This window comes from Globicephala melas, chromosome 1, assembly GCF_963455315.2.
Source record: "Globicephala melas chromosome 1, mGloMel1.2, whole genome shotgun sequence".
Lineage (NCBI taxonomy): Eukaryota > Metazoa > Chordata > Mammalia > Artiodactyla > Delphinidae > Globicephala > Globicephala melas.
In genome coordinates, this window is record NC_083314.1 from 99,378,673 (window position 1) to 99,450,761 (window position 72,089).

The 72,089-nt window shown below is 37.3% G+C and overlaps 1 protein-coding gene across 1 annotated transcript; it reads right to left on the reverse strand.

The window, feature by feature from the left end:
* Positions 1 to 17,089: 17,089 nt before the first annotated feature.
* VCAM1 (vascular cell adhesion molecule 1) lies at positions 17,090 to 34,418 on the reverse strand. The gene is made up of 9 exons (XM_030868814.2): positions 34,199 to 34,418; positions 33,381 to 33,656; positions 30,800 to 31,120; positions 29,272 to 29,538; positions 27,017 to 27,292; positions 24,497 to 24,817; positions 23,352 to 23,618; positions 21,347 to 21,613; positions 17,090 to 17,996 (listed from the first exon to the last, which is right to left on the reverse strand). Exons 1-9 carry the CDS (start codon positions 34,260 to 34,262, stop codon positions 17,836 to 17,838), a joined length of 2,220 nt encoding a protein of 739 aa, XP_030724674.1. The 5' UTR covers positions 34,263 to 34,418; the 3' UTR covers positions 17,090 to 17,835.
* Positions 34,419 to 72,089: the final 37,671 nt, after the last annotated feature.

Here is a 72,089-nt window from a genome sequence, read left to right on the forward strand (position 1 = left end):
GAAAAATCATCAGGGATGAAGTTATTTGATGATAAAATGTTCAATTCATCAAAAAGATCTAATGATACTAAATGCTTATGTTCCTAATAACAGTCTCAAAATACATGAAGCAAAAATTGACAGAACTAAATGGAGAAATAGATAAATAGATTTGTTTCTACATGTTGCTAGATTTGATTTGCTAAACATTTTTCTGTCTATGGATACATGAATTGGAAGACTCAATATTGTTAAGATGTTAGTCTTCCCCAAGTTGATATATAGATCCAAGGCAATCCCGTTTAAATTCTAAGCAGTTTTTTTTGGTTTTTGTAAAGACATATGCTAAATCTAAAATTTATGTGAGAATTTAGAGGACCTAGAATATAATCTTTAAAAAGATAAATAAAATTGCAGCTGTTACACAAACTGACTCCAAAACTTATCAACCTATTAAAAAGCTACAATAATCAAAGTAGTAAGGTATTGACAGAAGTAGAGAGAAATAGACCAATAGAACTGTATAAAGAGACTAAACATAAACATTTTTTAAAGTTAAATGATTTTTTACAAAGCATCAAGATAATTCAATGGAAAAAGGAAAGTCTTTCAACAAATGTGCTGTAACATAGAATATTTGTGTAGAAAAAAAAATGAATCTCAACTGCTACATCATGTGATACATAAATATTAATTTGAAGTGGAGGATGAGACTAAACTAAAAAACTAAAACTATAAAGCTTCTAGGAAAAAAATTAGGAAAACATCATGATTTTCTGGTACCTAGAGATTTCCTAGAACTCCAAAAGCACTAACCATAATGTAAAATGTATATAGTGTAGTTTGTCAATATTAAGAACTTCTGTTTTCAATGAAACACTGATAATAAAACAAAAATGTAAGCCAGACTAGGAGAAAATATTTGCAATATGTATATCTGACAAAGGACTTGTATCTAGGTCATATAAAGAACTTCCATACTACATCATCATCACCATCACCACCATCATCATCACCAAACAACCTGGGTTTTAAAATGGACAGAAGATTTGAAAAAAAAAAAAAAAACAGTTCATAAAAGAGATTATATATGAACATGGTCACGAGACCATATAAAAGCCTCTTTTGACACCACTAGTCTTCAAGGAACTACAAATAAACACCACCATGATATGCCACTCCCTATCTACCAGAATGGTTAAAATTTAAAAGACCAACAATACTAAGTGTTGTCAAGGATGTGGAGCAAGAGGAGCTCTCCTACTTTGGTGGTGACTGTATGAAATGGTATGACCACTTTAAAAAGTTTGACAGTTTCTTATAAAGTTAAATGTACACCAATCCTATGACCCAGCAATTTCACTCTTAGTTTTTTAACCCAAGAGAAATGAAAACACACTTGGTGGTGTTGGTTCTGAGCTCTTTTTTTTTTTTTTTTTTTTTTGTGGTACACGGGCCTCTCACTGTTGTGACCTCTCCCATCGCGGAGCACAGGCTCCGGACGTGCAGGCTCCGGACATGCAGGCTCCAGATGTGCAGGCTCAGTGGCCATGGCTCATGGGCCTAGCCGCTCTGCGGCATGTGGGATCTTCCCAGACCGGGGCACGAACGCACATCCGCTGCATCGGCAGGCGGACTCTCAACCACTGTGCCACCAGGGAAGCCCTGGTTCTGAGCTCTTTAAAAGACATTTTCATAAACAAGCTTTCTAAAACATCTCCACTTCCTTACATCTCACTTACTCCTCCAATCACTGTTATCAAGCATCATTCTCTGGACTCCCCTGAAATCACTGAAATCAAGCATCTCAAGTGCTTGAAAGTTCATAGTAATTAAAGAGGTTTCCTTGGTTTGAGATCAGCTGGAGTGAATAGTGTTTCATGGGTTTGATTATTCTCAACCTGCTCTGTCATATCCTGGATTAGGGTAGCTACATTATGGTATATTTTGTTGATCATGTTGACTCTATACACAGCCAGCTCTGTAATTTAATTAGGCAATGGGACCTTAGATGCCTCCTCTAGGCTGTCTTATATCCCCCACTCCCGACCCACCACCCCCTAGTTCAGGCCATCATTACTTCCTTTATATTTTTGCAAGAATTCTTACCTAATGGCTCTCCCTCCTCTCTCATAATACGCGTCTACTCTTCACAGGGCTGAGTGAGTAAGGTTCCTAAAGCACATCTCTGTTCAAATAACTTTGTGTTTCCTTTTGCCAGCAGGATAACATCCATACACTTAGGGTTGATGTTCAAGGCCCACCACAATCTGGTCCTGATTTAGCATGTCCTGGTCAATTTAAATACTTGATTCCAATTCAGCTGATCAGGGCAAAATTGCAAATAAAAATACCTCATATTTACTGAGTGTTTACTCTGTGCCATTCACAGATTATCCTTAGCATGGTTGTCACAAGATTTGACCTAAAGTGATCTTTGTCCTAACCTGACTCTTGCTTTGTCATTCTGTCATCTCACATTAAACACCAGCTCTGTTACTTCACCTTCTTCATCCATTTCAGTCCCTCTGATTATGGCATCCTGAGTTTTTGGCTTCTCTAGTTGCCTCTGCCATCATTTCCTTTGAGTTCTGTATTCTTATCACCATGACATTTGTCCAACTTTCCTGTTTGTTAACTAACCCTTTTTCTTGTCCTCTAGATGCCCTTCTTAGAATTACCACCACAGGAAGACTTGTTGGCACTGACCCCAGCAACTTGGGCTCTATTCTATTCTTTGGCTTTGATATCACAGGGGTGGATCCTGGACATTCTGAACCTAGCCTTCCTGGTTTATTATAAAATCATGCTGTAGATTTCCTAGAATGTCAGGTTTAAAAGGAATCCTAAAGTCTATAACAGTACAACCACTAACTGAGTTAAAAACCCTATGTTCTTTCTCTTATTTTGCTCATTCCTTTGAATAGTGCTTCAAATATTTGATGGCAGAATTCATATCCCTAAGTCTCCTGTTTCTAATCTAAATATCCCATTTTCTTTAGTCATTGTCTCCAGCTTGACTGATTTCCTCAAAATTAGCTTTATTTTTATTACTGCCCCTTTTACAATAAATGGTGGAAAGAATTTTTTTTTTAATGTCCCAATTATGTTCTGACCAGTTTGGGCTAGAATAGGGCTTTATGTTATTTACTATTAACTTTTACGTAACTTTCCCCATGATGATGATTGGGATCTTTTTAAATCCTTGTTCTGGAATCAGTGTATTAGTTACTTCCTGCTTCAGCTTCAGTCTCATCTCAGATCCGAATCACGGTGCTGGGGTCAGAGTGCCATGCTTCTTCCCACAAAGGGCAGCAGCTTTTACTAACTTCTCTGCAGCAATGTACAGATATACAACATATTGCCGTGGGTATGTCCAGATATGTCATGAGTGTTGGAGAGTTCTGCACAATTCTCTTCTGCTAATTGTAACTCCCACTCATCTCGCATTCACTGAAACCATCTGAATGCCAGTGAGGGACATATTATCAGATAGAAAACGTTGAATCCATGTTGATTTACTTCTTAGCGTTAGTAACAAATTCCTCTTCACACACAACTGATTGAAACACATCCATGTGCTTATAACAGATGAGATTCCTCCACATACGAGACTTCCTCTAGGTACTGATCAATAGTACACCTAGTACGCATTGGGTAGTCATTTAACCAGTTATTCTAACTGTTCCACATCCTCTCCAAACATTTAAAAAAACTTTATCAAACCCTTGCCAAAACTTTGATTTCATCACGTCTATTGCATTCCTTTTATTTAGAGGCTTCATGAAAAATAAAAACTAGTTTGTCTTAACTTTCTTTCCCCTTTCAAGTTCTGATTATTACTGCTCCATTTTTATTTTTAAAAGCTTTAGAATCTTAACAGGGTCCATGTCAAGCTCCCCTTTCTATGCTGTTTCTATGCAATCTACCTCCATTCATCAGGATTAGTCAAGAATTAGCGGATTCCTTTTTCTTTGTAATTGGGATGTGATTCTCCTCTCTAATGGACTCATTCGCCATCCCCAGAACACACCCTCCCTTTTCTCTCCTCCACCCGCGCCACCCCCCCTCCCCACGAACCCCTACCCCGCTGGCTCTCCTAGCCTTTGCTTAGGGTCTGAAATATCCTGTTCTATTATGTAACTGTGTCTGTATGTCTTGGCTCCTTGGCTACAACCATAGTTTTCTGGAGGTGGGAGCCCTTTATTATACTTCATAGCGTCTAGTGAAGAGCAAAGCACCTAACAGTCCAGTAAAGACATACTTTCTGAATGGATGAATGAGGACACATTAATTTTTCTTAGCTTTTCTTCATGTGAATACTCCTGCAAAAAATATTCCAGCATATATGCCTTCTTGTGAACGGATGCTTTTATATCTAGAGAGTCCCAAGAGCTAAGTTATTTGTATTAAAAAAATAGATGTTGCTAGATTCCTTTTCCCAAAGACTTTATCTGCATTTCTCCCAGCCATGTATAGGAGCATTGCTTTTCTCACAGCTCTTTTAGCAATAAGTATTTTGTGTTGGATTTTAATCTTTGATGAGTTCATTATTAAACATTTGCAATATCTTTACTATTAAGTTTGCACATATTTTCATATGTTTTTTGATCTTTTTGATTTTCACTTCTGTGAATTTGTTCTTATTGTGAATATTCAGACTCTTTGCCCATTTTCCTGTTTGGTTGCTTGTCTCTTTTTATCAGTTTAAAAAATTTTTGTGTATTATTGTTATTTATTCTCTGCTCAAACTTAACATTGCAAAAACTCTTTCCAGATAAATTGTTTGTCAGGCAGTGTTGGTGGTACAGTGGTGAGCATAGCTACTTCTAAATAAATTGTCTTTGAGCTTGTTGTATACTTTTCAATACTTTATGTCTTTCAATAAGATTTTATAGTTTTCTTTATAAACTATATTGACAAATTTATCCCTAATTATTTTGTAGTGTTTGTCAATATTGAGAAAATTTTTTCTCATTTCTATTTCTAGGCCCTTATTATTAAAATTAAGTTTTTGACATTTGAATATTCATCTAGTATCCACCTATTTTTACCATTACTGCTTGTTATTGTTGTGGTTGTTACTCAGATTTATTGGGTGTTCATACCATCAGCAAAAGCAGATAAGTTGATCTCATCGTTTTGAGACTAGTTATTTTATGTTCTCGTTGTTTTGCATTATCTAGAACTTCTAAGACAATGTTTACTAATAATGGTGGCATGAACAAAAATTTGGAATTTCTTGGAAATTAAGACTGACTCTTCTAGATAATTTTTGGATCAAACAGAAATCAAAAGTGAAAAGATAACTAACTTATCTAGAGAGGAGTAAAAAAGAGACATTCTACCAAAACCTATAGAACCTAGAAAACACTGTAGTCAGAGGAAAACATATATATATTCTTAAATGACTTCATTATTAATGAAAAGAAATATTAAAAAATCAAAGGGGAGAGAAGAATTTAATATCCATTTTAAGAATTTAGGAAAGAAACTAAAATGGAATTAATTTAAAAATTTTAAAATGATCCTGTCCCTTCTGTCTCCCTCTTATAAGGACCTTTCTGATTACATTGGACTCACTTCAGAAATCCAGGGTAATCTCCTCACCTCAAGATCTTAATCCTATCTGCAAAATGCCTTTTTACCATATAAAGTACCATATTCATAGGTTCCAAGGATTAGGGCATGAACACTTTTTTGGGGGGTGGGGGGGTCATTATTGGGCCTATCACACAAAAATTTGGGCTAAACTTCTCTTTTCCAAAATGATCAGTTTCAGCTAAACACACATTAATTAGATTTTCTTTACTCTCTGTATCTTACAGTTTTAATTCTTTCTTACACGCACTAGTACAGAACACTATAAAGCACTCATTCTGCCTTTTAAAATTATTCCTTTTTTCCCCCATTTTCCTTCTTGCTGACTTTTAACCTCTTTCTTTCAAGGTTTCCAAATTCAAAAAGTATAAATACACATAATGATCAAACATGTGTTATACCTTAAGTCCAAAGCAATTTCCTCAAGAGTTTGCTCATGATGGCAGATGGCCGCTTAAACATAGTAACCTATATGTTTATTTTAAATTCAACAGAAAGGAGATTAGTGTCCAGTGAACAATGTTGGATATTTAACATAAGGAATCTGGGGTTCTTATGCTCTTCAGAAAACATACCACAAAAACTTATCTGAACAATATTATCAGCCCTTCTTCCTTCCCATAACAAACTGAAGACCTAAGATAGATTTCTTTTTTAAGATTACTTGCCATCTGTTCTTCAAAGATGACTAAGCCTGTAGAAGTCTATTTCATGTGTATGAACTAAAAGTAACAGTATAGAGAATAACAGTGCCAATTCTGGAATCAGACAAACCGTGGTCAACAATAGCTCCATCAATTATTGAACTTAGGAAAATTACTTAATTATTCTAGTTTAATTTTTCTATTGGTCAGATAACAGTACGTAGCTGGATTAATGTAAGTATTAAATAATTCATGCAAAGCACTTAATCCAGGATAGGCATGCAGTAAATTCTTGATAAAATTACTTATCAGTTCTTTTTACAACATCTCATTAAAAATGTGCCAGACACATCACACAAGGATTTGTTCCCCAGTTTTGATCAGCCTGAAAAACAGAGGCACTCTAACCCTGGAATCAATGGGACCACTGCTGAAAGAAAACTTTCAAGGTCCTTATTCCCCTATGCATGTCATTAATGTTGACCTCATTTGTTGATGAAAAAGAAACAAGTTGGTTTATGCTATCATTAGCCTAAGATCCTGAGTATATACTTCTTCAAAAGGAAATAGGAAAAAGAAAGATCTAGTTCCCTAGAATTTCTCTGTTACTATTAGTCACGTTTCTCTTTTCTCTTCCTGATAAAGCTATAAAAACTCTATTTAAAAGACTCCTAAAGTTTCTTTACTTTGTTCAGACAGTTTGAAAAATTAAGACTAGTGCTACTCAGATAAATCCTAGAGGAGCCCATGTCCCCTTTGCGTGGCAGAAAGAAGGGCCAAAAAGCAGACTTTTCTTAGCAAGGGTGAAACTGGAAGAGGTGTAAAGTAGTATACTCTTTTATTATATCAAAGATGTAAACAAAATTGCAGAGCTACCTGGTTGAAAATTTCTGAAGAAATAAAATGAATTAGTAAATTCAGTTGCTCAAACACAGTAATTTAAAATAATAATGTGGCAGTTTTACTCTTTTCCCAGGATTTCCTCATGTCTTTCTTTATCTGCTTAAGTATTATCAGATTCCCACAGTAGTAAATTATGCAAGACTGGAAAAGAGTGAACAAATGATTCTTGAGGCATAAAGTAACAAAATTTGTATAAGGAACCTGAGGTCGGCTGGATAGCTGGTGAAATATTGAGGTTTAAACCTCAATATTTCACTTCAGTGTCTCCAATTAATTCTGGCTGCGTCATTCCCCAAGTCCTGTGAGAGTGTGGAGTGATGGTGTGCAGGCTCTTTATGTCACCTTCCCTCCCTCCAAGCCCTTATTTAGAAATTCCAGAGGTGGTTTAGTGGTGAAAGGTTGTTCAAGTACCTTCCTCTCCTTTTTATTCTCTTCAGAGCAAACACTCAAATACTCAGAGAGCCAAAGCAGCTGTCTCACTCTATGTCTGGATCACAGAGCCCTAAATATTTATAGGTCTTTGAGAATTCCAAGTCTCAAGTTCAGGTAGGATGCTATTTTTACTTGGTTGCCATTTGAAGACTTACTTGCAGTGGTTAACACACTAGAAGATAACTTTTTTTGACTATAACTCTAATACTTTCTAATTTGGAAAACTAATTAGAATTAGTCATTCTAATTTAGTCATTAGAATGACTAAAAAAATTTAGTCATTCTAATTTGGAAAAATATTCATACCAAATATTTTATTTGGTATAAATAAAATAAAAATACCCATAATACCACTGTCAATGTAACACTGTGATCTCCTTTCCTCTCTCTATGTGCATATGCATATAGACACAGAGTATTCAGATTTTTATGATGTTTTCACATTTTACATACAATTCTTATTCTGTTTTTATTAATCTATTATTTTGTTATTTCTTTACTGGAACATAGGCATTTCCCCATGCCAATAAATATTTTTTGAAAATGTTATTTTAGTAGCTAAATAATATTCTGTTTTATCCACATATAATGTAAGAAAAATGGTTCTCCCATATCTCACTACTGTGGCAGCCCTGGAACTAAATAATGGAAAGGAAGTTATCACTAAATGCAGAAAGCTGGGAGGGGAGTCTCTGGGAATAGTCAGGGGACAAAGGTATAGATAGAAAATATCAGATGAACATGAGGTGTCAACCTCCTAGAGCATTGCCCTGCTCCTGTTGGTTCCTTTCAATGGCTCTTACTCCTGAACAAAGCCCAAACTTCCAAGTCAGCATTCAAGGCCTCCCACAATTTGCTACAACTCACTTTTCCAACTTCAGTTCTTACTGTACTTGTTTACACTTTCCCATGTTTCTGCCAAATGGGCTGGTTGCCTCTTCTTTACATAGAAGTCAAAGGTCTTTGCTCCCTCTATACCCATGCTCACTCTTTCCACTTCACATTGAATGTCTCTGCCCTTCCTTATAGTGACTTGTCTACATCTTATCCCTTGTTTCAAGATGCAGCTTGAATAGCACCTCCTTCATGGAGCTGTGCCTGAGTCCTTCTATCTCTCCTGGCCAGAGTCAGTGTTTTTCTCCTCTCAGTTTTATCTTTACCTATGCATCAATTTTTACTTGAATTATGGCTATTTGGGCACACATCTTATTACTCCTTTTAGATTACGCATCAAAATTTTTGAATATTTTCATGTCACAGTATTGTCTTCAACATTGTAATTTTTATTGGCACATACTAAGGAACTAATAGCATCCACTGTTATACTGCTCACTTATCACTTTGTGCCCTTATTTGAGTAAAACTCACCTGAATGGTCTTTCTTACATTCATCAGAGAAATGTTTTTTGATGGTAACTGATCTCCAGAGATGGTCCCCAATATTTCCTCTTCACTCTGTAAATTCCCAAACACATCAAGATGTGGAGCTACCTCCTACCCGCAACCCTTAGAATCTGGGCTGGACTTGTGAATTGGCTTTGAGAATGCAGTAGAAATAATAGTCTGAGACGTCCAAACCCAAGACATGTGAGGAACCCATACTACAAAGAAAAGAGCCAAGGTTGTCCTTGACAGCCACAGGTGAGCTACCAGCTGACAGCCAGCAGTAATTATCGGCCATGTGGGTGAATCACATTGAATATTCCAGCCTACTCAAGCCCCTAGACAACTGACCCAAACCCATGAAGAAGAAGAGCACAAACCCATGCAGCCGACCCTAGTCAGCCCAAGAATCATTAAACATAATAAAATGGTTGTCATTCTCTACTACCTAAAGCAATCTACAGATTCAATGCAATCCCTATCAAACTACCACTGGCATTTTTCACAGAACTAGAACAACAAATTTCACAATTTGTATGGAAACACAAAGGACCCCAAATAGTCAAAGCAATCTTGAGAACGAAAAACAGAGCTGGAGGAATCCTGATTCCTGATTCCCTGACTTCAGGCTATACTACAAAGCTACAGTAATCAAGACAGTATGGTACTGACACAAAAACAGAAAGATAGATCAATGGAACAGGATAGAAAGCCCATAGATAAACCTATACACATATGGCCACCTTACCTTTTTTTTTTTTTTTTAAACATCTTTATTGGAGCATAGTTGCTTTACAATGGTATGTTAGTTTCAGCTTCACAACAAAATGAATCAGTTATATATATACATATGTTCCCATATCTCTTCCTGCTTGCGTCACCCTCCCTCCCACCCTCCCTATCCCACCCCTCCAGGCAGTCACACAGCACCGAGCTGATCTCCCTGTGCTATGCGGCTGCTTCCCACTAGCTATCTACCTTACGTTTGGTAGTGTATACATGTCCATGCCTCTTTATTGCTTTGTCACCATTTACCCTTCCCCCTCCCCATAGCCTCAAGTCCATTCTCTAGTAAGTCTGTGTCTTTATTCCTGTTTCACCCCTAGGTTTTTCATGACATTATTTTTTTCTTAAATTCCATATATATGTGTTAACATACGGTATTTGTCTCTCTCTTTCTGACTTACTTCACTCTGTATGACAGACTCTAGGTCTATCCACCTCATTACAAATAGCTCAATTTCGTCTCTTTTTATGGCTGAGTAATACTCCATTGTATATATGTGCCACATCTTCTTTATCCATTCATCCGATGATGGACACTTAGGTTGTTTCCATCGCCGGGCTATTGTAAATAGAGCTGCAATGAACATTTTGGTACATGACTCTTTTTGAATTATGGTTTTCTCAGGGTATATGCCCAGTAGTGGGATTGCTGGGATAAAGGAGGCAAGAATATACAACGGAGAAAAGACAGCCTCTTCAATAAGTGGTGCTGGGAAAACTGGACAGCTACATGTAAAAGTATGAGATTAGATCACTCCCTAACACCATACACAAAAATAGCCTCAAAATGGATTAAAGACCTAAATGTAAGGCCAGAAACTATCAAACTCTTAGAGGACAACATAGGCAGAACACTCTATGACATAAATCACAGCAAGATCCTTTTTGACCCACCTCCTAGAGAAATGGAAATAAAAATAAACAAATGGGACCTAATGAAACTTCAAAGCTTTTGCACAGCAAAAGAAACCATAAATAAGACCAAAAGACAACCCTCAGAATGGGAGAAAATATTTGCAAATGAAGCAACTGACAAAGGATTAATCTCCAAAATTTATAAGCAGCTCATGCAGCTCAATAACAAAAAAACAAACAACCCAATCCAAAAATAGGCAGAAGACCTAAATAGACATTTCTCCAAAGAAGATATACAGACTGCCAAAAAACACATGAAAGAATGCTCAACATCATTAATCATTAGAGAAATACAAATCAAAACTACAATGAGATATCATCTCACACCAGTCAGAATGGCCATCATCAAAAAATCTAGAAACAATAAATGCTGGAGAGGGTGTGGAGAAAAGGGAACTCCCTTGCACTGCTGGTGGGAATGTGAATTGGTTCAGCCACTATGGAGAACAGTATGGAGGTTCCTTAAAAAACTAAAAATAGAACTACCATATGACCCAGCAATCCCACTACTGGGCATATACCCTGGGAAAACCATAATTCAAAAAGAGTCATGTACCAAAATGTTCATTGCAGCTCTATTTACAATAGCCAGGACATGGAAGCAACCTAAGTGTCCATCATTGGGTGAATGGATAAAGAAGATGTGACACATATATACAATGGAATATTACTCAGCCATAAAAAGAAACGAAATTGAGCTATTTGGAGTGAGGTGGATAGACCTAGAGTCTGTCATACAGAGTGAAGTAAGTCAGAAAGAGAAAGGGAAATACCATATGCTAACACATATATATGGAATTTAAGAAGAAAAAAAATGTCATGAAGAACCTAGGGGTAAGACAGGAATAAAGATACAGACCTATTGGAGAATGGACTTGAGGATATGGGGAGGGGGAATGGTAAGCTGTGACAAAGTGAGAGAGAAGCATGGACATATATACACTACCAAATGTAAAATAGATAGCTAGTGGGAAGCAGCTGCATAGCACAGGGAGATCAGCTCGGTGCTTTGTGACCACCTAGAGGGGTGGGATAGGGAGGGTGGGAGGGAGGGAGATGCAAGAGGGAAGAGATATGGGAACATATGTATATGTATAACTGATTCACTTTGTTATAAAGCAGAAACTAATACACCATTGTAAAGCAATTAAACTCCAATAAAGATGTAAAAAATAATAAAAATAAAATAAAATAAAATGGTTGTCATTTTAAGCCACAGAATTTTGGGGTGGTGTGTTACACAACATATAAACCTAACACTGATACACAAGTTAAACCATGTGAATTTCTGATATTGGACAGGTTTTGACTGACAACCTCATATATTTCAACCTAATACGAATAATGCCTTGATATTGTTCTATTGCTCTTAGCTCTTATTCTAAGCAAGTTATAACGCTCTTCTCTCAGAACCCACTCAGCATAGAGAGGTTGAAAGTTATCACCATAACAGTAAATAATAATAACAGTAAATAAAAGAATATTATGTATTGACCAAAAATTAAACAATCCAACAGAGAAGTGTGTTGTATATACTAGTGGTCCATACACAACACTAAAGAGAAAACCCCCCGAGTTCAGCTTTTCCAAACTTCAGTTCTTTGCATACCACCTTCATGATTTAGGTCACGTCTTCATACTCACTATAAGATTATCTACATTATCTTTACTCAGAAAAATCATTTTAGTGAAACATTATATCCCTCCCATCAACGGACCTATTTAAAGAGACTCAAAGTGATAGAATGTTACTGGCTCTCTTTGAAGCTTATATGTTAAGATAGACACATTTACATACCCACAGGCTCTGATTAGATCATCAGACACACAAGTAGCACAACATGTGTCTTAAAACACAAAAGATCAGAGTTCTTTCTTAGCAACATTGTGAAAAACCCAAGGCTTTCCTTCATCTTCTATTTCTCTTTTTCAGTATACTTATCACTCTCCAAACCACAACCTGAGACATCCATTTCTTCCTAGTACCCCAAATATAGCTGGTCTACACAGTGACATTTGATCTAGAACCCTCCTCAGTGGACAGCACTTAAGCTCCAAAGATTTCTTGTCTTCTTTTCCAACCACATTTATCCTGTTCACCAACTCCATGGGTTTTGTTCTCCAATAGAGAGAGTGAATATAAAGAATTCATCTAGACTACTTTGTTCATGCTTATGCTTTCAAGGTACCACGTATACACAAACTATTTTAATTTTTGGTTTACTTCTTTGTATTCTGGCCTTTCCATTAAATATGAGGTAACTTACAGAAAGTGTTTAATAAAATATAAATGTAGGGAAAAGGCACAAGAGGCAGAAGAAAATGCAAACTGGTACAGATGTAACCAAGGGGAAAATAGCACTCAAACAAACAAAATAGTCCATAAAATACCACACATATGCTATAGTTAATATGTAAATTTGACTAAGAATCTCCTGGTTGATCAAAGAATAAAGAAGACAGGTCTTTTATATTAATCTCCTTAATCATGATTTAGAAGAAAACTAATTTCTTCAGGTAAATGTTGTTTCCTGCATTGTATTCTAAAATTAATCTCTTATATGGATCCTTATAATGTGGAGCAGAGAAGTGTAAAATATAAAATAAACATTCCTACAACAAATAGAGAAAAAATTTCTAGAGAGTGTTTCTAGCAGTAGTCTTTGATTAAAAGTGAGTTCAGACTTCTATTTCTAGTCAAGGTAAGGGGTTGGATTTACCATTACAATTGAAATAATGACAAAGCCAGAGAATATATATGAAACAATGTTTTTCAGTCATTGGATAGGAGGTTGCAAAGGACAGTGATATTGGTGAGAGTGGAAACAAATGAGGTAAGTCTTCTGATTGCCCAGATTTACTGCCTGGAGAGAGTTTCCAGGCTATAACTTGAAGAGAGAGGGAACTCAGGCAGAGCCTTGGGACTTCCTGAAACTGAGAATTGTTTAGAAGTTGAGAGAGGCTAGGGTTGGTAAAGTGTGCAGGACAGAGTTCCAGAGAGGAGAGAGCTACACAGAGAGAGCTCTGGAAATCTTCAGAAAGTCTCCAAGTCTTCCTCAAGCTGGGCTATGACAGTTTCCTTTGTAAGAAAACTACCCACATATGGGGAAAGAACCACCCAATAAGAGCAAGGGGAACAATTCTTGGGTTTCCACAGGACAAAGCATAGTTTGTGCTCCCTTCAACAAGAGTGGGAAAAACTCATAAATCATGGGATATCAGATAGAATACTCAAAAGAGTATTGATTCAGTAATAAAAGAAAATTAGCTCTGGATTAAAGGTGGCTCCAGTCTCACAAAACAATACTTAAAAAATAAAAAACGGGCTTCCCTGGTGGCGCAGTGGTTGAGAGTCCGCCTGCCGATGCAGGGGATAAGGGTTTGCGCCCTGGTCTGGGAGGATCCCACATACCATGGAGCGGCTGGGCCCGTGAGCCATGGCCGCTGGGCCTGCGCGTCCGGAGCCTGTGCTCCGCAATGGAAGAGGCCACAACAGTGAGAGGCCCGCATACCACAAAAATAATAAATAAATAAAAAATAAAAATAAAGAAAATAGAAACCTCAAAAGGGTCAACATTTCTCCAAGTAACTTAGCTATGACCTGGAAGAAAAGCTCAGGAATATTTATAAGAATATGAATATATCCAGCACCAAGCAAGGTAAAATTCACAATGTCTTGCATCTAATAAAAAATTAAAGGTCACAAAAAAAGCAGGAATGTATGACTCATATTAAAGAGATGGGCCAATGAATAGAAACAGACCCAGAAATGACACATATGATAGAATTAGCAACAAGAACATTAGAAGTTATTATAATGATATCCAACACATTCAAGAAGGTGAAGGAAACTTGAGCATGGTAAGTAAAGGCCCAAGTAGAACCACTAGCCATGAAAACTACTACTGGGATTATTTTAAAAAACACACATTGAGTAATAGCAGATTAAACAATGTAGAAGAAAAGATTAGTAAACTTGAAAACATAGCAATTGAAACTATTCAAAATGAAACACAAATAGAAAAAAGACTAGAACAAAGAAGCAGAGCATCAGTGAGCTATGGGACAATGCCAAGCACCCTTTTGTATCTGTATTGGAGTTTACAAAAGGGAAGAGGTGGGTGGTACGGAAAAAAATTTTTTGAAGAAATAATGGCTGAAATTTTTCCAAACTTAATGAAAACTATAAAGTCACAGATGTAAGAATCTTAACAAACCAAAACACACACACACACACACACACACACACACAAACACACAAATCATAAAGAAAACTATATGAAGGCACATCATAATCAAATTTCTTAAAGCCAGTGTTAAAAATATCCTAAAAACAACAAGAGATAAAAAAGATGTTACATTTAAAGAACAAAGATAAGCAGATTTAGAAGAAGGTGAAACATTTCTAAAGAACAAAAGCAAAAACAAAAACATAACCTTGTCAACCTAGAATTCTATACCAATAAAGTTCTCTGACCATTTATCTGATTAACTTCCACATTGGAGGAAACTACTGACCTGAAAACTTATGTGAGGCAACAGGATGATACCTGTCTCTGTAAATTACATTGTAATTTAATGGAACATAATTATTGTATGTTTATAAAATAGCATAACCATTTGAATGTATAAATTTGTTAATTAAATTATATATTCATTTTATTAAAACTATCTTTCAAAATGAAAACTCAAAAAAAAAAAAAACCCAGAGACGTTCTCAGAAAAGAATTCATTACCAGCAAACATGTATGTACTATGAGAAATGTTAAAGGAAGTTTCTAAACAGAAGGAAAATGATGGCAGAGGAAAATCTGAATCTACAGAAAAGAATGATGAGTACTAGAAACAGTAAATATGCAGTTAAACATAAAAATTTTCTTAATTTTCAAATATCTTTAAAAGATAATTGACTTTTTAAAGTAAGAAACAACAGCAATGTATTGTGGGGTTTATTACACCTGTAAAATAAAAATATCTTAGCACGAAAGCTGGAAGGGGGAGATAAGAAAATATACATTATAAAGTTCTCATATGTGAAGTGGTGTAATATTTAAAGATGTACTATAAATCCTAAAGCAACTACTAAAAACAAAAACAGAGAGTAATAACTAATAAGCCAATAAAAAGGGTAAAGTGTAATTACTAAAAATATAACAATCAATCCAAAAGAAGGCAGAAAAGAAAAGGAAATATGCAGTAAAGAACAGATGGGATTATCTTACACCATACACAAAAATCAACTCAAAGTAGATTAAGACTTAACATAAGACCTAAAACTATAAAATTCCCAGAAGAATATGCAGGGGAAACCAACAAAGGACAGGTATCCAGAATATTTATGTATCTCCAGCTCAAATGATCCTAAACACAAAGAGTTGTTAAATGTATGAAAAGATGTTCAACCTCACTAATAATCAGGAAAATGCAAATTTAAACCATTATGGGAAATCATTTTATACCCATAAGAAAGGCAAATTTTTAAGTCAGACAATGCCAAATTTTGGTAAGCCATTTAGTAATGTGAACTTATTCACTGCTGGTGGGAGTATAAATTATTTCAATCACTTCAGAAAATAGTTTGGCTTTCCTTATAAACCTGAAAGTGTACATTTCCTACACCCCAGCAATTTCATTAGAATGTATACACTTTATAGGAATTATTGCACCCTAAGTTAACTCTTACACATGTTAGTCAGGAACATGTAAAACAGTGTTTATAGACGCTTTGATCAGTATTGTAAAAATGGAAACAGCCCAAATATCCATCAACACTAGAATGTATAAATAAGCTGTAGCAAAATCTTATAATGAATATACAAAGCTAAATACAATATGGATGAATTATTCAAAAACATAATTTTGTGTGAATAAAGTCATAGACAAATATATTGTTTGATTATTTTTATGTAAAATTCAAAAGCTGGCAAACAAAATAATGTTCTACTTAGGGTTTCCTATATAGGTATAAAATCTCCAAAGAAAGGGAATGGTTAATGTATAATTCACGATATCGCTTATGCCTCAGTAAGAGAGCTGCAATCAGTGAGTAGCATCTAAGAGGCTCTGAAGAATAGTAATGCTCTATCTCTTGGCCTTAGTGGTACATACAGGTGTTCACTTGCTGCCCTTTAATATGTGTATGTTCATCTGCATTCACTCTTTCTGTGTATACTATATTTAAAAAATTTTTTAATTGCAGATTCCAAGGTCACAAAACCAGATATTTCAGTTCAATAGGTTAGGATGGCCCCAAGAAACGTGAATGTTTGTCAAGTTCCCATGATGATTCTGATGAAAGTAATCTGAGGACCATACTTCAAGTATCTGCTTATTAGTTCTATGGGTTTGAACTCTTTGGTCTTTGAACTTGACATTTCACAAAGAGCTGCAACATGATTAAAGGAGGCAATTAATAATAAATAAACACACAAGTCTTTCAATTCCAGAAATTATCACTTTACTATACAAAAAAACCTAAACATTTACAAAAGAAAATCAAAAGAAGTTGCATTTTTAGACCACATTGGGAAAGTTACACAAGAGTCTGATGAACAAACAACATCATAACACGACTCTGTACCATATTAGTACCATCCAGAGAAATCCAATCAACCATTATACCATAGGTTGAAGTGTTTAGTACCTGAAAGTCAACCCAGTGCCCTCTTGGTTTATCATTTGCCTATAACAATATAAAATCCTAACATCTTTACAAAACATGGAATTTTTGTCTATGAGCTTTATAGGAATAAAATTTTGTTAAAGGAAATAAAATATTAAAAAGATGACATAGTTCAGCTGCCAATCAATATTAAGATGCTTTAAGTTATAACAGTCAATCCAAGCAACATTTTAATAATTATAGAAATGTGACTATAGTGTGCTGATATTCCAAGCAATCTTGCTATGGCATAGTTTTATTTTACATATATACAAATCATGTTATTGCATATACACATCAAGAAACTACTCCAGTCGTCACATTTCAAAGGTAGTGCCTATTTTTTAGGCAGAAATTTTCCTTTGGCTTCTTGCTCACAACAAGGGGCATAGGCAGCCATTTCTTTCCAAGAGTTCACTACATTCAAGGAAGTCTGTACTCCTAGCTTGATGTTTTCCTCGTGGAATGATGAGCAGTACTGAGGATTTGAACTGATAAATAGTGTCTCTGATTGAACATTTCAAACATTAGCTACACTTTTGATTTCTGTGCTTCTACAAGACTGTATGACCCTTTCATGTTGGCTTTTCTAGCAAAGTAAATAATCATTCCAATGGCAGGTATTATTAAGGAGGATGCACAATAGAGCACGAGAAGTTCAGGAGAAAAATAATGCTTGTTACTTTCTCTTCCTGGAAAATAACAAAATGGATGCAATTAATGTCTAGTATAAAAAGAAATTGTTTAAGAATAATAGTTACATGTTTTATTTTAACAGTACAACTCGTCCTCTAAAGAGAAGTGAATCAAAGTAGTGATAAGAACCAACAGGACCCAAAATATATATTTCTTTGAATTATTTAAATAATCAGTTAGCAGTTGCTATGGTCATGATGAGTCTAAAGATGACAGTTGTTGATTTCCACAAACTTGGATTCAAATAGATTCAGGTTCAATAGCAGAATGGAAGGAAGGGAGCAACTTTTTAGGACTCATTTAGAAGAGCAAGAATTGGAGAAGAGGGTTTGCTTTGGGAAATAGAAACATATACTAAAGAACTAGGACTCTGATCATTATGAATTAGAATAACTAAACAGTTCTCCAAGAAAAGTCCTGTAACACCTAGAGTGTAACCATTATAGTCAAACACCACATATAAGATAGTAAGGGAAAGAATTCTTGTCGATGGCTTTTTAGAGATATATAGAAAACTTTATATTTTGTATCTCTGAAGTAGGGCATCTTAATACACATTATTCCTCTTCAGCATTTATATCACTTCTCGATAATATGAAGTTTTTTGGATAGCATTATGTTTTAGCTTAAATGTGACTTACTCAGAGAGACATTCTCTGACCTGCATCTCCTCCAGCCTAAACAAGAAACCCTAATATACTTTTTTCCTAATATAGTTATATAACCCACTACATTTTCCCTCCATAGCTCTAATCACAGCTTATAGTTAAACATTTGTTTGCTTATCTATTAATTTTGTCTTCCTCCTTCAGACTGTGAATTACATAAGCACATGTATCTAGTTTCTTTTTGATCCACCACTGAATAGCCAGTACCTGGCTCCCTGCTTGGAGTAGCTTGCACCCAATAAATATCTTTTGAATAGTAATATATTTTTTTCTTTCTACATCCTGTCATTTTGACATTTTGTTGTAAATTGGGTATATAAGGTAATAGTATACAAAAACTTTAAAATTAGTACTCTTTCTACTTACAAAAATCATCTGACCCCTACAATACTATTTAATATCTTAACCTTATAAGAACATCTGTAGAAGATAGCATGGTATTTACTGAAGTTTCATCTCTATTTATATTTACGTTTGCACAGCATTGTATGACCTCACAAATATCATTTCTTCAAGTGAAGTATATATTGTCTCAGTCCTGGAAGAAGTGAGTGATTTGACCTTGATAATCATTGCTTTACTTCTAGGAGTTTCTAATCACTGGAGATCAACCAAGAAGAAAAGAATCACCGGAGTCAGATGACGGGGAGTCCATTTTTTTGAATTATTGAGGTCAAAAACACTTCACCATAAACATAATGATAATTGCCTATTTTTCTACTTTCCCTTGCTAGAGTAGAACTAGTCAGAGTACAAGGGTAATATTTCAATAGAATTTCCATTATCATAATTATGGTTAAGCATCAATATTGATAACCTGCTGAGCAATGGTATCTCTGCTCCTATTGTTTTCTTTTCAATTTAATACATATTATCTTTTGCCTTTTGTTTTCCCCTCAGATATCTGCAGTAAAATACAAATTCGCTGTTGAGTTGGTTACCAGGGCAACCTTCAAATACAATTTTCTATTAGCTGTATCAACACTGAATATCCTAAAGACTCCCAACCGTTTCTATCACTGGAATACATTCAAGCAAATATATTTGTAAAAAAAAAAAAATTAATTTTAAAACTCAGCTAATTACAAAAGATGACTAGTTGAAAATTCCCAGGAAAAATGTCAAATTTTTGTTTCCATTCATTTGTAGTTATTTTAAACCATATTTAGTTTGGGGGTTCTAGCTGAGTGCCTAATGTGCTTCAATTTGTTCATTTAAATAATGAGTGAAAAATGGCAAATATGTAAGTTACTAACTTAATAAAGCAATTATAAAAGACAGCAATGTATGAGAGATAAAAAGTGGAGAAGAAGCTTTGGTGTGTCTTTAAAAGAGAATCGTTAACTACAAAAAGAAATATAAAAATGTTGGGAGTCCAAATTCCTGGGACTAGGCTTAATTAAAGGTGTTCTGGAGGCATTGAGGATTAAATAGGAATAAATGAATTTCAACCTACTCATAACCAAGATCTCAATCCGTCCAGAAACATCCCCAACCTCATTGGAAGCACTGATTACATACATCCCTGTGTCACTTTGAGTAACATGATACTAGGTAAATGTTCCATTCTTTGAACACATAGTAACTTCATTGGCCAGATCAACTCTTTTCAGGATAATCACTGCAGGTGGATGACTAAAAGTTTTACATGTAATCGTGATATTTCCCCTTCTTTAACATTTCTAGGTGTATGTATTGATATTGTTGTGTTCTGAGGAGGTACCATGAAGACAAGAAAACATATGGTAAGGTCTTGTAATCTTGAGAGATTTGGCCAGATGAGTAAAATTTTTATCCATTTTCTGACCCACGTTTAAATTTTCTTTACACTGATGAGTAGTTGCTAACTCTGAGAGCCCAGTGCCAGAGGCTCTTAAGAATTGGCATTTGTTTGCAAGAATGTTCACTTCAATTTTGGCTTCCAACACACAATGGGAGCTCATTAGCACTCAAGGAGTGGGAGACAGAGTAGTAAAGGCTGACTTGTTCTACTTCCACTGATAAGATCAACAGATCCTACTGTGTGTTCACACGAGGGGTTAGGAGATTAAGAGGCTTCTGAAGTTTCTCTGCTGGGGCCACTGCCCCCTCCCTCCCTCTCTCCATCAGAATAGGGTAAAATGGACAAGGAGCTTGGATTTTCTAAGGAGACAGTTCTGTAGTCTAGAGTTTCCTTTAAGTTGTTCAGCATTAAGATCACCATACTCAGTTATTTTCCTGAAGAGAGTCAATCCAGAAAATATGTAGTTACTCTGTGTTCAGAGAGTGACACTCTCTTCTGGTAGGAAGGAAAATGGTCTGGATAGAACCTTTCTTTTTCCATGTGCCAATTCTACTTCTCTAGTTTCCTTATAACCCCCAGGGAAAGGTTTTGAAAATACATTTAAACACTTTGGAAATGCAGGACCTCAGAGACCAATGATGAATTGTCAACGTTTAAAAAAGCAAACGGGAATTCTACACTGACCAATGATTGATTAATGTCAACTTCCTGGCTGACTCTATAGGATAGAGCAGCTGTGCGTGATTATTTTAGGAAAGACTAAGAAATAACCATAATCATCATGGAATTCAGTTCCATTTTGCTCACTCATTCACCTAATCCTTGAAATTCGTTACAATTCACCAAGCCTCTGACCGATTATAAAAAATAATAAAAAACAAAAACAAAAACAAACCTTTAACATCAAGTGTTATGCTTCTTAATTGCAAGCCAACTTCATTTTTAGATTCACATTCGTATACTCCTGCATCCTCCAACTGGGCCCTGTGGATGGTATATGCACCATCTGTAGACTTCAGCACTATGTAGCCTGACCCTGCTTTTTTCTTCAGGATTATCAAAGTTTGGGGGACATTTCCACATGTACAGGAGATAATGACAGTGTCTCCTTCCTTGACACTCTCAGAAGGAAAAGCTGTAAGTCGTATATCTTTTGGAGCAACTGTGGAAAGAATTTAAAGATACCTCTGACTGAATGAAATATAAACCAATCCCATATTAATTTAATGACAGTAACAATAGCTGTCAAGATGGTATTTGTGCTTACTGTTTGCGTTAAATATTTAGAGGGGTAATTAAAGAAGTCAAGCATTTACTGGATTGTTGTAAATGATCACATTTTTAATAAAAGAAGACAACTCTTATGCTTCTTTCATGTCCCTTAATATAATTCTTTACCCAGCCTAGCCAACGAATAAGTGTTTTAAAAACAGCTGTAGGTTTCAAATGTGAAAAAGAACTTTTTTTTTTTTTTGGTCACACTGCTGTGCAAATATTTCTTTAAGTATAAAGGCCTTTACAGGCTTCTGAGTTCTGAGCTGGACAATCCCAGATCAAGAAATTAAGCTCTGGGGCTTCCCTGGTGGTGCAGTGGTTGAGAATCTGCCTGCTAATGCAGGGTTCGAGCCCTGGTCTGGGAGGATCCCACATGCCGTGGAGCAACTAGGCCCGTGAGCCACAACTACTGAGCCTGCGCATCTGGAGCCTGTGCTCCACAACAAGAGAGGCCGCAACAGTGAGAGGCCTGCGCACCGCGATGAAGAGTGCCCCCGCTCGCCACAACTGGAGAAAGCCCTCGCACAGAAACGAAGACCCAACACAGCCAAATATAAATTAATTAATTAATAAACTCCTACCCCCAACATCTTCCTTAAAAAAAAAAAAAAAAGAAATTAAGCTGTGCTTACAATCCTTAACAACACCAATTATCCTGGGCTAAGTACTTGACATACAACATCTCTGTTAATACGCAACCCGTGGAGGGAGGTACCACATCACCATTTTATAAGTGAGATTCCCATTAAGTTCATCTGTTTTGTGACTTGATTTGATACTCTTTCCCCAACCAGAGCTACATCCTAAGGGCTTTCTTTAAGGTAGTGCATTGCCCTGCCAAGGTTCTTCCTTTAAAATACAAATTATTATTGTAATGATGTAACAAGAAAGTCACTAATATCTTAGTGGAAACAATACCAAGGGGTAAGAGCGGAACTGACTGCTCTAGTGAAGAAGAGAACCTTGAACCCCAAAAGGGAAGGTATGAGGGAAATCCAAGTCACTTCATGATTTTGCCCAAAACTGCCTACAGCTTCATCCTGTCAACTAGGAATTGTTTTGTTCTCAGTCTTGCCTCTCCATCCTGGCAAGAATGGGTCTGGATCTGCTAACTTCATCCACCCTAGTGATTCTATGCCATTAAACTGATAAACCAGAGGGCATGGTCACTGCTACTCAATCTCAGAATTTATAAAATGTTTAAGTGCCTTCTTAGGCTCCTAAGCACACACTAGCAGGCATCTTGTGAGATTGCCACTCAGAGTTTAATCCAGCTAGATAAGGTAGCTTTAGTCCTAAGTAATTTCAAAATACATATATACAGCTTCCTATCCTTATTTCAATGCCATAATCAATGCCTTGTAAGTGTAACTGGAACTCTTGGCACAGTTCCTGGATTCCACCTGCAGTTGAAAGAATTTTGGGATAAGTGACTTGGAATGGTTCATGGGGAAGTACTATTCCAGGAGCCTTCCGTGCAGAGGAAGCATCATGAGCTCTTCAAAATGCTCAATGCATTCTGTTTTAGTAAAAATTTTGTTTGTTTCAAAACGGACTTTGTTCAAAACCAGTAACACAACCAAAATAAGACTAGCAATCATAACTCATTTAATCACTTAGCTCACCTTGGATAATTAATTCGACTTCTTTTCTGCTTATTCCAACCTGGTTAATGCCTTCACAGACATAAATACCAGAATCTTCCATTTTTGTAGACGTTAAGGTAAGAGTGGTATTCTCGGAAAGAGGCTGTAGATCCCCATTACTTAGCAGTCTGCTCCACAGGATTTTCGGAGCTGGAAGGCCATCGCTAGAACATGTCATATTCACAGATCTACCTTCCTCCAGGACGGAGGAGGGGCTGATCAAGATGGTTGTATCCCCGGGAGCAACTGAAAAGGTGGGGACACTTGTTAGCTTGAGTCTTTATACACCGAGTTCCAAAGAATTTTGATAATGTTGCAAAACTGGGCTATGGATTCACGGATTAGAACAGTTTATAAATCTTGATAACTTTCCAAAAGAGGTTTCTGTCCGCGTTTACTTTAGCAGGTACAGAAGGATAGAGAGTAGAATATGGACACATCCTGGATATTTTCCAATGGAAATAAATTCTGTAGAAACTCTCTTACTATCAAAGAATGGATGATCAATGATAGTACATATTGACATTTATGGTACATTAAACATGACCATGAACTATGTGAATCACCTATGAAAAGGTGGACTCTATTTTTCTACCTCTTGAATCTAGGCTGTCCTTGTGACTAACTTTGACCAATATATCCTGGAAGAAGTAACACGGTAGGACTTCCAAGCCCAGGCCCCAAGAGGCCCCTTTCATGATCACCCTCTTGAAATACTGCACTCTGGTGACTATACCTAGGCTACCTTCCTTGAGAGACACCACATGGAGAAAGAAAGGCCAAGAAACACCAGAGAAGGCCCAGACATGTGAGTGAGGCCACCTGGGACCATCCCCCACTGACCTGCCAACTGACTGACAATGCATGAATGAGCTCATCTAATACCACATTGAACAAACTGCCCATCTGACCTCTTCCCAAATTTCCAGCTTAGAATCATAAGCCAATAAACAGTTGTTTTAAGCACTGGGGGTGGTTTGTTATAATAATCATTATTTTGTTGTTCCTTTTCAATTATTTTTTTCACAACAGTTTTAGCTATCAACCTCATGTTAACTCTTTCCTGGTAACCATGATTAAAAAAAATTCATATTAAATTGTGGATACATCATGCATGTACTTACCACTAACATATAGTATCTGTGTACTCTGCCTTTGTTTGGGTTCAAATTCCATTTCATCAATAGGTAACTTAGCCAGACAAACAAGAACTTTTCCCGTGTCTTCAGTGGTGGGGATGAAGGTCATTTCCAAACTCTTGGTCTCTAGGGATTTCTTACTTACATCTTCCAAAAAGATTTTATTCTTCATAATACTCTCCCCTTTAAGTAATTCAATTTCCAGCCGGTCAAAAGGGTACACATCAGGAACCTTACAGCTTACAGTGACTGGGTTTCCACTCACTAACAGACCACTCATCTCAATTTCTGGATCTCTAAGGAAGGCTGCAAATGTCAAGCAAAAATGATGTTTATATGTGACAGTCAAGGAAAAACAGAACTAATCTCTATTAAATGCAAAGGTCTCAAAATGCAGATTTTAATTCACCTGGGATAGGATGATCACTAATATATAAATAACAACATTAAATATAAATAGTTATGACATTAAATATAAATAACGCTGGAAACGAAAAATAACTAGCACATCAAATCATCAGCTAATAAATATACTTTTTATTCTTCTCTAGTGATGCAATCTTGCTGACAGCTGTGGTCTGGTCTTTTCAATGGACATGTCAGCTTCCACCATCCTATTTAGTAACTATATATTTTAAACATTTTAAATATTTTCCAGGACGTATTGGATATTTACTATGTGCTAGTCCCTTAACATTCATTATCTCAGTCTTCAAAACGGCATAATCTAATGGGTATTAACTTATTTTACAGCTAGAAAAACTTATAGAGAATGTATTTTACAGCTAGAGAAACACAAAATTCATAGAGGCTAAGAGTCTGCCATTTGGCATCATATCTAGTAAGTCACTGAGCTGAGATCAGAATTTCTATTTCCTTGAGCTCAGAGCCCAGGCTTGGTTTCACAGAGCCATGCAGCCTCTCATCTCAGATAAGACCCAAGGGCACTTCTCAGTTTAGACATTTTCATTTGCAATGGCCAAGTTTAGGCAGAAAGTCTTAAATGTTCCTTGGATAATACTTGTAGTTAAGAAGAAACTATGAGATTTAGATTCTGAATAACATTTATAACACATCTTATGCAAATCAATAAATGTGAGATTAGAGTGGTTATCAAGAGCAAGAGCCATGCTAAAATTTTTTTCTCCTTAAGCGAAGTGTCGTTAAAGTGCTACATTCTCTAAAGTTTCTATATGATGGTAAGGCTTCACTGCTGGTTCTCATTGCTGTTGGGAATGTGCCTACATCAGCAGGTCCTGGACTCTTGGTAATACGATAACGCAATAAATTTACCCTTCTTCTGAGAGATTCAAATCCCTTTACGGACATACTCTAACTCATGCTGAACAAACTCCTGAGGGGTAACACAAGTTTGGGCAGGATTTCTGGAGGAAAATCTCTACAATTGTTCTCTTGAATTCTACTGAATAAAAACAAGGCAGAATAACCTACTCAAAGTGTAACTTTATGATCACTTTGTATATTTTCTCCCTCGTTCATTATAAACTGAGGAACTCCAGCAATGTCAATTCATAGAGATTTGAGGCTGTAAAGGATTTTTGTTAAGGTGACAAGAACAGCAAGAAAAAGTGTAGTGTATTTATGTGGTGTAAATCAATATTCAAATCTAGTGCAGTCTCCTGTTTCTACTTTTTGTCTGCCACTGACCATCCCCAGTGACAAATCTAATGCCCTGGCTTTCTTTTGCTCCCCATTGCCTCATTTCTCCCATCCTGCCAATCGGCTTTCAAATGTGCCGTCAAAACAGACCTACTAGAGCATGGACTTGAGGATACGGGGAGGGGGAAGGGTAAGCTGGGACGAAGTGAGAGAGCGGCATGGACATACATACACTACCAAATGTGAAATAGATCGCTAGTGGGAAACAGCTGCATAGCACAGGGAGATCAGCTTGGTGCTTTGTGACCGCCTGGAGGGGTGAGATAGGGAGGGTGGGAGGGAGGGAGACGCAAAAGGGAAGAGATATGGGAACATATGTATATGTATAACCAATTCACTTTGTTATAAAGCAGAAACTAACACACCACTGTAAAACAATTATACTGCAATAAAGATGTTAAAAAAAACACAAAAAACAGTATGCTTGGGCCTCACCCCCAATTCAAATAATTGAGCAGCAGTCATCCCACCCTGTTATCTGAGTGGACACTGACTACACTCCTTGCACACGACCACCTCTGTACACCCCACATACACAGGGAAGCAGGGAGCATGCAGTGCGTTCAAGTCCATGATGAGAGAGTATCGACAAGACACAGCCTAAGCATTGTGGATGCTGGGTTCTTATGTAATATCTACTTAAGACTTAGGCCAATTAAGTTACATCAAAAATTCTGGTTCAGAGATTTAGGAACCATTCACAATGCTAAATTCCCCTTCTAAACACAAGGATCTTGTCTTGTGTCACAGATTCACATTCTGTTTCTTCCAGTGGAACTGGGAACAACGACGACAAAACAGTAAACAATTCTGAAAACCACTTACAGTAGAGCTCCACGTGGATTCCTTTTTCCAGTTTCTTATGCCCACATGTCACGGTGCACAGATAAAAATGTTCGTTCTCAAATCTCACAGGACTCAGGGTCAATGTGGACTTGGACCCCTCGCTCCTCACCTTCCCGTTCAGAGGACTGTCTATCTGGGTTCTCCAAGAAAAAGATGGGGACTCGCAACCCATGACATCACAGGTCAACACAACTGAGTCGCCAATCTGAGCAGCAATCTGGGATCCAGGGGAGATCTCTACAGTAAACATTTTCTCTGGGGGATAAAAGAACAAGACGAAAAGAAGATAAGATTCTTTTCTTCTTTCATCACAGCTCAATATATGGTCTTTTTTTTTCCTGGCCTCTTTTCAGCTAACATCTATGCCAGGAATAAATTACTCCTTTCCACCTTGGGACCTTCAGAAATGAAACCACATCTTTTAAGAACAAACGCACAAGACGCTGTTGATTCATTCATTCAATAGAATGAATAAGGATAAAAATTTGTCAAGACAGAGATTGGCATCTTTTCAGCAAAAAAAAATCATTCTCCACTCAAATGTAGTTTATTAAATCCCTGTAACAGTGGAAAAACAGCTCAAAAATATAAGAGGTTCCAGTGTGTCAAGCATTGTGGAAATCACTTTACATATATTATCTCATTTAATCCTCACAACTTCATGAGCTGATATTATTATTTCTGTCTCCCTCTCCTCCCCTTCTTCCTCCTCCTCTTTCTTCTTGAGGAAAAATGATAAATAACCTCACCCAGGTTACAAGTGGCAAAATTAGGACTTGAAGCCAGGTGGGTCTGATTCAAGATCCCAGCTTTTCAATTGCTTGAACAACTAAATCAAATCATCCTCATGTGGAGATAAAACAAAATCTAAGAAAAGTACTGAAAAAAAGTTATACAAATATGTCTTCTGATTAGAAGCAATGCCCATAACAGACCAGCACTTAGAGCTTCTGTATCACCAGAATAAAGCTGCACCATTGAAAGTCACACAGAATCACATTGAAAGCAAAGTCAAAATCTAAGCATTAAAGTGGTACGCAGGCCACCTCTTAAATTTGTTTGATACAATATAAAAATACTTTACTATTGACTCAGGGGCTGAAAACTGAGATGCCAGGGCAAACTCCTAAGTCTCAGATATCCAGAAAAGCTCTTTGGCTGCCAGTGCCATCCCTGCTCGTTGTTTCTGACTAGATTGTGAAGAGTTTTATGCGACTATTTTAAGAAATGTGAATTTTAATTTACATGCAGTTAGGGTTTGGTTGAAGTAATATAAAATGTGCACCTTTCTTGTTTAAGGTAGATAACTCTGGTAGCAGTGCATAGGATTATGTTGGGGGACAGAATGATAGCAGGGTGACCATTTAAAGACAATTATCTATAGTTGAAAAACCGTGGGGTTTGGGGTTTAAATGGGCCTCTATTAAATGCCATTAATGAGTTCTGTGACTCTAGGCAAATTGTCAACTATTCTGTGCCTGTGTTTTTATTCACCTCATAAGGTTGTGGTAAAGAAAAAAGACGTAACATTTATAAAGTGGAAAGAGAATTCCTGGCAAATATTAGGTGTACAAGCAATAAGCGTCATTATTAATCTCTGGGTGACACTATTCTCTCATCTGTAAAATGGATATAAAATACATACTCGTTAGTTATTTCTTGAATATTAGAGGAAACATATGTAAAGTGCCTGGAATATAGCTGGTGGATGTTATTTATTGATAAGAACATCTTTCAAGAGTTCAAGTGAGAGATGATAAACTAAGGCAATGGCAAGAGGGTTGAAGAAAAGAGGTCAGATTCTAGGGATCATTTTGAGGTAGAACTGACAGGTTTTGGTGATATGGAATAGGAACATGAATTTCAGAGTAAACAGCACATAATACATAGTTCAAATCTTGGGAGTCCAGAGTTAGAAGGGAGGAGGACCAGATGTGGGAACCTGAGAATACTAATATTCAAGGGGCAGAAGGATGAGAGAAAGCCAAGGAATGAGGCAGTGAAAGAATGATGAGAAATGGAAAGGAACCAGAAAAGCAGAGCCATGGAAGTTCTGGCAGGAAAGATTTCCAAGAAGTATGAGTAAGATGAATATATAATTGTATTAAAGCACATGACGATCAGATGGATCATCAATAAAAGTTAATGAAGTAATTTTGGCATTGAAGCTATTTCACTATTGCTTAAATCCAAATGATGGCAGCTTTATCAGTCCTTTTTCACATTCTGCTTACCTTGAACAATTAATTTCACCTCTTTTCTGTCTTTCCCAACCAGATTAACTGCTTCACACATATAAATTCCAGAATCTTCCATCCTCATAGCAATTAAAGTGAGAGTTGCATTCTCAGAAAGGAGCTGTAGATTCCCATTGTCTAATTTCTTGCTCCAGAAAATCTCTGGAGCTGGTAGACCTTCACTGGTACATGTCATCGTCACGGAGTCACCTTCTTGCAGGCTTGTGGAGGGGTTCACAGATATAAGTGTGTCCTTGGGTGAGACTGAGAAGGCAGGGCACAATAGTAGTCATTGCTAAGCATCATCTTGATCCAATAGGGCTATGGTATTTCTCTCATAGACTTTATTTACATACTTTCACAAATTTGACAAACTTTCTCTGCCAAACTAGGGTAAAGAATTGCTGAGTCATAAAAATTAGTCAATCCAGTTTCTGACTAATTTGATGGAGTTACTTTTTTTGATGTTTGGTGTTTTCAGATGGCCATAGATACTCAGAAATTAAGAAAACCCTTAGAATAATGTGGTTCAATCTCCTAGGTAAGGTAGAAGTTCCGGCTCAGCTTCCTTGCCAAAGTTTCATTCAAGTCAGCTTCAACACTTATGGTGCAAGGAAATCCATGCCTTATAGTAAACACAGTCCATTTGATTTTGGGACAGCTCTAGTTATTAGAACACTTTCCCTTTATTGAGCTGAACTCTTCCTCTTTGTAACCAACTTTTATACACCGGTCATAGTTCAGTCCTCTACTGCTAAAGAATATATCAAATCCCACTTCTACGTGACTGTCTTTCAAATACTTAGTTATAACTCTTGTTTCCAAGTTTTATATTCTCTAGGAAAAATATCTATTTTGACTATTCTTCTCAAAACATTGATAAAACGTTTCCATCTCATTCTCTTTCAACTAAACTTGTTATAGAAGGCAATACTCCTTTTAAGTATGGTGTCAAAGCAGACCAGAGCATTTTAGCCTAGAACAAAGCACAGTGAGTCCACTCCTACCAGTTTTGGGATTTCAAGACTGCTTCAGCTCCCCCAGCCATCTCAGGGAGCATGGAGACAATCAAACCTCATCTCCTCTCTCTCACCCCACACATATGTGTCCAGATGAGCATACATATACGCACTCACACACAGAATAAGTGCCCACCTCGTAAAATCTCTATACCTTGATATTTCAAGGCATGGTATACGAGTTTACAAAACATGATTAAAAACATTTTATCACTTGAGTCTATTTCCTACTACCCGATCAGGTGGTATTAGTAGTCCTCTTTGATAGACTGTGAAATTAAGTGACCCAAATTCACACAGTTAGTGGAGCCAGAACTTAAGCTCAAATCTTCTCAACACAAATTTGATGTGCTTATTAAATTATGCTATTGTCAAAAATTATGCTCTCAATGAATCAAAATGGTGTAAAAACTACAAACATTTTCTTCTTGACTTTAGCTGCTAAGTTTACTGTTGTATAGATCCAAGACTAAATTCCCATAGACTTTATTTACACAAGTACTTACTGTAGACTTGCAGTTTTTTTGTAGTCTCCCTTACTTGGGGTTGAGAATCAATTTCATTAATGTGTAATGTAGCTTGACAAACAAGAGCTTTCCCAATATCCTCATCAATAGGAGTGAAGGTTACTTCCAAACTCTTCGTTTCCTGGGACTTCATTTCTGAAATCTCCAGAAAGTTCTGTGTCTTCACGGAATGGTTGCCCTTCAGTAATTCTATCTCCAGCCTTTCAAATGGGTAAACATCAGGGACTAAACACGTGACTGTGACTGGCTTCCCAACCTCCAGGGGACCACTCAAATGGATCTCTGGGTCCTTAGGGAAAGCTGCAAAGTTCAAACAAATACATGCAAATGGACTTTTTGTTCATGTTGTATGAGGTCCCTTACTGATTTAAATCAATGTAAACTAAATCTAATATGTTTGCGAATACAGTCTTAATACAGAAGAATTGTTTAAATAGCCTTTCATGGTTTGGGGTAGGTTCAAGAACTGGAATCTCCTGTTAGAGAGTTCAGTTCTGACGCTGCATGTACTAAGTGTTGCATGTTATCAGAGTGAAAGGAAGGCGAAGAAATTCATGTTTATTGAATACTTATGTGTGCCCATCACTGTGCTATTCATTTAACACCAATGACTTTATTTCATCCTCACAACAACCCTAAGAAATAGATACCACAATTCATAGATATGAAAACATAAACTTAGCACATGTGCATAACTTTCCTAAGGTCACACAGCTAGTAATGGTAAAGCTGGGATTTAAACTCAGGATTTTTATTAGTCTGTATTGCTATTGAAGATATTTTTATGTTATATCACATTCTCTTATTTTAGTGAGGGCAGATATATTTCATTTTATGGATAAGGAACCTGAGGCTTAGAATGGCATTGCAAAGAATAGTTATTGGGCAAGATATGCTAAGAAATGAAAAGAACAATTCTAAATAATTGGTTTCTGAAAAATGGTGCCTCTGACAGGCATTCATCCACCAGAAAGGTACACCTGTGCAGTCTTTAAATTCTGGAAGGCATATTTGCCTCCCAAAATGCCTAACTCAAAGTATAACTAATACTCCATTTGAACTTTTTAGTGTCAAGGGACACATTAGTTCAGTCAGCCATTGCTTTCCTTGCAAGGCTACTTTTCATTGCAAACCGCCAGGATGGTAACACATTGGCTCGATTCAAGACTGTGAAATAAGAATACAAAGTTTCCAACTCTAAAGAATATTACAGTCAAATGTGGAATGGAGACAGGACTGTTAAGCATAATGAAAGACAGACATTCTTGAAAAAAAAACTAAAAAACTTCAGCCAAGATAATTAAAGCCAGAAGGGCCTTCATTTCTCTTTTTAAATCTTCAACTATTTGGTACTTGCGAGGAAAGGCAAAGGAACTGGAAATGTTTTGCTATGTGAAGAAACAGTATTTTTCATTTTTCCACCAATAGTCCTGTCCCTCATATTCTGAAAGAAATGCGCTTATAATACACATAGTTTGCTGTCAGGTAATACAAGAACTCACTACTTTCCCCTGTATTTACATAAGGGGGCCTTTCAAGGAGCTCAGGAGGCTGCACAGACATAAACTCTGCATGTACAACCAGCATAATTGAAAGCAGCCGGCCAGGCACAGTTGCTTGGGAAGCACTAGCAACATACAGGCTTCTTGAAGAATCAGTTAAGGTTACTGGACAAAGTTGTCTCCACTACAGCAGAAGAGAAGCAACATAAGTAGAAAAGATAATCAAATGATGTCTTTCTGAAGAGATGACTATCAAGGATTCCAGTATTTTGGAAAGAGCAGTAACCAGAATGCAAGTGATTTATTTCAGGTTATTTTTTCACTCCTTTTGCTAACTTTCTTTGCTGGATTGAGAATGGATTTGGGTACATTTTGGTAAGCTGGTAAATGAGGGGTATTCATTCACATTCACAAGGCAAATCTAGTTCATTATACAAATATCTTTGAGGTTGAGTGATTGAGCATCAAGACTTAATGGCACCAAACAAAAACAAAAACAAAACCTCCTAAATTTATCTCCACCAAAGTCAAATGAGTGAAATGTTTGCAGATATTTTTCTTCTAGCTAAAGGGGAAAACTTTGTACAGGAGCCCATTACTAAATTATAGATCCCCTGCTTAATCTTTAAACTAATTTTAAGCACCAAATTGCATAAGAATAAATAAATGGAAAATCCCTGAAGTATGGAATTCATAAATCATTTAGACACATGGACAAGTGAACATATAAGGATATAATTGAATAGAAATTTTTTAAAATAAAATAAACAGAACCTTAGAGATCTTCACTTTATGATTAAGAAAACTGAAGCCTAGAGAAGTTGAGTCTTACCCATGGTCACCATGTTTGTGGCAGAGTTGGAAATAGAAGCTAGGATTTGGGTCTCTGGTCTAGTGCTAGGTTCAGCTGTCTCTAGCTTTCTTGGTACACTGGGTCCTCTAGCCAAGAATCTGGACATGAATATACTTTTTTCTTTCTTTTCTTTCAAAACTATCCTTTTAGAAACTTATTTTAAAGCAAAATGGAGAGAAAATCAAATATTCTCTGAAGTACTCACAGTAGATCTCCACTGGGATTCCTTTTTCCAGTTTCTGAGACTCACAAATCACTGTGCACAGGTAATAGTGTTCATTCCCCAGACTAACAGGATCCATGGTCAGCGTAGATTTGGTCCCCTCATTTCTCACCTTCCCGTTCAGTGGACTGTCTATCTGAGTTCTCCAGGAGAACGATGGGGACTCACAGCCTGTTGTGCTACAAGTCAGTGAGATGGAGTCACCAATCTGAGCAATAATTTTGGATTCAGGGAAGATGTCGATTTTAAAAGCTTGAGCTGTGAAGGCAGAAAGAAAAAAACAAACACTGGTTTGTTGAGTATTCTAGTCCTTCTTCTCTGTTCTAGTATAACACCCAAAATACAATCTGGCTGATCTCTTTCCTAAGCTGCTTCCAACTAACGCAAGGCAGCATTGAAGTCACTTTCAAAAGAAGGTGTTGAAATCTTCTTCGCTTAGGAGAACCCTCATTCTGACCTTGATGCCCATTTATCAGAGTTGTTTTGTCACTAGCTAAGTTTGCTCTCATTATCAAGTGCAGGAAACTAAAAGACAGACCTTCCTAGAGATAGAATCCAACTACTCATTTGACATTGGAAAAAAAGTATCCAAAAAACATCAACTTTACAGCTGTAACTATGACAATATAATGGTGTCTAGCAATACTCAATAGCACATTAAAAGTTAGGTTAAATTAAATTTTCCCACTCTTTAAAAATCCTAGTGCCTTTCTTTACGACCATAACAAAACTGACTGAAGCCAAAATCAGGGCTAAAATGGAATGCTAGCATTTGGAACAAATCAAGGAGAAGAACTTACAAACTGCAAACACCATCCAAAGTATATTTGAGGCTCCAAAGATCACAACCATCTTCCTAGGCATTTTAAGTTGCTGTTGTTATGAGAAAATAATGGTTCCAAAACCCTTCTTTCTGTCCCCACTGAAAGTGCCTGGGAAGTCTTGAGCTCCTAAAGCCAGTGAGGTTCAGTGAGGAATGAAATAGAAAGTCTGCTCTTTATAAAGGGTCTTGTTGCAGAGACACAGAGGCGGAGGGAAATCCCTTCAAGGGGAAACCCGGAGCAGAGCCAGAAAAAAAGTTTAACTGACACCCAGCCAAGTCCAGTGTTAACCCCTTCCGTTGCTCTCAGTACTGAAACTACTATCTCTGCCCTAGAAAAAGAAAACACTTCCAAGCCTATAAAATTAAAACTTTTCCTGATTTTTCATTCTGAAAGGATATCTTTGCATGAAATATATAAAGTAATGCTTGTGGCAGAATGAGGCTTTCTGAATCCAATGGGGAAAAGAGAGGGGAAAATAGTAAATTACACTCTAGTTTTTGAAGTGGCTAAACAAGCACTATGTCATGTGAACTGATTCTTCTCCATTAGGAAGATATATTTGCAATTCTAAAACAGAGACTAAATTTTCTCTTGCAAAAAAAAGGAAAAGATCCTTTCTTTTGATGAGTTATTTTTTAAAAGAGAGACAGCATAGCTTCTTAGTTTTATACGTTTTATTCACAACATAGTTTTTTTGACAACAAACATCCAGCTTCTGAAATGATTTTCTTGAGTAGAGAATAAAGGAACACTACCAGAACAAGAGAAAGAATTTTCCTCTTCTGTTTTAGAAAAGTTACCAATTCTTTGGTTCAGTTGCTGGATAATTGGAAGTCTTTTGCAGACTTAAATGAAATGTATGGAAGTCATCTGAAGTGGTAAATCTCTTGACTGTGAGATTTAACCACAAACACAGTTAAAACATGAAAAATAATTTGTTTCTCTTTTATGGTAGGTGACAACAACAATTTTATGCTCTTTTTCCCCGCCAGTGAAAAGACTTTTTAAAAGGTATTTTTAAATGACTGTTTTTGCCTTACACACACATACTTAAGTCTTTGCAAAATGCTTGCCCATCAAAAAGAAACCGGAATAGCCACTTCCTTGTATTAGACTTGTGAAGGTCTTCCTCCCACACTGGATCATCAGTTCGTATCATGGTCCCAGACCAGTTCTTGTTCAGCATTGTATCTACCTCTGCCTTCCCAATATCTAATGCTTGGTTTTGCACTTAGTGGGTACCAAAAAAGTGCAATCATAAATATTATAAATTAAAATTTGGAAAAGAAACTTCCAAAATGCTAGCAATAATATGTAAATAGTGCATGAGAAACATGTTGGATTCTACAAAACAAAAAAAAATACCAAAGCTCATGGACTCCCAGGGATGTGTACAATAAACAGCCCTGTGCTATGTGACTGAGGAAGGCCATAACTGAGGTTTGGAACTGATAACTGCTCCTACATGGCTGGAGAGGTTCTGGACCTCCTCTTGGATGCTGATGAGGCTCCCACTCAAGGCTAAGGAGAGAAAAAAAGTGGAAGAAGCTACTGGCTGTGATGGTATATAAGTGTGGCTTCATCTGCCAAATAGCTAAGGATCAGAAAAGGGGCTTCAGGCAAAATTAGCTGATGAACATGTAATCTAGAGGTCTTTTACAATGTTCATGTCATGGAAGAAGATTATCAGAACCATGTATGTTAACTGCTTAACTCAGAAGAAATCAAAAGGGAATTATGGAGTTTTATTGTACTCTCTGGGGTGTAAAAACACAAAGTCAACCATAGGATCCAATTTGGGATCACTGAGAACAAGTCATAGCAAATAACTTCAGTATCAAGCTTGGATATGATTCCAAGCTTGGAACATTGGAGAAATATCTAATCTATTGAATTAGTTCATAGTGGTTTCGGCAGAAGTCCCTCATGACATACTTGAGTTGGATGACATTTGAGGTCCTACCAGCTCCTTCCAGGTTGAGTTGACTGTATTCTCTTCTGTGACCTCTTCACTAGAGCCTACTAGCAGTGAAGTAGTTGTCATGCTGCATTTACCTGTTAACATGTCAATCATTCCTAACTTACATACTCAGGTGTTTTCATTTTCCATCATAGCATCTAGCCCAGAATAAGATATTCTTAAAATTTGTGGAATGAATGAGTGAATAGAATTTCAAGTATAAGGTTAACAGATTGGGACTAACCTATCTGGATAGAGTGTTAACTGTGTTTTTTCTTTGAAATTGTTCAGTTCAACATTTTTATCAGTAACACAGGAGACATGATTATCTAATTTATTCATAATGCAAAACTGAGAAAGACAGTTAACCTTAGAGATGACAGAATCAAGATAAGGATGATCTCAAAAGATGTAATAATGGTCCAGATAATGAAGTGAAATTTAATGGGAATACATTAAAGTCCAGCATTGAAATGTAAAACATCAAAGTCTTGAGTAAAATATGGAAGAGTTTTGACTTGATGGTAATCCATAGGAAGACCCTCTAATGGTTTTAGTGAATCACAAAGTGAACACAAGGCAACATTGTCATGAGAAACCAAAATAGATGTTGATAAGCTCAAGGTGCACTCATAGCATTCAACCTTCTTATCACCTGAGGCCATAGTCTCCAAGACCATATTGGGAGCAGAGGTGTCTGATTCAAGGCTCTAGTCCTTATGAGAGAGACTGACAAAATAGAGGGTGTCCAGAAGAAAGTGATAAGCCTGGTAGATGGTTTTAAAATCCCTGGCCTGGTAGGAGCTGTTGAAAGAATAGGATGTTTAGTTTGGATAAGAGACACCTATGAAGTCATTTGATAAATAAATGACTGATGTGTGAAGGAAGGAATATACCTGCTGCTCTGTGCTATATCAGAGGCTAAAGGTAGGGCTTACTGGTAGGTAGTTACTAGATTATTAGCTGTAGGAAGGCCAGGGGTATGTGTGTCCTGTTCACCACTAGAGCCTCAGCACTTAACACAGTGACCAGTAGATAGTAGGGGTTCAGTAAATCAATACTGAATGAATAAATAACAATTTGAAAGAGAGCTTGACTCAGATCCCATTAGTCCTGAATTCAAATTCACTACTCCACCTAGGAATTCCACAACTTTGAGCAAGTATAGGTAGCCTCTCTACACTTGTTTACAGACGCTCAGATAGGGATAATAGTATCATTTTAAGTGATTCACATGATTTTTATGACTATCAAGTCAAAAGTGATCATCTGAAATCTCTTTAAATAAAAATAGCAAAGTGCTCATTGGTTCAAGATGGTGGAGTAGAAGGACGTGTGAGAGAACTGGAACCACAACTAACTGCTGAACAATCATTGACAGGAAGACACTGAAATTCACCAAAAAACACATCCCACATCCAAAGACAAAGGAGAAGCTGCAATGAGATGGTAGAAGGGGCTCAATCACAATAAAATCAAATCTCATAACTGTTGAGTGGGTGACTCACAAACTGGAGAACACTTATACCACAGAGTCCACCCACTGGAGTGAAGGTTCTGAGCCTCACATCAGGCTTCCCAACCTGGGGGTCTGGCAACAACGGGAGGAGGAATTCCTAGAGAATCAGACTTTGAAGGCTAGAGGGAGTTGATTGCAAGACTTCAACAGGACTGGGAGAAACAGAGTCTCCACTCTTGGAGGACACACACAAAGTAGTGTGTGCATCAGGACCCAGGAGAAGGAGCAGTGACCCCATAGGAGACTGAACCAGACCTTCTTGCTAGTGTTGGAGGGTCTCCTGCAGAGGTGGGGGGTGGCTGTGGCTCACCGTGAGGACAGGGACACTGGCAGCGGAAGTTCTGGGAAGTACTCCTTGGTGTGAGCCCTCCCAGAGTCTGCCATTAGCCCCGCCAAAGAGCTGGGTAGGTTCCAGTGCTGAGTTGCATCAGGCCAAACAACCAACAGGGAGGGAACACAGCCCCACCCCTCAGCAGACAAGCAGATTAAAGATTTACTGAGCTCTGCCCACCAGAGCAACACCCAGCTCTACCCACCACCGGTCCCTCGCATGAGGAAGCTTGCACAGGCCTCTTAGATAGCCTCATCCACCAAAGGGCAGACAGCAGAAGCAAGAAGAAATACAATTCTGCAGCCTGGGGAACGAAAACCACATTCACAGAAAGATAGACAAAATGAAAAGGCAGAGGAGTAAGTACCAGATGAAGGAAGAAGATAAAACCCCAGAAAAAAAACTAAATGAAGTGGAGATAGGCAACCTTCCAGAAAAGGAGTTCACAATAATGATAGTGAAGATGATCCAGGACCTCAGAAAAAGAATGGAGGCAAAGATCGAGAAGATGCAAGAAAAGCTTAACAAAGACCTAGAGGAGTTAAAGAACAAACACCTAGAAGAATTAAATAACAAACAAACAGAGATGAACAACACAATAACTGAAATGAAAAATACACTAGAAGGAATCAATAACAGAATAACTGAGGCAGAAGAAAAGATAAGTGACCTGGAAGACAGGGTAGTGGAATTCACAGCCTTGGAACAAAATAAAGAAAAAAGAATGAAAAGAAATGAAGACAGCTTAAGAGACCTCTGGGACAACATTAAACACAACAACATTCGCATTAGAGGGGTCCCAGAAGAAGAGAGAGAGAAAGGACCTGAGACAATATTTGAAGAGATTAAAGTCAAAAACTTCCCTAACATGGGAAAGGAAAGCCACCTAAGTCCAGGAAGCACAGAGAGTCCCAGGCAGGATAAACCCAAGGAGAAACATGCCAAGACACATAGTAATCAAACTGACAAAAATTAAAGAAAAGAAAAATTATTAAAAGCAGCAAGGGAAAAATGACAAATAACATACAAGGGAACTCCCATAAGGTTAAGAGCTGATTTTGCAGCAGAAACTCTACAAGCCGGAAGGGATGGCACAATATATTTAAAGTGATGAAAGGGAAGAAACTATGACCAAGATTACTCTACCCAGCAAGGATATCATTCAGATTCGACAGAGAAATCAAAAGCTTTACAGACAAGCAAAAGCTAAGAGAATTCAGTACCACCAAACCAGCTCTGGAACAAATGCTAAAGGAACTTCTCTAAGTGGGAAACACAAGAGAAGAAAAGGACCTACAAAAACAAACCCAAAATGATTTAAGAAAATGGTAATAGGAACATACATATCGATAATTATCTTAAATGTGAATGGATTAAATGCTCCAACTAAAAGACACAGGCTCACTGAATGGATACAAAAACAAGACTCATATATATGCTGTGTACAAGAGACCCACTTCAGACCCAGGGACACATACAGACTGAAAGGGAGGGGATGTAAAAAGATATTCCATGCAAATGAAATCAAAAGAAAGCTGGAGTAGCAATACTCATATTATAAGAGACAAAGAAGGACACTACATAATGATCAAGGAATCAATCCAAGAAAATCTAACAATTATAAATATATATGCACCCAACATAGGAGCACCTCAATACATAAGGCAATTGTTAACAGCTATAAAAGAGGAGATCAACAGTAACACAATAATAGTGGGGGACTTTAACACCTCACTTACACCAATAGACACGTCATCCAGACAGAAGATTAATAAGGAAACACAAGCTTTAAATGACACAATAGACCAGATAGATGTAATTGATATTTATAGTACATTCCATGTAAAAACAGCAGATTACACTTTCTTCTCAAGTGAACATGGAATATTCTCCAGGATAGATCACATCTCGGGTCACAAATCAAGCCTTGCTAAATTTAAGAAAGTTGAAATAATATCAAGCATCCTTTCCGACCAAAATGCTATGAGATTAGAAATCAATTACAGGGGGAAAAAAATGTAAAAACACCAAACACATGGAGGCTAAACAATATGTTACTAAATAACCAAGAGATCACTGAAGAAATCAAAGAGGAAACCAAAAAATAACTACAGGAAAATTACAACAAAAACAGGACGATCCAAAACCTTAGATGCAGCAAAAGCCATTCTGAGAGGGAAGTTTATAGCAATACAATCCTACCTCAAGAAACAAGAAAACTCTCAAGTAGACAATCTACTTGACACTTAAAGGAACTAGAGAAAGAAGAACAAACAAAACCCAAAGTTAGTAGAAGGAAAGAAATTATAAAGATCACAGCAGAAATAAATGAAATAGAAACAAAGAAAACAATAGCAAATATCAATAAAACTAAAAGCTGGTTCTTTGAGAAGATAAACAATATTCATAAACCTTTAGCCAGACTCATCAAGAAAAAGAGGGAGAGGACTCAAATCAATGACATTAGAAATGAAAAAGGAGAAATTACAACAGACACCACAGAAATACAAAACATCCTAAGAGACTACTACAAGGAACTCTATGCCAATAAAATGAACAATCTGGAAGATTTGGACAAATTCTTAGAAAGGTGTAACCTTCCAAGACTGAACCAGGAAGAAATAGAAAATACGAACAGACCAATCACAAGTAATGAAAGTGAAACGGTGATTAAAATCTTCCAACAAACAAAAATCCAGGACCAAATGGCTTCACAGATGAAGTCTATCAAATATTTAGAGAAGAGCTAACACCCATCCTTCTCAAACTCCTCCAAAAATTGCAGAGGAAGGAACACTACCAAACTCATTCTATGAGGCCACCATCACCCTGATACCTAAACCAGACAGAGATACTACAAAAAAAGAAAATTACAGACCAATATCACTGATGAACATAGGTGCAAAAATCCTCAACAAAATACTAGCAAACAGAATCCAACAACGCATTAAAAGGATAATACACCATGATTAAGTGGGATTTATCCTAGGGATGCAAGGATTCTTCAATATATGCAAATCAATCAATGTGATACACCATATAACAAATTAAGGAATAAAAACCATATGATCATCTCATAGATGCAGTAAAATGTTTTGACAAAATTCAACACCGATTTGGGATAAAAACTCTCAGAAAGTGGGCATAGAGGGAAATTACCTCAACAAAATTAAGGCCATATATGACAAACCCACAGCAAACATCATTCTCAATGGTGAAAAACAGAAAGCATTTCCTCTAAGATCAGGAACAAAACAAGGATGTCCATTCTCGCCACTATTATTTAATATAGTTTTGGAAGTCCTAGCCATGGCAATCAGAGAAGAAAAGAAAAGAACAGGAATACAAATTGGAAAAGAAGAGGTAAAACTGACACTGTTTGCAGATGACATGATACTTATACATAGGAAATCCTAAAGATGCCACCGAAAAACGACCAGAGCTAACAAGTGAATTTGGTAAAGTTGCAGGATACAAAATTAATGCACAGAAATCTCTTGCATTCCCATACACTAATGACAAAAGATCAGAAAGAGAAATTAAGGAAACAATCCCATTCATCATTGAAATAAAAAGAATAAAATACCTAGGAATAAACCTACCTAAGGAGGTGAAAGACCTGTACTCAGAAAACTGTAAGACACTGATGAAAGAAACCAAAGATGACACAAACAGATGGAGAGATATACCATATTCTTGGCTTGGAAGAAACAATATTGTGAAAATGACTATACTACCCAAAGCAATCTACAGATCCAATGCAATCCTTATCAAATTACCAATGGCATTTTTTACAGAACTAGACAAAAAAATCTTAAAATTTGTATGGAGACACAAAAGACCTCAAATAGCCGAAGCAGTCTTGAGGGAAAAAATGGAGCTGGAGGAATCAGAGTCCCTGACTTCAGATTTTACTACAAAACTACAGTCATCAAGACAATATAGTACTGGCACAAAAACAGACATATAGATCAATGGAACAGGATAGAAACCCCAGAGATAAACCCACGCACCTATGGTCAACTAATCATGACAAAGGAGGCAAGGATATACAATGGAGAAAAGACAGCCTCTTCAATAAGTGGTGCTGGGAAAACTGGACAGCTACATGTAAAAGAATGAAATTAGAACACTCCCTAACATCATACACAAAAATAAACTCAAAATGCATTAAAGACCTAAATGTAATATCTGACAATAAAAAACTCTTCAAGGAAAACATAGGAAGAACACTCCTTGACATAAACCACAGCAAGATCTTTTTTGACCCACCTCCTAGAGTATGGAAATAAAAACAAAGATAAACAAATGGGACCTAATGAAACTTAAAAGCTTTTGTACAGCAAAGGAAACTATAAACAAAATGAAAAGTCAACCCTTAGAATGGGATAAAATATTTGCAAATGAATCAGCAGACAAAGGATTAATCTCCAGAATATATAAACAGGTCATGCAGCTCAATATTAAAAAAAAACACCCAATCAAAAAATGGGCAGAAGACCTAAATAGACATCTCTCCAAAGAAGACATACATACAGATGTCCAAGAGGCACATGAAAATCTGCTTAGCATCACTAATTGTTAGAGAAATGCAAATCAAAACTACAATGAGGTATCACCTCACACTAGTTAGAATGGGCATCATCAGAAAATCTATAAACAACAAATGCTGGAGATGGTGTGGAGAAAAGGGAACACTCTTGCACTGTTGGTGGGAATGTAAATTGATACAGCCACTATGGAGAACTGTATGGAGGTTCCTTAAAAAACTAAAAATAGAATTACCATATGACCCAGCAATCCCACTACTGAGCATATACCCAGAGACAACCATAATTCAAAAAGACACATGCACCCAATATTCATTGCAACACTATTTACAATAGTCAGGTCATGGAAGCAACCTAAATGCCCATCAACAGACGAATGAATAAAGAAGATGTGGTACATATATATAATGGAATATTACTCAGCCATAAAAAGGAATGAAATTGGGTCATATGTAGAGATGTGGATGGACCTAGAGACTGTCATACAGAGTGAAGTTAGTCAGAAAGAGGAAAACACATATTGTATATTAACGCATATATGTGGAATCTAGAAAAATGGTACAGATGAACCAGTTTACAAGGCAGAAATAGAGACACAGATGTAGAGAACAAACGTATGGACACCAAGTGGGGAAAGTGGGGCCGGCAGTGGTGGTGGTGGTGGGATGAACTGGGAGATTGGGATTGACATATATACACTAATATGTATAAAATAGATAACTAATAAGAACCTGCTGTATAAAAAGTAAATAAATTAATTAAACAAAACAAAAAATAAACTTATGGTTACCAAAGGGGAAAGGGAGGGAGGGATAAATTAGGAGCTTGAGATTAACATACACATACTACTATATATATAAAATAGATAAACAACAAGGTCCTACTGTATAGCACAGGGAACTATATTCAATATCTTACAATAAACTATAATGGAAAACAATCTGAAAAAGAAATAGAAAAGTGATTCAATGTGTATATATATATATATATATATATATATATATACACACACACACACATAACTGAATCATCTTTCTGTACACCAGAAACTAACAACAAAAAAAGAAAAAAAGAGAAATGCAAATATTATTTACCTTATAAATAGTTTTTAAAATATTGATTACATGTTGAAATGATCATATTCAGGATATGGGTTAAAAAAATGTATTATTAAAATAAAAAATAGCAAAGTGCTGTGTAAATGGCATGTATTAATATTAAGATACAACACTATTAAGTTCACTGTGAAGAAGGACATTCTAGTTATTAAATCTTTTAAACAATGGAATGGGTTGCCTTAGGAATTCACCAACTCCTACTCACTGCAAGTTGTCAAGCAAGATTGGGTGACACCTCCTAAAAATGTGGTAGACGTCAAGTTTTGTTTTATATGAGATATCCAACTGGATGACCATTAAGGTGCCCTTCAAAGTTAAAATTATTTTATTGTCGACAGTGTTAACCATCCTTTCTAGCCTAACTTCACCAATCCCCTCATTGTCCATTTCAAAATTCTAAGCATCTTCTGATGCTCCTCTGGATGGACTCTCAGAAGTTTCAGGCATACTTCTTTCAGCCGGTTTAATACCAGCCACATTTGTAGTAACTCCAACTCTTTAAGACTTCCAAGTAATCAATCTGTTATGGGCTTCCCTGGAGGTAAAGTTCCTATCTTTTTCTAACACATCTGAGGCAAGTGACATTCCTAGTAGTAACAGTGGCTTTTAATGGCAGCCATTCTCACCAAGATAAGAGGAGGAGCAATTCATTTTTTGGAGGGCATATCAGAATGGAGAAGGGAATGTGAAAGACCCCTTTGGTAGATTCTACAATGTCAATTCCTCCCCACTTTGAGAATTACTCTGGATAGGTTAAAAAAACCTTGTCTGTAACTGCATTAGGCCCTGTGTAATAGAAATCTTTCACAGTGACTTAACAAATGTGAGATCTAAGGGTATGCAGTTCAAGGCTGTTTCAGCTACTTGATAAAAACATTGAGAAACAAGATCGAGTCTAGTTGCTGGATTTGTCATCTATAGTGTGTCACTAACCCTCATGATCATAGAACTGCTGCTTCTTCTCCAAACATTACATCTGTATTTCAGGCAAGAAAACCAGAGAAAACAAAGGGCAAACAAGCAAAGCCATTGGAGATTATCCTGTTTTAAAGAGTTTTCCAAGAAGTCCCAAGGAATGACTTCCACTTATATTTCATTGAAAAGGTGGAAGAGTGAATATTTTTTTCATCGTTTTCTTTTTTACTTTTTTTTTCTTTTTGCTGCCTCTTTGAGATTTAATACATATATCTTAAATAAATGAAAAAAATTCAAAGCCAGAAACAAGAAATGATGATTCAAAAATATAAAACTTAACCCCAAAAGTAAGTAAATTAGCTTATTTGCAAGTGTAAAACGAAACTCTTTACTTTTTTAAAATTATTTTTTATTGGAGTACAGTTGCTTTACAATGTTGTGTTAGTTTCTAATGTACAGCAAATGAATCGGCTATACATATACATATATGCCCTCTTTTTTGGATTTCCTTCTCATTTAGGTCACCACAGTGCATTAAGTAGAGTTCCCTGTGCTATTCAGTAGGTTCTCATTAGTTATCTACTTTATACATAATATCAATAGTGTATATGTGTCACTCCCAAGGGAGATTGAATATTTTAACTGAATACATTGTTGCCCCAAATGAACCAGGATTCTTTGTATAAGAAAAGAGAATGGATGAATTAGGCAATTAGCAATGGCAGTCACAGTTTCCTAATATATATAGATACAGATATAGATATAGATATACAATTATCTTTGGATTCTTTTTCATTGTATGTTATTACAAGATAGTGAATATAGTTCCCTGTGCTATATGTTAGGTCCTTGTTGTTTATCTATTTTATGTGTAGTAGTGTGTATATGTTAATTCCAAATTCCTAATTTATCCCTCCCCCAGCTTCCTGCTTGGTAACCATAAGTTTGTTTTCTATGTCTGTGAGTTTATTTCTGTTTTGTAAATAAGTTCATTTGTATCATTTTTTTAGATTCCGCATGTTAAGTGATATATGATATTTGTCTTTCTTTGTCTGACTTACTTCACTTAGTATGATAATCTCTAGGTCTATCCATGTTTCTGCAAATGGCATTATTTTGGGGTTTTTTTATGGCTGAGTAGAATTCCATTGTATATATGTACCACATCTTCTTTATCCATTCATCTGTCAATGGACGTTTAGTTTGTTTCCATGTCTTAGCTATTGTAAGTAGTGCTGCTGTGAATGCTGGGGTGCATGTATCTTTTTAAATTAGGGTTTAAAATTAGAGTTTTCACCCTTGACTCATAATTGGAAGTTTGTACCTTTTGATTCCCCTTCACCCATTTCACCCACACTTTACCCCCTCAGATTCACTCTTAGGGACCTAAGATTCTAATGTCAAAAGAGGAATTCTCTTTGCCTCTTGTTGGAGCTTAGAAGAAAAATTAGTAGAGCTCCTGAGCATCAAAACACACTTGCTATCCATTCTTCCAGTTGCCTCCAGTCAGCCTTAAATGGGATTTCCTTGGAAACTAGCCCCATAAGACAGTTCCACAAACTTCCTGACCCCAAACGATTCCCACTCTATTTTTCATTTGCAACATGAGCAACACTAAGGAACTGAGGAGATGAAAATATTCAGGTCCTCTTCTGTTCCAAAATGATTACAAAACATGTTTACATTGTGAGGGGCTACTTAGAGAGGACATTTCATGAGCTTGTGGTAGATAAGGATAAATAAATACATGAGAAAGAAAAAAAAAGCAAATGCCATGGGAGAAAATCACTCTAAACCAAAATGTGTTAGCTCTATTAATAAATTGCTTATTTAATTTGGGAATGATCTTATGATTTACAATGACCAGAGTTTTGTATAGAAAACAATAAAAAATATTTTTCTGCCATTTGACTAGATCATAGACATTTTCCCCCCAAAGCACAATACCTTTGGAAATCTACCTTTAAACATGATAATTGTTTAAATTTATGTGCTAAATTAAAGTTCCAGTATTCATAAACAACACATAAGTTTTTTTTGTAACCCAGACCCATTTTAAGAATTGTAGCTCAGCATTGCACTGAACAGTTTAGGAAGACGTAGTCAGGAGTAAGGACACCTGGGTTTTGCCTCTATAAATAAAAGTGTAATCTAGGGCTTGAGTCTTTACTTCCAGGGTCCAAGTTTTTTCATCTGCAAAACAGAATGTGGCAGGATAGATGGTTTGCAAAGTTCTTCCCTTTCATCATTATGATTTCTGGGTTAAAAATGAGTAGCAAAAGAACTATAGATAAATTGACCAAATATCTGCTTGTCCAGGTGTTATGACTCTAAGCAAACCAGCACAAGTCCTCTTGCAAGGCAGATATTTCTTTGCAGAAACCTCATGGAAATCCAATTGCATATCTTTTTTAAAAAACATGCTATTGCTTTTTTATGCCTTAAACAGACTCCCTGCTTTTGGGTGAAGCTCTGGGCTGTTGTATCTACTCTGTATGTCCCAATGTTTCTATTTGGGCCCCTGGACATGAACATGTCTATTTCCCCTCCACAGCTAAGGCTGGTGACAAAATGAATATTTATGAGTGCCTCTTATGTGCTAAGCACTGTTCTAGGTGCTCAGGACTACAGTGGTGACAAAGCAGATAATATCCCTGCTTGCTTTTACGGAGTTTACATTCTAGTAGAACTAAGCAAAGAAATATGAAGAGAAATAAACTAGCAGAGGGAAGGAAAGTTAGAAAAGACAGGGAAACAAAGCAAACCCCAGATGGAAGTACAATGTGTTTGAATAAGAGAATGGTCAGTTTCTTTCAGAAATCTCTCCTCCCATTTCCCCTTTTGTCTATTAAAAAAAATTTGTTAGTGGCCTTCGATATAGAATATGGTGTGAAATGAATATCTTAAGAAATGACATACCTAAAAGAATCACTGATTTTTCCATGCAGCCAGGTTCAGCTTCAGCAGTGCAGATTCTGTATGGTGTAATATTGGATTAACCAAAGTTGGGAGTTTGCCAGGTAAGGGCAGTAGAGGAAAATAGGGGCATAGGAGGTGAAGGTGAATCTGGGACATGGTATATGGTAACAATAAGAATCAAAGAACTGTTAAATTTGGACTGTAGAACAGTAAGTGAGTTGAAAAAAAAATGAGGAGGTAGTGGTCAGAAAATGGGAATCTTGATATCAAAATTACAATTAGGAATATTTTGGGTGATGACAAGTTTTAGAGAATGACTATGAAATGGAATGACTAGGTTCTATAGAAGCAATGATTATTATAAGCAAAGAAGTCATAAGTCAGAGGTCAGTTCTATGAGGGTATTCAACTTATTAAAAATAAAGATAGGAGTGGTGGAGAGGAAGAGATTGAACCATGTGTCCAAATAATTAATGAATGAAGAAGGTCACCAGAAGTTATCAGGAGGTTAAAGAAGATGGGCTTTGGGAAGTAGTGGAGAGGAGTAATGTTTGGGAATTGGCAATGAGAAGAAGAAAAATCCTTAATCTAAACTCAGGCTCAGTGGCATGTGGGGGTCACCATCTGCTAGGACTTCAGTGGAAAGAGTGTTATCAAACCAAGCCAGTCTTCTCTTGGAATAAAAAGATGAAGGAAAGGCTTAATGAAGGTAGAGATTATCAGAGATTTTGCAGATAACTAATCTTAAATTCTGGAGAGCACAATGAAAGTCTTGGAAGACCTAGAATTGGCACAGAATAAGGAATGTACAGAAAGTTATTAATAATGAGTTCAGAAGCTTAGACTTGTGAAGAAGGACATAAAGAGAGATGGGATTCATCCTGATGATCTCTTAGAGGAAGGTCAGAGATCAGACCTAATTATCACCATCTTCTGGATTTGGTTTCATAGGCAATTTGTACTGGTAAGACTAAGATAAGCGGGGGAGGGTTGGTCTTTCTAAGAGCTCACCAAACTTTGGAAGAAGAGCAGAATGGAAGAAGGTCTTTACAGGAGTAACTCAATAGTCTTCCTTTAAATCCTATAGCAGAATCAAAACATTGGTACAGCCACTATGGAAAGCAGTATGGAGGTTCCTTAAAAAACTAAAAATAGAACTACCATATAATCCAGCGATCCCACTCCTGAGCATATTTCTGGAGAAAAACATGGTTTGAAAGTATACATGCACCCCAATGTTCATTGCAGCGATGTTTACAATAGCCAGGACACGGAAGCAACCTAAATGTCCATCGACAGATGAATGAGTAATATACATATATACAATGGATATATGGTACATATATCCATTATATATATGGTACATATATACAATGGAATACTACTCAGCCATTGAAAAGAATGAAATAATGCCATTTATAGCAACATGGATGAACCTGGAGATTATCATACTCCGTGAAGTAAGTCAGACAGAGAAAGACAAATATCATATGATATCACTTATATGCAGAATCTAAAAAGAAATGATACAAATGAACTTATTTACAAAACAGAAACAGACTCACAGACTTAAAGAATGAACTTATGATTACCAGTGGGGAGGGTGGGGGAAAGGGATAGATTAGGAGTTTGGGAGTGACATGAACACACTGCTATATTTAAAATAGGTAACCAACAAGGACCTACTGTATAGCACAGGGAAATGTGCTCAGTACTCTGTAATAACTAAAATGGGAAAAGAATTTGAAAAAGAATAGATACATGTATATGTATAACCAAAGCACTTTGCTGTACACCTAAAACTAACACAACATTGTTAATCAACTATACTTCAATATAAAATAAAAATGTAATAAATAAAATATATAAGTTACAAGGATATATTATACAGCACAGGGAATATAGCCAATATTTTATAGTAACTGTAAAAGGAGTATAATCTATAAAAATTTTGAATCACTATGTTGTACACCTAAAACTAATTTAATATTGTAAATCAAGTATACCACAATAAAAATAAATAAATAGAAACAAACAAAATCCTATAGCAGAATCATTAACATTTGCTAACCCTGCTTCAAATAAATAATAGACTTCTGAGGGTATAAACAAGTACCAATGAAAGAAACACCATATCCTGATGAGTTGAAATACCCCAATTAATCTTGTCATCTCATCCAATTTAAACATCATATGTTCAAAGGTTAATTGAATCATAGAAAGATTTTATAAAGATATCTCACATTCATGAAGTGTTTTATAATTTTGTTAATTGTTTAATATGTTTTATCTCAAGTGAGCCACTTAACAATTCTAAGTACTCAGGTTGAGTATTTTTTATCTCCATTAAATGAGGAAGAAACTGAGGGTCAGAGAGGTTAACTGACCTCCTCAAAAACACACAACTAGGTAATAGGAAAACTAGGACTAGAAGTGAAGTTTTCTGATTCCATGTCTAGTGCCCTTTCTGCTCTAGCACAGTGCCTACTTTTGAAACAACCTCAATTCAGTTCAACTGCAGATCTTTTTTGATCTTCCTGTACCAGTGGCTGTCCAGGAAAACCTTACGGATAACTTAGGCATCACCTTTTCCTGGGATGTGGTATTGTCAGAAGCAAACTATTTTTATCCATTTTGCTTCTGATGTCACAGAACAAACTTTCCATTTCCAGATCACACTTAAATTTCTCTGCCCTGATAAGCAAATATATTTGTAAGAAGTAATGTTGTGAAGTAAATCAACTGAATTCAAAAATTCCCTCTGTATGTTTTTGTTGGCTCAGAACATAAGCTGTGGAAATTCCAAGACTGCCATATAAAAAATTAGAAAAGCTTGCCTGTGATTTGTCACTTTAACTAAAATAGGACTTAAGGAGCATATTCTGCTTTTGAAGACTGTGCCAGGATAAATAGGGTAAATACTAAGCGATTAAAATCTTTAAAAATGAAATTATAGCAAAAATTTCAATGTTCTTATGGAGATTAAAAATATTTTCTATAAATGTTCTAGGTAAGCTTTTAAGAAGCCCAGAGGGAAATAAATATATAGGGAGAAATGCTGAATGTAAAAATGAAAATAGACAGCTTTGACCTAAAAGATTTCCCACTTGAAGGAGTCAGGCACCTAAGAATCTATGGGCTCTGTTATTTCCTCTAAATCAGGACGGAGACCATGTTTGCCTCAGATGACAATAATCTTCTTAAGCCAGATGGCACCGGGCAACCTGACATTTTCCATGCCTCTCAGGATTCTGCAGGAGCAGCAATGGATTTGGCAATTTTATTCTCTTCTCAGGGATGTTCTTAAATTTTTTCAGAGAATTGCTATAACACCCTTTCTTTTTAGATTAGCAAACTGGACAAAACTTAGAAACAATTGTGCTGTGTAACTTATCTTCAAAGCAGTCAATCCAGAAAGACCACTGTGAAGGTCTACTGGACAAAAGTTTCAAGACCATAAATGAGATGTTTGTGTTGGAAGAGATCTGAAAATCATCTAGTCCTGTGGTTCTCAACCACAGAGCAGTGATCAGGTGTAAGAGCTGTTCTTTGGAAATTATTTATTTTTAAAAAATAGATTAGATTGCAGATAATTCCTATGACGGTCATCAGGCTTACTCACTTGCATTCTGAAATGCTTTCCTGACTGGGAGTAAAGAGGTGGAGTTAAACAGCAAGTTTCCTGTGAATTGCTCATAACCCACAGTCTATCTTATCTGCTACATGGTTAGTAAGATAACAGACATTCTGTTAATTATTATTGTTGCTGCAATTAGGAAAAAAAGATTGCAATCTTTTTTTTTTTAAGTTATTTATTTATTTTGGCTGAGTTGGGTCTCCGTCTCAGTTGTTGTATGTGGGCTTTCTCTAGTTGCAGCGAGCCGGGGCTACTCTTTGTTGCAGTGTGTGGGCTTCTCATTGAGGTGGCTTCTCTTGTTGCAGAGCATGGGCTCTAGGCACTCGGGCTTCAGTAGTTGCAGCACGTGGGCTCAGTAGTTGTGGCACATGGGCCTAGTTGCTCCACGGCATGTGGGATCTTCCCGGACCAGGGATCGAACCCATGTCCCCTGCATTGACAGGCGGATTCTTAACCATTGCACCACCAGGGAATTCCCAAGGCTGCAATCTTATTTGTTTTGCATCCTTGCAAAATATTCATGGGTTTCACCTAAATCTGGGTTTGTGAAAAAGAAAATCATCCATTCTATACTGTAGTGGAGAAAAATTTGAGTCCCTCTGATGAAGCCCAACCCCATCCGATGTAAATGCAGCAAACAGCGACCACCAGAATCACAGGGAGCAGAAGCTTGGCTGGGTCTGGAACTCAAATCCTGAGTGAGCTCTTTCCACTAATCTCTGGTGATACCAGAATATCTGCCTTTAGGGTTGGTTATACATTACAAATAAAATAATTTTGAATAGTTCCATTGAATATCAGCAAGGAAAAGGAACGCATGACTATTTTGAGGAAAAGGACATAAAAATAATTCTTTAAAGATCAGACATACCAAGAAAGTAAAAGAGATAATAATAAATTTACAGAATGTAGCATTTGATTTATTGCAGAAAAAAGAGTAACATCTAAAATATTTCAAAAATAATATCTTGTAGGCAAAATATATTCTTCCTCTGTGGCCCATAACAAGTCTGTTATCTTATTCATTTTGACATTATCCTTGGGAGGAAGGCCCACTTTACAGAATGTAAACAGTAAAGAGAGTGTTTCGTGGTTTTCCAAGATTATATATTTGGAGGCAGGATGGTACTGCAAATCCTGGTTCCACCCCTTTTTCTTTCTGAGCAACCCAAGGGAAGTTACTTTGCCTCTCTAGGCAAAGGTTTCCCCATCTATAAAATAGGATTAAAAATAACACCCATCTAACAGGATTGTCTCAAGGGTTACATAAGATCATGCAAATAGAGTTAACAACACATTTCATGGTAAACAGAAAATACTCAATAAATATCAGCTACTCCAGAGAGAAAGGGAGAGCATATGTGAACAGTGATTTGTGATCTGCTTCTATTGGATTCTTTGGTAAACTGATGAGACACCATCCAAAATACACCAATCTTTTAAAATAATTTTTGGCCAATTATGTAAACCAGACTGTCTACAGTTTTGGATCATGAAGAGAGGAAGAATGGGGAAATTGAGTGACCCTATGTGAATTTGCCCTATTCTCCATTTTCTGTGTTGCCGGGGTGTATGCGTGTGTGTGTGTGTGTGTGAGTGTGTGTGTGTGGTGATCATTACTGGAAAACAGTCTTCTGGAATCTGAAACAGAAGGTCACAGTATCATCTTGAAGTCTGCCCATCACATAGTGTAACCTGGGGATGAGATTGAAATGGAGAGATTCAGAACACTGCCTCAACACTGGGCAAATGATGTTCTATAATAGTGTGGTCCCAAGTGTGGTCCCCAGGCCAGCAGCAACAGCATCACCTGAAAACTTACTAGAAATAAAATTTTCAGACCTTACCCCAGATCTACTGAATCAGCAACTCTGGGGGTGGGGCCCAGCAATCTGTGTGATTGTGGTGCTGCTAAAGTATAAAAACCACTGTTCTCCAAAGAGTCCTCCCCAAGGAAATACCCTTTTCTTCCTAGGCTATTGAACAAAAGCGACCAGAAACATATTCCTATGGCCTAACCTACTTCTTAGCACAGAGCCTCCATATGTATCAATAGTTTTGTTCTGGAGAACATTAAGTCACGGATAGAAGTGTCAGGATGAAATTAACATTATTTTATGTACTTGATCCAAAAAATTTAAAAATGAGGGCAATCAGAGACATAATATTCTAATTTCCTATTGTAGTTTGCTTTTTCCTCTAGGTTTAATAGCTTAACAACTTTTGAACTGGACAAGATCTTGGCATTTGTCTAGTCCAACTAAAGCCCAGAAGAGCCATCATGTGCTCAAGTACATGAGGTTGTTTACAGCAGAAAGCATAAAGACAACCCAGGCCTTTGGCCTAAAATTAGTTCACTGCTTTTCCAGTGAACTAATACACTGTGCTACTTTTTGAAAGATAAAAATGCCATAGAAATTGAGGGAACTTAAGAGAAATTTTTTCTGAAATTCTAATCTGGCCTATCCCTAAACCCAGTTTCCTAATGCTTTTACAGATTCTGTAAAAGACGCTATTGTCCAAAAAGTCATAGAGGAAATTTTCCTAAAAATCATAGGGTTAGATGGTGGATGGATGGATAAAAGCCATTGAGTAGGGGATCAAAATCTCTTAGGTAAAGAATTACAGTTTTTAAAACGTCCTCCACTCCCCAAACACACACACTCCTGCGTCCCAGGAATCTCTAAGAGACTCCTCCTGCTCTCTCTCCCCAAGTTGAGATTCAATCATTGCTCCTGAAGTAAGTCTCCATGGTGAATTCCAGGATGCATTCTTCCTCCCAAGAGGATTCTTTGATTTAGCATGAAGTTCAAAGCCCCTGTAAAAGATAGAAATGTCCATGTAAGAATGTCTGGAATGGCTGTATCAGGCTTTCTTGGGGACTGAGAACCTTGCGTTGATAAGAGAGGTATTGCAGTGTGGTCACTGGGGCTGCCATGTGACAGTATCAGAAGAATGTAGTAGCTTTGTGTGGAATAACATTAAAACAATGCCTACAAAATGCCTAAGTCAGTTACAAAATATAATTGTTCTAATACTCAGATTATTATCGTTAAGTATTTATAAAATATTTTCGAGGACTCTATCATAAGTCAGTTTTACTCTATTTTCTTTTCCCAGCAGATTTAAACCTGGTCTCCCTCCTCACAAGCCCATGGCATCAGGCTTTCCATATGTTTCACATACAAGGGGTACCAATTAAAAGCACTGTTACCCTTTTTTTGACAGATCTTCAGGAGTCAATCATCTTCCTAGAAATTCACATTAAGACCTTCGTTAGCAAGTTGTATGCACTTGATTTTGCCTAATTTTAATACAGAGGTACTATTTCTAGTACACCAGGAAACAGTTAAATGAGATCAGCTAGAATTGCCTTCAGCCAACAGGGAACTTGTATATCCCCCTTCACTAACCTTGCATTTGATTACACTATAATCACAAAGGAGGGAATGGTTAGATCGCCCACAGTAAATATAATACAACAAATCTAACCCACTTTCCAGTTTCAGGATAGGACAAGCTTGTGGAGACAATGTGACATGATGCTAAAAATAGAGAAGAACCTTGTAGTCAGAAGAGAAAGTTTTACTCTTTACTCACTGAGTAACGGTAGGCAGCTCAAAGTCTGAACTTTCCATCACCTGTTAAATGGAGATGGTAATGACAGTACCAGCTTTACATATAAGAAAAAGTGGCCACCAACACCCAAACTAGAGTGTTTTAAATATATTCTAGCCTTATCATCAGCAATTCTACCTTTGGAGTAGAATTATAGGGTCCAAAGAGATTCTTACACAGATCATTAAGGGTCACATACATGGACATTGACTTCAGCATCCTTTGGAGTGAGGTAACTAGAGGTAATCTGGGTGCACATCACTGAGAGAATGCGTAGAGGAAGTTATTTGTCATTAGGTAAATGTATCATAGGGAAAATGTACACATTGTATGGTAGTTAGAAGCAAGGGACTAAATGTACACAGAGTACGTGGATGAATCTTAAATATACGGTCCTGAGGAAAATTTTAAAGTAAATAGAATTATAAAACATAAATTAAATGTAGAAAAAACATGTATTTTGAAAGAACACGTACAAACCAAAAGGTACAGAATGAATACATTATAATGGTTACCTGTGGGGAGGTGGAATGGGAATGAGCAATAGGAATAAAATGGAAGAAAATAAAAAATAACAGAGGAGTCTTGCTTTGACCAGTGATGATAATGTGCCATCAACTGAGGGCATCATTAACTCAATCCTCTGATGTCCAGACAGTGAAAAAAATATTATATAAATGGTATTTGTCAAGAAGATAATTGTTGCCTCCCTGCCAAACTCTTCATCTCTTTCTTTCAACTCTTCATTGAAGAATTTTCCTTCCTTTGATCCTCATTCATTAACCATAGCAATTCTTCCATTAGAAAAATTGATATGAATAACTTATTTATATATTGTTTTTTGTATCCCATTGTCTTATTCACTCTAATACTATTTTTTTTTATTACTGGATAGAAAGAAAAGATTAAAATAAAAGGCTCTCCCTTTTATGGTGGAATTTAACACCAAGGTAAATGGGTGGACTCTTTGAGAGCATGGTGGATCCTCCACTGGTGCCAGATCACAGACATTAAATGTCATCAGAGACCTGTGACTGTAGATTGAAAATTTGAATAAGATCTCATATATAATCAAAAAACATCATAAATAGCTGATTATTCTCTTCTCTCTTTGAAAGTTGGCTTAAATTAGAAGTTTTCAGGTCAAAGTGGTCCCCCTACCATTCTTCCCCAACACACACATGGCTTATTCAGTGAATATGTCTACTTTAATCTACTAATACCTTTGTGATTTTGTGTGTGGAGTGATACAGGAGAAGTGAGGTACAGTTGAAAGACTTGAATAACTAGGACTTGGGGGTAACAAATAAAAGACTGATTAGGTAAAACACAGTTTAATGGATGCACATCCAGCTTGTTGCCCAGCAAAATCTCTCTCATCAGTCACCCTCACACTGCCTAGTCATCTTGTTTACCCCCACCGAGGAAGTGAAGGAGTTACAGTGAGAGGCTCTCTTTTATGTATTAACAAAAGGGCAGGCGTTTGTAGGTGTAATGTGGAGGAGGTTTCTTATTCTGTGGATTATGTTTAACTTGTCACCTTGTCATCTTTCTTCTGTGTTTCTTATATTCCCGCTTTTACATCTTCACGTTGTTTTACTGACTCCTTTTTCCATGAGATGTTAAGGGTCATCAAGTTTTCATAGCCATTGTCAAGACACTGTCATTTTTTCAGGAAAAGCACTCACTGCACTTGTCCCTTTCTACCTGGTAACTTCTTTATGATATTTAAAGTGTTGAAGACTCTTCTTGTTCTTTCCTCATTTTGATTACTCAGTCTCCCAGATCTTCTAAGGCAATGAAAGAGCATAATATCTGGCCTGCCCTCAAGAGATTTATCTTCCAAAATATCTTTCAAAAATAGTCTACAGTAAGAGCATTGACAAATAAGAGCCTTAGACATCTCTTGCTCTCTCTCTCTTGCTGTCTCTTTTTTTACTTGATTTAGGAGCATTTCTGTAATAATTATTTCACCAGCATGCTCTGTGACTTCCAAGAAACATCCAAATATTGAATAAAATAAAGAATTTTAAGACACCATTATTTATGGTATACTGACTTAAGTGGATGAATTTAATTTTAGTCATCTGTGGGAGTTTAAATTCTGTTATGATGTACAAATAAGAATAAAATTCCATCTATATTATTTGCCTGGATTTCCTGTGGCCTGGTATTGTGGAGCACTGGAAAATTTGACACAGAAATGTGTTGACCAGACTGGATGCTGCCAGTTGCTCTAACCAGTCATAAGCCATGGTTAGAAATTAAAGGCACAGGAAGATTGATTATTTTCCCTCCTGGTTTCTAAGGAAATACTGTTAGAATTTATGGATCCAAAGGGAAGAATGGAGTAGATGAATGATATTTTGTAATAATAAGAGCAGGTGTTGGTCATGGTATAGCCTTCTCTTGTCGTCTTGAGGAGCAGTTCAGACAACCAGCTTTCCTTAAATGCATTTCTACTCTGGTGCCTGGACTGAAATATACAATGCACAACTCTTTAAAAATCCTATGATTCAAAGCATAATCTTCATTTTCTGTTTCCCCTCAGAATGATTTGTCAGAAAAGAAAAGAACTGTGTCAAACAAATCTCCAGAAAAGCAAAATAACATAACCAATAAAGTCAATCATTTCTTTGATCATTTTCTTTATATTATCTTAATAATTTCTTATAGGAAAATCCAAAATCTACATTTCAAATGTTCTTACAGCTGACATGGGAGCAAATACATGGTTTGCTAGCTTTTCCCCCACAAGCCTTGATGTCACCAAACACATGATGCGGAATAAGATAGGGCTGAAACATTAATGTGAGAACTGGGAGAAGGTCCAGTCAGAGGCAGCTGTGTTGGAGTTAATGGAAATGATGCGGGGAGGGGAAGTGGGAAAGCAACAGTCAAAGGTGGTAAGGAGCTGGGAAACATGGCTGAGAAATAAGCTGAGGGAGAGATTTGGACTTGTGCTCTTTTCTATCCATCCTCATTGCACTAGAAGGGCAATAAGGATGTTTGCTGTATTGCCACTGCAGGACATAAAACCAGCCAGGTCAGTGCAATGTTAGCCAGAAACAACAGAGCAGTGCCAGAGGCCAGCTAGAGGGGAAGCGGGTAACAATATATGCAGAAAGAGCAGCAGCCCCTGAGAATTCCTTCTACCCTTTCCCTCCTCTTTCCATATGCTGACGTTGTGCTAGCTTTGCAATGTGTCAACCTAGCTAGTATGAACTACATTTCCAAGAATTCTTTTTCTCTGTATTTCCAGTTAAAGACTTTTGCACAATATTGGATAGTAGAAGTGACATAGCATTCAGATTGTTTTGGTTTGGTTTGGTTTTGGGGTGGTTTTTTTTGTTTGTTTTGTTTTTCCTCACAATGTCAGAGCAAGATAACCAGGAGTTTTTGAAGTTCATGAACATTGTCACCTTGCTGGCTTACTTCATGGACATGCAAATGATCCAGATTCTCTTAGAAACTCCTTCATGTTTTCTGATTCAAGAGCTAGATGTCTTGGGTCCACGATGAAGTGTTCCAACATCTCACTGCCGTGAGGTTGAAAGCAGTGAGAACTGACACAGGTTCCCATCCAGCACTGCAGGTTCCAACTCATGCTTATGAGCTCCAGTTTTTCCTTGCTGTCTCTGACTTTATATCCACGTTTCCTTTCTGACTGACTTCTCTACAGACTTCAAACTCCAGCATCAGAAATGAAGACAACAGCCCAGCAGAGACTGTTTAACCAGCTCTTTCCACTGTGTAGGCTTGAATCACCATAACAAATCCATTAATATAGCGAAATAAATGTATTTCCTTCAAGTGATTCTCCCTAGACTATACAGAGATCCAGTAGGTTACAAACAAAGGAAAAAGCTTTCAGAAAGAACAGTCCCCTAGGTGAAGGCATGACAAAATTTGTCAAGGAACAGGGTCAACTGTGGAGAAGAGGAATGGCAAGGGGGTCATGAAAGAGTCTTGCTCCCCTACTGGGATGACTTTCCCATTCTGCCCCTATTCCTGAAACTTACCACAAGGATCACAGTTAGCCTGGAATTTAACATTTTCATGAAAGCTAGTTGATACTCCCAGAGGACTATGAGCTCACAGGCACACTAACAAGACATCCGATACCAGGATTAAAAAACAAACGGAAAAACTTATACCTGAAAAATAAGGCTTAATTAACCAGAGAGATAAATTATTTAAATCAAACATTATAATTGTCTTCAAAAAGATGAGGAAGATATTATTAACATAAAGAAAGAACTAGCAGTTATAGAGTATAACCAAGTGGAAATACTGTAGCAGAAATATAAAATTTGAAATAAAGAACTCAATATATGGTATAATAGAAGAATAAATACAGTTGAAGAACAAGTTAGTGAGCTGAAAGGTGAGAATGAAGAAATCTATGAAAGCACTAGGAAGAAAGTTGTGGAAAATATAAAGGAAGATTTAATAAGAGATGTGAAGAACAGAATTAGGAGAGTCAACATTTATATGAGAGTCACAGAAAAAGGGAGAAAAACAATAAAAAGTCAAGGTCTACTTGAAAGAATGAAGACCAATTATTTCCCAGAGTTAGAGAAAGATGTAAGACCTTGGAATGAAAGGGCTCATAAATTATAAAATGGCATAACGAAGAAAAGAACTGTACTTATACATCTTATAATAAAATGTTAAAAATTAAAAGACAGAAAAAAATTCTAAAATGCTGCTGGAACAAACTGCAGATCACCTATAAAGAAGTAAGTATAAAAGTAATATCAGATTTTGCAACAGTAACCTAAATGCAAGAAAACAATAGATATTGTTTTGAAAGAAAAGAACTTCCTTTTTTTACTTTCACAGCCAACTAAGCTATTACTGAAATGTGACAGAAAAATTTCTTTGGGGGCATATAAGGTCTCAGAAGTTTACTGCACAAGAACTTTAAAAAAAAAAAACCTTTTGGAGAAAGTGCTTTAGCAAAACGAGCAAGAAACTCAGAAGGAAGCTATAAAATACGTAGTGTTTTCAGTTAACCAGTACTGCATAACAAATCACCCCAAAGCTTAGTGGTTGAAAACAATAGCATTTCTTTTGCTCACTAGTCTGCAAACTAGGCAGGTCTCTGGGCACAGCTCTCTCTACCCACTTTAGCAGTGGCTCAAAGGTTGGTGTGGAGAATTATCTGAAGGTTCACTCACTCATGTGACGGGCTCCTGGGCTGAAGAAGACTCAATCACTTGAAGAGTGGAATAGCTGGAACTGCTATCAGTATCTCAAATGTAGCGCTGACTCTCCACGTGATCTTTCCAGCACAGGGACTTCAAGGTAGCCAAATGTATAACATATTGACTCAGGACTCCCAAGGCATGTGCCTCAAGAGAAAAAGCCAAGTGGAAGTCATATTGCTTTTTGACATAGCCTATTCCATCTTGTCTGTCAAGTACGAGTATGATATTTTACATTGTTTACAAGCTAACAAGTTAGCCTGCCACATTTTTATGAATGCTGGCAGAAGGCACAAGACTTTTGGGTCAAAGACAAAGGATAGATCATTACTTGCAGTAATAGCAGTAGATGGAGAATAAGCATTTTCTTCCGCTAATGCCTGGAGCCCCAGTTCCACAGGGTGATGAACAGAGGGTCAAGTGACAACTCCTCATACACTGGGTTGCATTACAGAAGAGGAGCATTGAGCTTAGGAAATACAAATATATTTTACTGGACAGTAAACATGCTCATCCTTTGCTCTGGAGAGTGACACTATCTCTATTCCAAGACTTTAAGCAAATCTGTCCTTTGCTCTGGAGGGAGATAACTATTTTATCTTCTAAGTCAGTTTATTACAGAAATATCCTTCCAAAGTTAGTCTAGAACAAATGTGGTCAATATCTCTGCTTGGAAGACATGATGAAATGCAAGAAACTGACAGAGAATTGTCTCTCAGGAGTCTCATTTCTACTGCATTTTATTTGTTAGAAGGATAAATATTTACTAAGGGAGATTGAGGCACAAGGACTTCTGCTTCCAACAAAGATGGAGTAACAAGGACCAGATTCACTCTCTAGTCTGAAACCAAAAACTGGACAAAATATATGAAACAATGTTTTTCAAAACATTGGAATTAGACAATGAGTGATGGTAATCCCTGAGAAAACAAACAACATAAACCCTATGATTGCTCCAGCTACTGACTTGAGAGAGTTTTCAGGCCTTGACATAGCGATAGGGATCACAAGCAGAGCTCAGAAAATTCCCTGAGACAGAGCTGAGTGTCCAGGGAGATCAAGGTGGTTAGAGTTCCCAGGGCAGAGTACAGGCGAGGAGAGAGCTGTATCCAGAGATGGAGCCATTGGACTAATAAACTGACTAAAAGTTACTGCTATCTTAAAAAAAAAAAAAAAAGAACTAAAAAACCAAAAGAACTCCAAGTCTCAAGCTCATTTATATCAACCCAGAACTAAAACTGCAGAAAATAACAATAGGCAAGAGCTAGAGGACAAAAGAGAATTTTTTTTCAAAAAATGGAAATTAAAATGTGTTAAGATGATTGTCTGCTTGTATAGAAGGGAAATATGAAGGGTAATAAATTGACAGAAAAAAGTATGTGTAAGTAAGCCATACAAAAAGAAAAATAGAGTATTATTTTTAATTGGCTAGATTATAATTTAATCTACCCAGAGGCAGGAGAAAATAGTTTTTAAGGAAAACAAGGTAATTAGAATATATAAAATGAGCTAGCAGAAATGTTTTAATATAAGAGTAATTAAAATAAGAATATATGGATAAATTTAGTGATCAAAAGAGGAGAGTTTTGGGCTTCCCTGGTGGCACAGTGGTTGAGAGTCCGCCTGCCAATGCACGGGACACGGGCTCGTGCCCCGGTCTGGGAAGATCCCACATGCCGCGGAGCGGCTGGGCCCGTGAGCCATGGCCGCTGAGCCTGCGCTTCCGGAGCCTGTGCTCCACAACACGAGAGGCCACAACAGTGAGAGGTCCGTGTACCGCAAAAAAAAAAAAAAAAAAAAAAAAAGAGGAGAGTCTTAGTTTATGTTTGCAAAACCAAGACCAGGAGTAAGTAGTTTACAAGAATCACCCAATTATAAGAAAAGGATAAAGAGAGTTGAAACTAAAAGGAGAAAAGACAAATATGCACCAAAAGAAAGCCAGGATAAAAATTTTAATATCAAAATACACTTGAAAATAAAAACATCATAAGAGTTGAAGAGGGATGTTCTCTAATGCTAAAAAAAAATGCATAATCATCAAGAAGTCACAACTGGTAACTGGAAATACTAACTCACCTCTCTCAGAAAGTGATATGTGAAGCAGAAAATTTCTTGAGAATTAAAATTAATTAGCTATAATGAAAAGAGCATGGGACTTGATATCAATTCAAATTGATCTCATCTCTATTGGGTTCCAGTTTTCATCTCTATGTCCTAGCTTTGCTCCTTTCAACAAGTCACTTATCTTTGAATGTCAGTATCCTCCTCAACGATAGGATACACAATACCTAGCTGACCAACTGTGTGACTTGTTTGCCTCTCTGAGTGTCAATCTCCAATTTCTATGGTAGCTATTTAAAAGTACCTGCTACGCAAAACTCACCAGGTTGGTCAGCCTTAAATAAGAAAATGTATGTAAACTGTTTGGTGAAATGTGATGTCCTATATTTTATTATTGTTGTTCTTATCATTATAACAGCAATTTGCTCACTGTTTAGCTGTACTGATTTAAAAGTTAGAACATGTCAATGTAATAATATTATCATGTATGTCCACAGAATACATATATTTTCACACTATTTTTCACCACCCGAAGAGTTAGGTGTTGATATCTCCACTGTAAAGACAATGACACTAATTCAGAGAGTTCATGGAACTTGACAAGGACCATCTAGCTAGAAAACTACAGCCTGTGTTGAACTCATATCATCTCGACACCACTGTTAAAATACATTATATTCACCAAGTAAAATACATGTAACAAATATTCCAATCAAACAGTGAAGTGACACTCTAGAATGAGTACAGACTAGAAAAGGAGATGGCCCCTTAGCCCTTAATGAGCTGTGGAGGGCATAAGGAAGTCATTAGAGAAGCAGTCAGGTTTCATTGCACCTCAGAGCATGAGAGAAACTGCAATGTCATAAATGCAGTGAGACGTCTACTTCCCTGAGTCCTCAGCCAATGGTAGCCAAGAATGGCACGGACAGCTTGATACTGTCAACTATTCCACACAATGCTCTATTTCAGAGGAAATGTATGGGGATAGTTTCCTCTCCTACACATGGCGTTTCCTCAGAAATCACAAAATGAAACCAGATGCTGAAACAAAGGAATGGTCTTTCTTAGCAGGGGTGGAACCAGTTGAATGCCCTGGTCTCTGTTCTCTCATTTATCAACAGCATCCAGGAACCCACTGCCTTTCTAAGCAGGAAAGGCACTCCACGTGCAATGGAGCCAAGAGGATAAGAAGGGTCTCAGTGGTGCGGTTGTTTGGAAGACACCCAAGGCATCTGTCAAGCACCTTCTCTCCGTGTTAGTGAAAGGCAAGACTGGGTTAAAATTGTGAGGAAGCCACTGTAAGTCCTCTCCCCTCCCCCATCCCATGTTTCAGAATCTTCTTGCTGGGAAAGTCCCATTTCCCTTTCCACTTACTGGCCAGCTTTCTCCTGCTTCCTCATTGCTCTGGCTACAAATCTCATTTTAATCATTTACACCTGGGGTGAGAACAAAAGCTTTTGTTCTGGGGACCTTAGCTCTTCAAGCTCCATCTCCAGTTGTTGACTGAGAATCTCAGTCACCTTATTGAGGCAATTTTGAGGAGAAAGAGGAGGAGCTTTGGGTGAAAGAAGCTGAGGGTCCTTCCAGGCCTGTGAAATCTCAGAGCTGAGGTGTAGACTTCCTCCCAGGACTGCAGGGCAAAGGAGTGGGCAATTCCCTTTTCACTTGCCAGCTGTGAGATCCAAATCGCACCATTTACTAACTGAGAATTTTGAGGAAGGAAATTTTGTGGCTACCATGTCAGTGAGGTGGAAAAAATCCCATTAGGGGTAAGTGGGGTGTTTTACCAACCACAAAGAGGAAATTAAAATCTTTACCCACTGAAGCATGTAGCTCTGCTATTTTGGGACCAGGAGTGATTAAGCCAGTATTAGGAGAAAAGCAAACACAAATTATGAGAGTTTCTAATTAAATAACACACTTCAACCTTAGACTTTCCAGCAGAAGGTAAGACTTGAGAATAAACGTGGTCCCATCTTTTTTACTTTTAACCATAAAAGTTATCCACATTATGAACTTCTCAAGGGAAACTAGTTAACCAGAGCCTAACCTGCTGGGGTATTATCAGAGCTGAACTGATTGAGGAAAGCAAATATCTAACTCCAGTCAGCTCTGTGTGGATGTAGGAAAATACTCACCTCCAGCCTGTTCTAGCCATTCTGTCCCACCTAAGGGGAGAGGGGGCAGGAAGTGAGAAACACTTCTGAAGTTCCCAGTCCAGAGGCACAGGCTCACTAAAAGACTGAGACCTAATCATAGGACTATAGAACACTTTCCCCTCTCCCACACCTCACCACCACATTACTAAAGGCCTCTTGACAGCAGTTCCTTTCACCTGCATCATGTCTAGCTATCAAGATCCAGCAAGGACATGGAGCAACAGGAACTCTCATACATTGCTGATGGGAATGCAAAATGGTACAGCCACTTTGGAAGACAGTTTGGTAGTTTCTTACAAAACTAAATACACTCTTACCATATGATGCAGCAATCATACTCCTTGGTATTTACCTAAATGAGTTGAAAACTTAGGTCCACACACAAGCCTGCCAAAGGATAGTCACAGTGAAACGGAACAGGACCCTATGGTCCTTGACCCCCATGTCCTCTGCCTGCCTTTCTTCTATGGAAAAACTTTAGCTAAAGAATAAGTTTAATCAAAGAAGTCAGAAAATGCAGAAACAAAGGAAAACAGTCCAACAAGACTAAATAATAATAGTTTAGTCGTTAAGCATAGTCAAGGACTTTTAGTTCCTTCTCAAGGGCTATAGATAATATTCTGAGCCATATCCTGTGAGCTGTCACATAGGTACTGAAACCCCTACCACGTAGAAAAATTAACTACATGATGACCAGACTGTAACCATGACATGAACTGCCACAATTCTAAGAACTGGCCTCAAAGAAATAGGAAAAAACTGACCCTGGAACTGAAGATTTACTGTACTTAAAACAATCAAGATGACACTGATCAGACCACCCCATGACCAATTTCAAGATGACTGTCAGAGCTGACTGTGCTGTTGCTACATGTAGCCCCCTCCCTCCGCCTATAAAAGCTCTTGCCCCCGATTGTCAGTTGGGAGGGAGTTGGCCTCTGGACAGGAGTCCGCCTTCCCCCACATTTGCCAGCATCCAAAATAAAGCAAACTTTCCTTTCCACAAATCTTGGCTCTTTATTGGCTTTTGAGCAGTGAGCAGCTGGACCCCCTCCCCACACACACTTTCAGTTACAATAGCAGCTTTATTTATAATTGCCAAAACTTGGAAGCAACCAAGATGTCCTTTAGTAGATGACTGGATAAATAAACTGGGATACACCCAGACAATGAATATTATTCAGCACTAAAAGGAAGTGAGGTATCAGGCTATGAAAAGACATGAAAGAAACTTAAATGTGTATTACTAAGTGAAAGAAGCTAATCTGAATAGGCTGCATACTGTATGATTCCAACTCTATGACATTCTGGAAAAGGCACAACTATGGAGACGATAACAAGATCAGTAGCTGCAAAGAGTAGGCACAGGGAAGGATGAAAAGGCCGAGCACAGATGAATTTTAGGGAGCTAAAAATATGATTTTAAAAAGATGTATAAATGTTATCATACATTTGTCCAAATCCATTGAATGTCCAACACCAAGGGTGAGCCCTTAGAACTTTGGGTAATTATGATGTGTCAATGTAGATTCATCTGAAGTTAAAAATGTACCATTCTGATGGGTGATGTTGATAGTGGGGTAGGCTATGCATGTGCCTAAGGGGTATATGGGAAATAGCTGTACATTCCTCTCAATTTTATAAAAAAATATATTAAAAAATATAAAGACTTTAAAAAAAGAAAGAACCATTTGGCCATGCTATCTCAGTGTCTGACCACTTCCACCAAAAAGAAAAAAAACCCAAGTAAATGTCACTTTTCAGTACCAAATCTATGTGTAAGTTGCATGGCTGTTTGTTTAATAACAAGGGAGTGTGGCTGGAAAGTCAGAACTAGTGGTGGAACCCAAAGTGAGTAAAGACCACCCAGAGGCGTTATTCATAAGCTATCTTCTTTGGTTATAAATCCTCAATAAAACCATAGTTTTATAACAAACATTTAGTGGAATCAAACTCAGGCATCTCAAGATTGTTATTAATTTCATTCACATTCAATTGGTCCAGTGTTGCTGGCCTGACACCTGGAGACCATTAATTAATCGATAGCAATGGCAGCAGGTGGTGATGTATTTCAAGTGTGCTTGCGAAAAATATTTTTTAAACAACTATTTTGGCAACAAAGTTCAGACCAACCCCTTTCAGGTTAGTAGGCCTTTAGGTCACATTTTGAAAGGCAAAGAGATTTCCTGTACAATAATCTTCCTCTATCTTTACTTCAATTGCAAGGTAAACTCACTGTAAGACATTTATTTTTCCCAGCAAAAGGATGATTGATTGCACCCAAATGAAGAAGGGGGTTCAGGAAGAGGAAAAGATAAATGAGCATTCCTCTGCCCAAAGGACACATTCAAACTCTTATGCTTAGCCCATAGGATGGTTCTGCTCTCCATCGTCCATATGCTGTAGTCTGGGGATCCAGTAGGGAGCAATTACCAACCATGTGTGCACATAGCATAAAGCATGGAGCACCGTGCAGCCTCCAAAGACTCTCAGTGTAACCAGAGTATATAGTTTCCTTTAAAACAACAATATTACAGTAACTATTCTCACACTGCCATGGAACCTGATTAAATGCTGGAAAAAATCTAAGCTTTTCTGCCTCAACCACTGCCTGGATTTGGAGAGGAAGAAAAGACAGAAAGGAACCCATAATGGAGGGCGAAGAGCTTGTCAGAAAAGATTTCACAGGAAGGATATCCCTTGGGCTGAGACTTGCAATATGAGTGGATACTCTTCTGGAATTCTCGAAGAAGGGGCAGTCTGAGTCAAGATTCAGAGGTGAGAAACAGCCTGGCATATCACATCCATGACTTCCACCTCATCCTCATTGCCTGGTGTGTGCTCATGATTTGGGACGGTAGCATCAAAGCCTGCACGGTTTAAGTGGTTCTCTCTTACTCTCTTCCCAGTGCCTGGGGTGCCAGATCCATTCTAAGGAGTTCTACCCTAGGCAATGAGCAACCTCAAGGCAAAGATAGCATGATCAGAGCTGTGCCTCAGAAAGATCACTCAGGTAGCAGGAAGAAGGATGAATGGCAGAACCATTCGGAATTAAACGTAACAGCCCAGAAAGAGTAAGAAAAGTTGCTGGCCTGAACTCAGGGCCAGACTAAAATATGTGGAGAACCTGAGTTGGCTAATTATTTGCCCCTACAAACTGGTATTTTCTCGTATTTGCTCTACATGTGTTTAGAGAAGGGACTGGGTGCTAATCAACACCCAGCCCTGTATTGCCCGCAACCCACCTGCTTGCCAAGGCAGCTTAGAGACCACCTGCTGTTACTAAAGCAGATTCCATGAAGGCCTCAACTCTCACTCCAACAGCTGCCATTTCCTCCTTAAAGGATTATGGTGTAAACAAAATTTCTAATGGTCTTTAAGCACCCCTTATAGATTAGCATTCTAGGCTTTAAGCTGGCTTGACATACCTCTTGGTCTGTCTCTGCTTAAACTAAATCATAGCAGAGTATTTAGGTAGGAAAAGATAGACACAGGCACTATTAAAAAGGAGAATGTGACGTGGTGACTGAAAAGCAGGAGATAAGGCAGAGGGAAAAAGTCAGTAATGGACAATGAGAAAGAAGAACTGGAAAGGCAGGAAAAGAAACTTGAAATAGATGGGTCTTAGAAGCTGTATTAGGGCTGAATAACACCCCTCAAATCACAGAGGCTTAACATAGGAAAATCTCAATCATGCAAAATCCAATGTAATTCCCAACAGGGAGGCCCTCCTGGGAGGCTCTTCTCAAAGTGGTGACTCAGGCTATTTCCACCTGTGGCTCTGCCTTCTCATGGTTTTAATATTGCACTGGTGTCAGTCTGCCAGCAGGTGTTTAGAGGATCATGAACCTCAGTTCAGAAGTGATGTATCACTTCCTCTCACATTGGTGGCAAAAACTAGTCATGGGGCCCACCTGGACATAAAAGGGACTAGGAAATGTAATATCCATCTGGGTACTACTGTCCAACAACTCTGCACCACGGAAAGGGACCCCAAAACGGTCATCTCCCAGCCAACTCTGCCACAGACAACAAGGGGAGACAAAATTCAAACATGAGTAATTGATAAAGATTTTTTTTTTTTAGATTCCATGAAGAACCTAGGGACAGGACAGGAATAAAGATGCAGATGTAGAGAATGGACTTGAGGACACAGGGAGGGGGAAGGGTAAGCTGTGACAAAGTGAGAGAGTGGCATGGACATATATACACTACCAAATGTAAAATAGATAGCTAGTGGGAAGCAGCGGCATAGCACAGGGAGATCAGCTCGGTGCTTTGTGACCACCTAGAGGGGTGGGATAGGGAGGGTAGGAGGGAGTTGCGAGAGGGAGTGGATATGGGGATATATGTATATGTGTAGCTGATTCACTTTGTTATAAAGCAGAAACTAACACCATTGTAAAACAATTATACTCCAATAAAGATGTTTAAAAAAAATTCGTTTTTCATTCATCAAATGAATGGGTAAACAAAATGTGGTATATACATAATATGTAATATTATCCAGCCTTAAAAAGGAAGGAAATTCTGACACATACCAAAACATGAATGAACCTTCAAAATATTATGCTAAATAAAATAGCCAGTCACGGGCTTCCCTGGTGGCTCAGTGGTTGAGAGTCCACCTGCCGATGCAGGGGACACGGGTTCGTGCCCCGGTCCGGGAGGATCCCGCATGCAGCGGAGCGGCTGGGCCCGTGAGCCATGGCCGCTGAGCCTGCGCGTCTGGAGCCTGTGCTCCGCAACGGGAGAGGCCACAGCAGTGAGAGGCCCGCGTAGCGCAAAATAAAATAAAATAAAATAAAATAAAATAGGCAGTCACAAAAGGACAAATATTGTATGATTCCTCTTCTATGAGGTACCTAGAGTAGCCAAAGCATAGAGACGAAAAGCAGACTGGTGGTTGTCAAAGCTTGTGGGGAGGGTGAATGAAGAGTTGTTTTTAATGGATATAGAGTTTTGGGGAAGACAAAAATGTTCTGGAGGTGGATGGTGGTGATGTTTGCACAATACTGTGAAGGTACTTAATGCCACAGAGATGGACAGTTAAAATGGTTAAAATGGCAAATTTTATGTTATGTATACTTTTCCACAAGAAAATTGTTTAAAATTTTTCATGAAGTTCTCTAGTCCTGCTTAGCCCTGTAAAAATATGTAACAATGAATACTTACCAGGCATAAACCCTTCCAGGAAAAGGTTACCTATAAACAGAAAAGACATAACTTTTAATAATATATATATATATATATATGTATGTATTATCTACTTTAATTGAATTAAAAGCCACAGAATAATTTGTCTCCAAGGCAACCTTCAACTCTAGTAGAAACGGAATCCCACAGGTTTTCAGGTCTAGGCAAAAAGCAACTGGGTTTCTTTAAGGCTTTGCCTAGTTCCCTTCAGACCTGGATATGTACCCCAAATTTGTGGCAACTTGATCTATCACACGAATAAGGACCAGAATATCAGTGGAAGAAAAGCATGAGAGCAAAACATATATATACAATATGGCACTTCTTTTTCAAATTAATATGATATTATTACATAGTATATATAATATATATAATACTATATATTTGCATGTATCACTTAAAAATTAACAGTAATCTACTGTAAGCAGTGTTATCACAAGAAATGGTTGATTTCTTCTGTATACTTGTCTTCTTTTTCCAAAATGTAGTAAATGTGTATTACCTTTATAATCTACTAGTCTAAGAGGCAGATAGTTTCTCAGGCTCTGAGATGGTTGATCTTGTAAACTTTGGGAAAAAACTTCCGAGTAGACGCAATAGTGGATCTCTGAGATACACCTTCCCTCCAGAGATTTCTTTTTTTTCTTTACTCAAGAACATTTAACACCTTCTAACTTGAGTAGGCTTAAGTGTCTGCTGTAACTTAATACTTCTCAGAGGACCAGAAGATAAATCTCTTGTCAAGGAACGTGCCACATAAACAACTTCCACAGTGATTTTAACCTTCCTAACAAATAGTTCTGTCACAAAGGGCACAGAGGAAGTGACAGGACATCTAAGTAAAATATGCAACAGTGGCAAGAAATGCATTTGTGAAACTGTCCCCCAAAGTCCTGACAAACTACATTTGTACTCTCCTTTTTCCTTTTTTGCCTACCATTATTCTGACCCTCTTGTTTTGAATTTCTTATTTGCTTGTCCTTCTTCAGTCATCTCTGCAGCATCCTTTAAGACAGTTATTGGGCCAAAGGGAACAGGAATTCATTGCTCACGTTATAAGTGTCTGGTGCAAAGGAAGCACTTAAGAACTTTTTTTTTTAAGGAGCCAAGACTGAAGACTGCAAAGCCGCCATTGCATTACAAATGCAGTGTTTGGCTAGTACTTCACTTTAGTTCTGCTACTAGGGAGGCTTCAATGGGGCCAAATTTGTAAATCCCTAAGGAGGAGCCAAAGTAGAGCGATTCATTTTCATTGCCTTTGGAGTAAGGGAAGGAATTATAAATTTGACAATACTTTTTGTTTTATACACTTTTATAAAGATTAAGGTGCGCATAATTTAAATACAAAAGTTCTTGCATTTCTTCTCAGATTTGGTCACACCTTTTTCTTTCATTGTTTTTTTTTTTTTAATTTTATTGGAGTATAGTTGATTTATAATGCTGTGTTAGTTTGAGGTGTACAGCAAAGTGAATCAGTTATACATATATGCACTCTTTTTTAGATTCTTTTCCCACATAGGCCATTACAGAGTATTGAGTAGAGTTCCTTGTGCTATACAGTAGGTCCTTATTAGTTATCTATTTTATATATAGTAGTTTGTACATGTCAATCCCAATTTCCCAATTTACACTCCCCACCCCCTTACCCCTGGTAACCATAAGTTTATTTTCCACATCTGTAACTCTATTTTTGTTTTGAAGATAAGTTCATTTGTACTCTTTTTTAGATATGGGTTGATATCTCCTCCAAGGTGACTTAGGGTCCTGGAGGGTCAGAACTATGTTTTCTAGCTTCTCTTATATAAGGGGCAGAGTTCAGCACTTTGCCAGACATGTGGCGGTTGCTTAATATATACATGTTGATTCATATTTTTAATCAAGGAATATATGTACTTTTTGAACACAATGATAACAAAAATATTCTAAATATCAATATTTGAAAGACTTTCATAGAAAAAACAACAGCACAGTCTCCTGTACACATCCCCTATTCCCCACCCATCCTTGACTTAGGCAACTACTTTGAATTCTCATAGACATTTCTGCTGGCAATTTTTCCATATTACTTTCTCATGTGCCTATTATTTTTTGATTTATCAAATTTACATCTTCCCTGTTGACTTTTTGCATCCGTAGAGGATTTAATGCCCTTACACCACCACTGCTCACACACTCAGTTCTCCTCTCCCCTTGTCCCACTAAAGGTATATCACAATGGTAGGAGAAATAATCCATGGACATATTACAAAGATAATGTAAATATTATTCACTGCTCAGCCACTGTATGCAATAATTACATTTTCCTTTGTTAACAACCTTCTGTTTTGCTTTCTTTTATCATTTGCAAAGGTTTCTATATGACTAATTACTCCATCATATTTGTTAAATATTTGTCTGTGTTATTTTTCAAGAGCTCTTTTCTTTCCCCTAGGGTTCTCCTCTCTGGATTTTTGCATCCTTCTGCCCAATGTCATCCTGGGACTTCCTTCTCTTGGCTGCTATTCCTTAGCTAGCTGTTTCCCAAGTCTTGTCTTCCTCTATCTAGATTTACCCATCATCAATAGCTTTCTATGACAGGATGCATGGAAATTACATCTTTTGAGATCTCATATGTGTAAAAGTTAATTATGTTTTCACACCTGATATCTGAATACAAATGAGCCAATGAATGCGA

Coding starts and splice junctions, on each gene's coding strand:
- VCAM1 (XM_030868814.2), bottom strand. CDS start 34,262: ATGCCTAGGAAGATGGTTGTGATCTTTGGAGCCTCAAATATACTTTGG. Junction 21,614..23,351: donor AGTCGAATTAATTATCCAAG/GTGAGCTAAGTG, acceptor TTCTTTCCACAG/TTGCTCCAAAAGATATACGA. Junction 17,997..21,346: donor CATAACACTTGATGTTAAAG/GTTTGTTTTTGT, acceptor GTTATTTTCCAG/GAAGAGAAAGTAACAAGCAT.